This window comes from Nomascus leucogenys, chromosome 25, assembly GCF_006542625.1.
Source record: "Nomascus leucogenys isolate Asia chromosome 25, Asia_NLE_v1, whole genome shotgun sequence".
Lineage (NCBI taxonomy): Eukaryota > Metazoa > Chordata > Mammalia > Primates > Hylobatidae > Nomascus > Nomascus leucogenys.
Window position 1 is genome coordinate 16007183 of NC_044405.1, and position 72089 is coordinate 16079271.

Consider the following 72089-nt stretch of genomic DNA (forward strand, 5'->3'; position numbering starts at 1 on the left):
ATATAGTATATATATGTGTTCATATATAATATTTATTCTTTCGTTAATGCTCCTCTGGAAGGTGTTCCTGAAATGTTTATTTAAAATAGGTACAATTGCCAGGCATGGTGGCTTGTGCCTGTAATCGCAGCTACTCAGGAGTAAGAGGCAGGAGGATCTCCAGAGACTAAAAGTTAGATGTGGTGGTGAGTTATGATTGCATCACAGCACTCAGCCTGGGCAACAGAGTGAGAACCTGTTTCAAATTAAATAAATAAGTAAATAATAAATAAAATAGCTATAATTATTGAAAATTGGCTCCACATGTTTATAAAATTCTATATCTAAAAATACAATAAAACACTCATTTTCTTCTCTCTATGCTTTTATATATTATCAGTTATTTTAATTGTTAACCAGTCAGTAGAAAAAAATTTGTACTGTGATTCAATGTCAGTATATTTTATTACTAGATAAAGTAAAATCCTTTGCATGTAATTGTTGGTCGTTCACATCTTTTCCTTTTGTAAATTGCATCTATTATAGAGATTATCTTTTTTTAACTTTTATTTTATGCTCGGGGGTACAAATGCAGGTTTGTTACATAGGTAAATTTGTGTCACGGGGATTTGTAGTACAGTTATTTTATCACCCAGATATTAAGCCTAGTACCCATTAGTTATTCTTCCTGGTCCTCTTTCGTCTCCCACCTTCTACCCTCCAAAAGGTCCCAGTGTGTGTTGTTCCTCTTTTAAAAATAGCTGATACATAATAATTAACTTTTTACAATCCAGGATTTTCTTTTAGTCTTGTGTAACTGACTTTTGCAATGGAGGAAAGAGTTAATATTTTTATAAAATAAAGTCAATCAATAACTTACAGTGACTGGATTTTACATTTTCAGTAGGCAGGTCACTCATAGAATTTTAGCAATGTTAATATTTATTTTCTTATATTTAGATATTTATTACCCCTGAAAATCATGGTTGTTAATGGAAGAAAAAATATTTTTTTCATACACACACAAACGTAAACACACACACTTTCTCAAAATGCTGGACAGTTCTTTATTTACCAAAATGTCCATCTTTTTTTCCCCTGGAATTTCTATATTAATTAGTTTTCTGTCCTATGATAGTGCCATAGTTTTAAATCTCTCATTTCATTTCACTGTTTCAGTTTTTAATTCATTCCTAATATGTATATAGTAAAGTGCACTAATCTTACATATACAACTTAATGGATTTTTATGTATGTATACACTCATATAACCATTAGCTAGATCAAAATACAAAACATCTCCTCCACCCAGAAGATTCCACTGTGCCCTTTCTTATCCAATACCCTCCTGCCCAGAGGTACCACTATTCTCACTTTTATTACTGATTAGTTTGTTCTTTTTTTGAACTTCCCATAACTCTAAATAAATAACAACATATGATGTGTATATTTTGTACTGATATGCATGTTGTTTCATTTTTGATAATAATTTTTTATTGATTTTTAAATCTGGTGTTCCAAACTGCCAGGACGAATGCATTGATACCCATTTGCACAATAAGTTAATAATTATGAAATTCTATACAAAATACAGCAGCCTCCATCATTCTAGAGCACTAACTTGTCTCGAGAATCAGAACTGTGTATAGGACTAAACACAAATTTTCAATCCTGCACAATCTCACCAAAAATCTTTCAGTTTTACCTTTCTCAAAGTTGATTTAATTTATCATGACTGCAATAGAAATTAAAATGTTTAACCTTTAAATTTGTTAATCCATTAAATGGGATAATTTACGCAAATAATGAGCAGAGGCCAACCTATATCTTAGTAAAAATGGAATCACTTCCCTCTTATTTTCATTTTTCACCAGAGGAATGATCACCAACTTCTCTGCCCAGTCACTGGTTGTGCAAGTCGGGTTGGAACTGCTAATGGATTGACTTTTTCACTCCAGGGAGGAAGGAATAGACAGCAATACAGTGTTTTCATTTCTGTTTGCTTTCAGAAAGCCTGCACTTGGGGGCTGGGAGATACTTTGCTGGTCTCATATTGATCTATAAAGTGTGATCCCTACGTTGATCATTGGTAGTTCTGTACATTTAAGAGTAGCAAATGAATATGTACTATTATTTGTTTATATTTTATTCTCATTGGTTTATCATAATGACTAATAATTCATTAATAATATTTAATAAGTGGATGGAATAAACATGATAAATTATCACAGGGAGTTTCACAGAAAGTCAACTCTCATAATTAAGACCTATCACCAGAATGCATTTGGGCCAGAAATGTGGTTTGCAAGATGTTATTCTATCCAAATCACCACTTTAAAAAATAGTAACAGGAATTCTGCTAGAAGATGATCAGAGTTAGAAAAACTCAAAAGAGTCGCTTAGATCTCTAAATGAGGTAATCTTTGCTGTGGAAACACAGGATTATCAGGCATACCAACCAGCTTCATATAGAGGATTCTTATCTATAAGAGTGAGTAAAAAGAGGTCAGAGTACTCAATGCAGGGCTGGAGTTGTATCAGTACAGAAGCACATGTTTAAATGTAGACTATTAGGAGAGAGAAAATTGCAGTAGAAAATAGCTTGGTGAGTAATAGTGCTACTGGTTTTGCCAATTACCTAGGTCAAACATTGAATTTTTCTAAAATGAAACTTGCATTAGATCAATATAGAGAACAGTATTCTTGAAACTGCACTTGCAAATGCTTTTATACAAACATTGTTGGAAATACATCAGTCATGCCTTGCCTGTTTTGTCACATCACTAACTAAAACAGCCACAGGTAGCAATTTCACTCTCTCTCTCTTTCTATTTCTCCCTTTCTCTCTCTCTCTTTCACACACACAAATACACAAATGATAAAGAGAAATGGATATATATGATAAGCAATACATATTCTGAAAGTGATTATATTTATTAAAATGCTAATTTATTTATAAGTTTTCCTGCATGGAAATTGTTAATATTATAACAGACATAAACAAACACATAAAAGTAACAAAATATCAAAGGATTTTCCCACTAACTGGTAGGTAATTCTACTAATCCAATGCAAATATGACCTGTGGTAATCAATAATTAGACTTAGTTAAAATTGGAGAGACAATAATGAATCCATAAATAACCCTGTTGATGCAATTAGTGCATCACAAGAAAATGGCTCAGTGATCAGCAATCAGAATTTCTTTGTAGGAGCCAATAGGAATCTTCCATAGGAGCATGGAAAGTTGCAGGCATGTCCAGAGTTACCATATTCAGAGCCACAGCTGCAACCATAGTCCAGGCTACCATACTAGTTGTGGTAGCAGCACATGGTGTCAGAAGATGGAGTTCAATTGAGGCAGATAGTAGTTTCTGAAATTTGACTCTCCTGATTTGTACAAATTATTTTATCCAACCTGAGTTATATGTGAAGCAAACCACAATCTACGTTGGACTCATTCTCACAACTAATTTGCATTAAGATTAAAAAAAAGCCTTCAAGAATCTCTTAGCCATATGTCCAGGAAAATATTAAAATTGCTATGTGTCAGGATGCCAACAAGTAAAATCATGAGCCTTAAGGAGATATTCTCTTAATTTTGTGGCTTTTGCTTACTTAAAATCCCAATTTAAACTTGATGATTAGCTTCTGTGTGATCACATAAAGCTTATATTTCCTGCCTCTTGAAACATTTCTTTTTTTCTTTTTCAGTATCCTCCTCTACCTCCATAAATGCAGTCCTTAAACCACAGAGTGGCCAGGAATGGTTAGGGAAGGTTGGCTATGCAGTGAGGAAGCCGACGAAAATGTCTTTATTTACTTGCAAATATGCCTGTATGTTTTGACTAATTTATTTCTTAATCAGTGGGACTAAAAATTTTCTTCCAAGTTCATATGTAGTTTATGTTCTTGGAGTAGTAAAGTTTTTCCTCTTCCATCGTCCTCACTTTGGTTATATTATTAGTTGTGGTGTTCTCTTTGCATCTGAGAAAGCAATTATAAACAATTACCCACCATGTCTCAAAATTCATGTTTTTCTCTCCTGACACATAATATTGAATATTTTAACTTCTTTTTATAATTAATGAATTTGCTTATTTTAAAATATATTAATTCCGAATTTCCAAAAGTATTGTAAAGATACTTTTCATCTTCTAGCAGAATTCCTGTTACTATTTTTTAAAGTGGTGACTTGGATAGAATAACATCTTGCAAACCACATTTCTGGCTCAAATGCATTCTGGTGATAGCCTTAATTATGAGAGTTGACTTTCTGTGAAGCTCCCTATGATAATTTATCATGTTTATTCCATCCACTTATTAAATATTATTAATGAATTATTAGTCATTAATTATGATAAAGCAATGAGAATAAAATATAAACAAATAATAGTACATATTCATTCATTTGCTACTCTTAAATGTAGCAGAACTACCAATGATCAACGTAGGGATCACACTTTGTAGATCAATATGAGACCAGCAAAGTATCATATCAATAAGAGGCAAGTAGAACATTTAGTCAGAATTTCGGAACTGCACACAGTAGTTCATAAACTTTAGTGGATATATACCACCACCTTAACAATCGGAAAAGGCATGGATTCTCAAACCAGAAAAAAATCACTGTGATGAACTCCTCCACTAGTTTGCGTATGATCCAAAAGGATCCCAGAGTACATGAATTTATCCCCAGTTACCCCAAGCATAGAACAAAGATTGTGATTATTCTACACAGAATTTGAGTATAGAAAGTTGCATCACGTCATTCATTTGGTTATTTTTTCACTAATTCATCAAATCTTTATTAAGAATCTGCTGTATCAGGCACTGTTATAAGAAATGCAGATTGAGCAGATGAACAAAATAGGCAAAGTCTCTACTTTCTGGAGGTTACAATTGAGACAGAAGGGGTAGAGAAACTGATTTTAAAAATGAATGAAATAGATTCTAACAGTGAAGAATCCTGTGAGGATAATAAAACTCAGTGAGTTACATTAAATTCAGTTACTGGAGGTAGACTAATTAATATAAGGTAGCCATTAAAAGTCTCTCTGGGAAGTTAACATTTCAGTTGAAATGGAAAATGAGTCAAATATTCCTGGTATTATTTTAAGAAAGAGAAATCAGTAAGTGCAGAGGCCAGGGCCTTATTGTGAGAAGAAACCTGCTGCATTTTAAAAGTCAAAAAGCCAGCAGAGTTTGAGCATTATAGATAAATGGAGGAGAGTAGCAGGATATGCAATCAGAGAGATACGTAAGGGCCAGAACTTCTCAGCACAATGAAAGGCCTTTAGAGATATTTTTGCAGGCACGCTATGGTCTGATTCACTGAAGCATATAAAAGGCCCACTGCAGGGGAAGTGTCCATACTGAAGTCACCTACACTCCTTCCTACCCAAGGACAACCTCAACAACCAATACCATGTGTGGCAGCTACTACAGAAACTACAATGGCGGCCGTGGCTATGGGTGCTGTGGCTATGGAGGCCTGGGCTGTGGCTATGGAGGCCTGGGCTGTGGCTATGGAGGCCTGGGCTACGGCTATGGAGGCCTGGGCTGTGGCTATGGCTCCTGCTGTGGCTGTGGCTGTGGCTACGGAGGCCTGGGCTGTGGCTATGGCTGTCGCTATGGCTATGTCTCCCGCTCCTTCTGTGGCTGTGGCTATAGGTGCGGCTCTGGCTATGGCTCCAGCTTTGGCTACTACTGTTGAGGACACCATGGGAGACTCTCACCCTCTATCCTGTGACATTGCAATTCACCAATTCTGAAGCCCACATGCTCTGAGACTTTCCCTTGATTGATGATATCCTGCAGTGAAGTCTAATATGATCTGTTGTTGATCTACCATCTAACCCAAAAATACTCGAGTTTCCATCATGAAGTGAGATAAAGTGAAGTTCACCTGTCACTTCTCCTTTTATCAGGATGATGGTGTCACAGTGACTCCTTTGATGACTTTCACGCTGCAGTTTGTTTCTCTGCTGACCTAATAAACACATTTAATCCACAAGAGAAATCTTAGTGTTTGTATCTTATTTATTGTCCAAAATTTCTTTTTCTTTCATTTTTTGCTTTTATTGTTATTTTTTTCAACTCTTATTTTAGGTTCAAGGGTTATATGTGTATATTTCTTACATGGGTGGATTGCATGCCACTGAGGTAATATGTGAAAGGTAGTTTTTCAACCCTTACCACCCCCCACCATCCCCACTCCAAGAGTCCCAGTGTCTATTGCTTTCATGTTTATATACATGTGCACTCAATTTTTAGCTCCTACTTATAAGTGAAAACCTGTGGTATTTGATTTTCTGTTCCTGCATTAATGTGCTTAGGATAATCACCTCCAGCTGCATCCATGGTGCTGCAAAGAATATGATTTCCACTCTTTGTTGTGGCTACATAGCATTCCATGGTGCATATGAAGCACATTATCTTTCGTCAACTATTGATAGACATCTGGGTTGATTCCATGTCTTTGCTCTTGTGAATAGCACAGCAATGAACAGACAAGTGCATGTGTCTTTTTGGTAGAACAATTTTTTTTTTCTTTGGGTATATACCCAGTAATGGGATTGCTGGGTCGAATGGTAGTTCTGCTTTAAGTTCTTTGAGAAATCTCCAGATGCTTTCCAGAATGACTCGAATAATTTAATATTCCCATCACCAGTGTATAAGCATTCTCTTTTCTCCACAACCTCACCAACACGTTTTAGTTTTTGACTTTTTTAATAATAACTATTTTGACTGGTCACTAACGTTATGTATTAACATATATATTTGTTATAGATAACAAATATATATAGCAATATATAATTTATATATATATTTGTTATAGATAACAAATATATAAAAATATATTTGTTGGCTGATTTTATAGTCTTTTGAGCAGTGCCTGCGCATGTCTTTTGCCCATGTTTTAAGGGGTTATTTGTTTTTTGCTTGTTGATTTGTTTAGGATCCCTATGGATTCTGGATATTAGACTTTTGTTGGATGCAGAGTTTGTAAATAATTCCTCCCATTCCGTAGCTATATGTTTGCTCTGTTGACCGTTTCTTTTGCTGTGCAGAAGCACTTTAGTTTAATTAGGTCCAATTCTGTTTTTGTTGCAATTGCTTTTGAGAACTTAGCCAAAAATTCTTTGCCAAAGCCTATGTCCAGAATCATATTTCCTAGGTTTTCTTCTAGGATTTTTATAGTTTTAGGTCTCACATTTAGATCTTTAACCCATCTTGAGTTAATTTTTGCATATTGGGGAATGTAGGTCTCCAATTTAAATTTTCTACATATGGTTAGTCAGTTATCCCATCACCATTTATTGAATAGGAAGTCCTTTTCCCATTGCTTGTCATTATCAACTTTGTTGGAGTTTAGATGGTTGTAGGTGTGTGGCTTTATTTCTGTGTTGTCGATCCTATTACATTGGTCTATGCATCAGTTTTTATACCAGTATCATGCTGTTTTGGTTAGTATATCCCTCCAGCATAGTTTGAAGTTGGGTAGTGTGATGCCTCTAGCTTGGTTCTTTTTCCTTAGAAAAGAAAGGAAAGGCTCTTCTTTGATTCCACATAAATTTTAGAGTATATTTTCCTTATTCTGTGAAAAATGATGCTAGTAGTTTTATGGAAGTTACATTGAATCTGTAGATTGCTTTTGGCAGTATGGACATATTAATGATACTGATTCTTCCCATACAAGAGCATGCAATGTTTTTTCATTTGTTTGTATCATTTATTATTTCTTTCATCAATATTTTGCAGAGATCTTTCACCTTCCTGGTTAAATGTATTCCAAGATATTTTATTTTGTGCGAGTGGCTATTGTAAATAAGATTGCATCTTTGATTCGTCTCTCAGATTGAACATTTTCAGTGTATAGAATGATTTTTTGTGCATCGATTTTGTATCCTGAAATTCTACTGAAGTCATTTATCAGTTTTAGGTGGCTTTTGGTGGAGTCTCTAGGGATTTCTAGGCACAGAATCATATCTTTAAAGAAAAGAGATAATTTTACTTATTCTGTTCCTATCTGGATGCCTTTCATTTCTTTCTCTTGCCTAATTGCTCTGGCTAGGACTTCCAGTTCTGACAGTTTTTGGACTGACTTTGCAAGAAAAGTGAATTGTCCCCCTATGGAGATATTTTTTTTCTTACTATTTCCAAGTTAGTTTCTTTTCGGGTCCAAAAGAAATTGTCTGAGAAAAGTAACATACGTTTTGTAAACTTCCATTTCCTTCTCTTACTATTCCTTCCTTATCAAGGAGTAATATTTGTGATATGAATAAGTATTACCACTATATGCAATATTAGGTACAATTTAGGTTAAGTATTGTAAGGCATATGGTAAATAATAAAGAAAATAACTTCCGCAATTTTCATATTTATGATATCTCCAAAATAAATGAATGTGGTTGTGATAGCCTTCTGTTTTATAATATGAAAATACATTTTAATGAAAAACCACCTCAGGAATATTTTTACAATCGATTATTTTGTAAGGTAGTAGTAGGCTGTAAATCTGTTTGTCCTACACGATGGACAATAATAATTGGATAAAAGCAGCATTTTCAGGTATAGACTGAAAGTTTCAGGGTCTCACAATGAAGCAATCCAGGTGTTGGTCAGGTCTACAGTTTTATTTGAGGTTCAGCTGAGGAAGGACCCACTTCCAAGCGCATGTACTTGTTGACAGAATTCAGTTCCTTGTGGTTGAATAATTGCAGGTCTCAGCCCTGACTGTTGGCTGGGGGTGTTTGCATGCTGTCTGCTGGAGAACCCAAGAGGCTTCCTTAGTTCCCTACAATGTAGGTTGCTAAATATGGTCGTTTGCTTTCTCAAATCAAAGAATAGAGGGAGAGAGAGACTCTAGCAAGATGGGTGCTGCAATCTTTTGTGGCAATCACATACAATCATATATGTGTGTGTATATATATATATATATATACACACACACATATATCTGCATATTCAGTCACCTTTACTATATGCTATTTGGTTGAACCAAGTCACAGGCCTTGCTCACACTCAAGGAGAGGAGATCACATGAGGGCATTGAACATCAATGAACAGAAACCATGGAGGCACCTTAGTAGTCTGCCCACCACTGAAATAAATGTCGTACATCCTTCATCATAGAAATTATAAAGTTTTCCTTTACCTGCAGCGCATTGGAAAAATTTATAGAATGTAGAGATTAGTCTTTCTCTGAAGATTTGTTAGACGGTAGACTTTCCTGAGATATATGAATCTGGGCATTTTTACAAGACATTTCTTTAATGATTTTCTGTATTTCTTCTAAGGAAATTAGTCCCTTTGTCAATTTCTAAATCCAGGGTTATCAGTTTTGGTAATATGCATCCCCCTAGATTTTTTTAAAACTAGGTTTTCAAATTTATGTTCATGAAGATCTGTGAAGTATTCTCGTAAATTTTTAAAGTTTCTTCTGTTTCAATATTTGTTTCTTGCTATTTTTTATTTTGTATGTGCTTTTTCTCTTTTTCCTTAAGAACATTAGCAAGCGGCTTATAAATGTTAATTATTTCAAATAACGGTGTTTGGAATCATCTTAAAGTGTATTTTTGTTTTTAAATTTCCATGGATTTGTAATTTTTCCTATTATCTTACTTGAAAATCTGTTAATGCGGTAGATATTATGTTACATGTTCTTATCACAAAACAAAACAATAATAGTAGTGTGGGAGGAAACTTTTGGTGGTCATGCATATGTTCATAACATAGATTGAGATGATGCCTTCACAGATGTATATTTATCTCCAAACTCACCATATTGTATATATTAAGTACGTACAGCTCATTATATGTCAATAATGCTTCAGTAAAGTGGTTTAAAGACTCTTAGTATAATACATCTAAAAACTATTGTAATATTTAAAAATAAATTATAGTATTTACCATAAGTCTACATATAGTATAAAATGGGTATTAATCCATTAAATAAAAATAATAATCTTGAGAGTATTTCTTCTTGACATATTGACAAGATTGGATGAGAAAAAATGCCAATAGATTAGAATTTTATATAAGAAAGATAAACACCTAGGGAGAAGACTGAAGGAATTTGAAGTAGAACATCACCAACGTGTAACCAGGATCAGTCACAACAAACATTGTACAGAAAGATCTGTTACATGGTATTGGAAATGACTACCTTCACTTGCTCACACTATATGATCACCTTTGAAAGTGATGGGTATTGCTAAACAGGCAAAATAAAATTAGAAGTATTAACACTTTTTCTTTACAATTGTTTGTATGCAAAAGATTTAGCATATCTACACAAAAGTTCTGATGGAACAAATGTTTATCCTAAGTAGTAGATCATTCTTTTTAAGGGTAAAACCATATGAAATAAATAGCTATGAAAATCAAAGGATCAATCTAAGCACTCACAATGAGCCTACTTTTCAAAAATAGTACTGTTGCAAAAGGAGGAAAACCTCTTCAACACATTTTTTTCAAATTCTAAAATGTATAAGATTTGAGAGCCCTGAAATGCATAGAGCTACAGCAACTATATAAGCAATTATTAAAATCTAAAAAGAGGCAATATGTATTTGTCATGATAAAGTTAATTTAAAGAAAAAGATGCTGAAGGGACAAAAGTTAATAAGAGATGAGATGGGTAAAAGGGATTGAGAAATTTTCCTAGATTTTGGAGAAAAGGCATAAAAAGATTGTGGCAAAAAGTAAGGGATGTGCATAAAAGATTATAAACGTCTAATGTGTGAGCTGAAATTTCATAAATAGAGTGGTAAGCATAAATTTAAAAAGCAGAGAAAAGTGGAATGAAAGATTTTCGTTGGGTAAAGAGGTAAAAAAACAAAGTTCTTCTTCAGATAATTTTAATTTCAGTGAATAACATTAAATGACAGTAATAACTAAGCTTATCCCAGGAGATAACTTTGCATTTAGTGGTTAAACAATCCCTGCAATTATCTAGAGTCAAGGAAAATAAATACTTTAGATGAATCCACAAAGAGACAACAAACAGGTGGGCATGAAATATCACTTTTGCCACACCTGCCAATGAGCAAGTTACTCCATTCTCTTTACTTCTATTCAGCTCTAAAATGGGGATACTTTTTTTTTCTTTTTTTTTTTTTTTTTTTTTTTTTTGAGATGGAGTCTCGCCCTGTCGCCCAGGCTGGAGTGCAGTGGCGCGATCTCAGCTCACTGCAACCTCCACCTCCCAGGTTCACGCCATTCTCCTGTAGCTGGGACTACAGGCGCCCACCACCAAGCCCGGCTAATTTTTTTATATTTTTAGTACAGATGGGGTTTCACCGTGTTAGCCAGGATGGTCTCGATCTCCTGACCTTGTGATCCGCCTGCCTCGGCCTCCCAAAGTGCTGGGATTACAGGCGTAAGCCACCATGACTGGCCATTTTTTTTTTTCTTTTTCTTGAAAAGAAAAAGATGTCTCCCAGGCTGGAGTGCAGTGGCACAATCTCTGCTCACTGCAACCTCTGCCTCCCGGGTTTAAGCAATTCTCCTGCCTCACCCTCCCAAGTAGCTGGGATTACAGGTGTGCACCACCACGGCCCCTGGCTGTTTTTTTGTATTTTTAATAGAGACAGGGTTTCACCATATTGGCCAGGCTGGTCTTGAACTCCTGACCTCAAATGATCCACCTGTCTCAGCTTCCCAAAGTGGTGGGATTACAGGAAAATGGGGAAAATTTTAACACATCATACATTTATTCTGAGGCTCATTTGAGATGATGTACGTTAAAAACTTGGCACAGTGATTGCTCTATGCTAAATGGCTAATAAATGCTACTTAATTATGGTTATTTAGATTATAAATATAAATTATTTATGTAGAGTTGTGATATGAACTACATAGAACAAGTTTGACAGTAAATGATTTTCATATGCAAATAATCAACCCATAAATGATGCACGGTTTTCTGCTCTGTTCAAGCTCGGTTTTCTATTCTATTGAAGCAGTGATAACATGGGATACATTGAGATGTTGTTACGATAACATAAATAGGGAAAAAAGATAAAAAGATAAATACTGGATATTAATGAAAAGAAAATCAGGATGGTAATTCCAGATTGAAAAAGTGTATTAGGAAAACAGAAAATAAGTTCCTGCATGAAAATCAAAAAGCAAGATCTATAACAGCATCATCTTGATGAGAGACCACAGGAGTTCATAGGATGAATTTTACATTATTTTAATTTTCATGCATTAAATGCAGAAAAGGAAGTTGAAAATATTAGATCCAGAGGGTACTGGGGGTGGTGGATAAGTCTTCAGATAAATCACATAAGAAACTTTTAATATAAGATAATCTTCATCCAGCCCTGAGCTCAGAGCATACGGGGTTTGGAAATGGTGAATCCCGATGTCACAGGATAGAGGATGAGAGTCTCTCATGGTGTCCTCAATAGTAGTAGCCAGAGCCGGAGCCATAGCCAGAGCCGCATCCATAACCACAGCCACAAAAGGAGCGGGAGCCATAGCCATAATCATAGCCAGAGCAGGAGCCATAGCCATAGCCCAGGCCTTCGTAGCCACAGCACCCATAGCCATGGTCACCATAGTAGTCTCTGTAGTAGCTGCCACACATGGTGATGGTTGTGGAGGCTGTCCTTGGGTAGGAAGGAGTGTAGGTGACTTCAGTATGGATACTTCCTGTAGAAGGCCTTTTATATGCCTCAGGATGGGAATGATCCAGCAGAGGTAGCATACTGTTAGCTAATTTTTTGACTAATATAATTAGTTTGTTTTTTCTCAATTGTAAGATAATGCTTCAGAGGTATTAAGGAGGCTTGTTTTGTTTGGCCTTGCAATTTGGGCTTCCCTTATCTGATTGAGGGCTCTGATGAAAGGAGACCTCACACGCTCACTCATACAATCCTGCGTCAAACTAGACTTTCATTTTAACCTTCTATAGCCATCCTTTACATCAAGAAAGCAGACTTTTGTTAGTTGCACTCTTATTTGCTCTAGACCCCAATTAATTTTACTCTTTTGCACAACATTCCACAAAGAATAACTTTGCCTTTTTAGTATTTCTTCTCTCTTTATCCAAATAATATTTTTTTCAGGGATTTAGTGTCTCTTCTACACTAAAGCCATGATGTTGTTAATAATTCAACTAATTAAAAATTCTAAAAAACCAGATCTGAGAAAAAAATTGTTGTATTTTTCTGCTTATACCAGTGAGTCTGAGTTTTCTTTATGTTCAACCTCTATGGAAGAACAAGAAAATGTAAGTTATTCTCTTGATTTATAAAAGAATTAATAAATGACCAAGTCAATGAAATGGAACACTAGTTTTATATTCTTTTAACTTCTTACCTTAAAATAATCTCAGGCATAGAGACAGTTGTCAAAATAGTACAGAAAATTTCCATATATCCATCATTCAACATCCCCTAATATTAATATCTTTCATAACCATAATCCACTTATCAAACCAAAGAAATTAACTGTGTACAGTATTCTCAACTAAACTGCAGACTTTATTTTACCATTTTTCTGTTTTTATTAACTTATTTTATTTTAAGTTCTAGGACCATGGTTCATTGTAGCACTATTCACATTTTTCTTTTAATGTTCTTTTTTTCTGTTCTTGGATCCAATTCACATTGCATTTGGTTTTTGTACTTCTTAGTCACCTCCAATTGCTCATGGTACATTCGTCTTGTCTTGGCTTTTATGACCTTACAATTTTAGAGAGCCAGATATTTTGTGGAATATTCCCTAATTGAATCTGTCTGAGGTTTCCTCATATGTAGATTGAGGTTATACATTTGGGAAGAGATGTAACTCTTGTCATGTGCCATCTCGGGGAGTCATGATGCCAATAAATCTTGAGTAATTCTGGAATTGTTTTAAAATTCAGATTTTTAATAGAAGTCCTTTTCTTACTATATACCCAGAATCAATGAAGTCAAAAATCAAAGTCTTTGCCACGGTTTAGAATCATATATAAAATGATAGCTACATGTGAAGTATAAACCAAAGTGAATGATACTGCTCCACAAAAAGTGATGAAACACCTTATCACTCAACATTTTACAAGTGAATGCTGCCACCATGACTTCTCTTACACACTTATCATCCTTCCTTATCACTTTGGAGCTACACTCTTATTCCCAAGTCTGCATATATATGTAGATAGGCTGAAGGATATTATTGGGTGAATGTAGGATTTTTAAAAAATGGAAGCCATCACGTCCGTAATCCCAGGCTTTGGGAGGCTGAGGTGGGTGGATCATGAAGTCAGGAGATCAAGACCATCCTGGCCAACATGGTGAAACCCCATCTCTACTAAAAATACAAAAATTAGCTGGGCGTGGTGGCACGCACCAGCTACTCAGAAGGCTGAGGCAGAGAATACAGGAGAATCACTTGAAACCAGGAGGTGGAGGTTGCAGTGAGATTGTGCCACTGCACTCCAGCCGGGCAACAGAGCTAGTCTCTGTCTCACAACAACAACAACAACAACAAAAAGTGGAAGCCATGTGGGTTACTCTTGGTTGCTGGTAATGTAGTTTAAATTTGACATCTGAAATAAACAAGTCATCAAAATAGGAGAAGGATCTCTTATTAAAGGTACATTATTTCATTACATCCAACATTCCTGAGAAACAGCAATGTTGTCTTGGATGTATTGGTTACAAGGAATATTTTAGATGGCTTCAATGCTAATTAGTGTGGAATGTGAATCTAACAGTGCCTGTGATTTGTCCCACATACCACTCATGTGGTATTTAAGGCCCTTATTATAAGCTTAAAACTTTAAACTTAAAACTCTATAAACTTAAAACTCTAGAATCTGATCCTGCTATACAACTGAGCCTACCTTTCTTGAAACCATGAGCTTTGATAACAACTACCATAGTGGCCAGGGCTATGCCAAAGGAGGCCTGGGCTGCAGCTATGGCTGTGGTCATAGTGGCTATGGCTATGCCTGCTACTGCCCATAGTGTTATGAAAGATCTTGGTTTTCTGGCTGCTTCTGAGAAATTAGAGATTGCTGATCTGTTTAGGCCATTCTCTTATAAGCTATGTTTTCTTCCTGTGTTATTTATAATAACGATGTTTTTTTCTGTTCAAAGAGTGACAACTAAAATTTAGCCCACATTGCCATGTTAGAATTTATTTGATCAATTAGCTGGAATTTCCAACAATTTAATCAAACAAAAAAAGAACCTTTGATGTTGTGTTACTAGTATATGATTAAGTACAAATAATCTTAAGCATTTTCATTTGGGAAAAAGTCTGAATTTATTTTTCATCAAAGGTAATCTATTTTGCAAACCTACAGCATTTTCCTACCTATATTTATTTATCTAGACTACCTATATTATTTGTGATTGTGTGTGTTCATGAGCACATATGTAAGGTTGCTGACCCATTGGAAACTTGCAGTTGATGATGTGGATGTGTTAGGTCTGACCAATAGTACTTTGATAAAATGTGTTTTCATGGGCAGAGCCAAGTGGTACTATAATTTACTTTGATCTGTCAAAGCCTCATCTTCAGTGTATCCAATGTTTGACTAAAATTATTGGCAAAAATAGTACCTCCTTTCTCATCACTTTATTCTGTTGCACATACATTACATTTCTTGATACTTAGTTGCATTTTTGGCTCTAGATAGCTATAACTTTTTCTCTAAATCCTATATTATGGCTGTTTCTTTTAACTCTGAAAAAATATACTCTTGAACTCATCCTATGCCTGGTGGCTGCATAGACAGCACTTCCAAGTGTCATTCCCATGTGGCCACAGTGAGTCCATCAAACTTAAGTATGTTTCTGTGAACCTTTTATCAAGGTCAATATCTGCTACCTCAGGTAATATTTTCTTCTTGAAAACACAAGTCTGACCCAAAATACAAGCTGAAAAATATAGACTTCTGTTTGCCAGCCGTGCTCAAGTTAAGCAAAGCTGTTCTTTATTCACTCTACTTATTATTTATCAGTCGACATTGATAAAAATATAAAGCAAAAATATCTTCTAAACTGTTAGTGACTAATGTCAGAATTTGGAGTTTCTACAACTAATAAAATATTCATACAAAATTACTTTGTTAATGGCTATTATAGTATGAAGTTAGCTAAACTCTTAACTAGCTTCCAAATACATGATTTTTTAAAACATCCAGATGAAACAATAATAAAGAAATTTTTTTAAATTCTTCATCAATTAAAGACAGACAACATATAGAGCCGTATCATTCTGACATCTCCAAGTATTGACAGGCAGTGAAACTGAAGGGAGACTGAAGAAAGCATCTTTGTCACAGCCTTGGCTTTTGTCCTGCCATAGTGGGCAGGAATCTTAGGAGTCAGATTCCCAGAATGTCCTATTTTAGCATGGTCAAAAAAGCCAGAGTAAGAACTCTGTAAAACCTGACTTTGGACTCAATAACCCATCATACTCAGAAAACTGCTCATCAAATATCAGGCCCTCATCAGACTTCCTATATACTTTAGAAAAATTAAAGTCTTTGGTAATTATCCTAAGGCCACACAGCAAATAAAGACACATTTATTCAAGAAAATCTACTAAATATAGGGTTAGTGAGAGACTTCATTCACTTGTTCACAATCAGCTCTTTTAATACTTCCTCCTCCAGCTCACCATGACAGACCCACCACTCTTGGGTAGTGAGACCAATTTACAGTGCTTCTTCTATCCCCATCTGAAAGGCTACAGTATCTCTCCTCTGTGTGCGGGTGATTAGCATATCTCAGGCTGTCCAGTTCTGTGTGGCAGTGGCTAAAGTCCAAGTGAATCTGACCAAGAGGTATGTGTCTCTATTCCTCTACCTTTTACCCTCTTTTAGTGCCAGGGATCTACCAAAGGCATGACAGGCCAGTTATCTTAAGCTCCTATCACTCTCTCCACCACCCTGATCATTCATAAGAGAGATTTTTCATGACAGATATTGCAAGCTTAAAAAACTAGAAGCTACTGCCCAAACCCAGAGAGTGCTAGTAATGATGCTATGTCTCTATGAGAGAATAAGCAAGTAGTTGTTCCTATTCACAGTTCTGGAGTAGTTGCTTCAATATTTTGCACAGGCAAAAGGCAAGCCATAAGAACATAGAGATCTGAATCTTTTCTCAAGTGAACTAGTTGATTTAGAAGAGTGTGTAGAAGATTTAACTTAAGTTTATACTTTGAAACAATGGCAATTTTGGTGATAAGTAATTAAGAGAAAACTGGTTTCACCATGTGATATGGTTTGGCTGTGTTCCCACCCAAATATTACCTTGAATTGTAGCTTTCATAATTTCCATGTGTTTTGGGAGGGACCCAGTGGGAGATAATTGAATCATGTGGGTGGTTTCCCCCATACTGTTCTCGTGGTAGTGAATAAGTCTCACAAGATCTGATGATTTTATAAGAGGTTTTCCTTTTCACTTAGCTTTCATTCTCTCTTGCCTGCTGCCATGTAAGACGTGCCTTTGCCTCCTGTCATGATTGTGAGGTCTCCCCAGCCATGTGAAACTGTGAGTTCATTAAACCTCTTTTTCTTTATAACTTACCCAGCCTCGGGTATGTCTTTATCAGCAGTGTGAGAATGGACTAATATACCCTGTAAGCAACCAACTAAACCATAGGCCAGCAAGTGTATCAGAGAGAACCAGAAAAGATAGCCAGGAGAAGCCCTTCCGGGTTCAGAGCAGACTTCAGACTGGCCTCAAAAGCTTTGACAAAGAATTCAAATTTATTCATTTTTTCCAGCTTTACTGAGGTGTCATTGACAAATAAAAATGTATGTATTTAATATATGCAATGTGATTTTATACACACACATACACATATATATTAAAATAATTACCACAAACAACCTAATTAATATATCTGTAACCTTACATATTACCTTTTCCACCCCTGTGGTGAGAACCCTTAATATCTACTCTGTTAGTAAACTGGTAAGACACAGAGTGGTATGGTAGTTGCCAAGACTGGAAGTTGGGGGAAATGAGAAATGTTATTCAAAGAGTATGAACCTTCAGTTATAAGATGAATAAGTTCAAGAGATCTAAGATACAGCAGAGCTACTATAAACAATAATTATGTATTTTATGCTCAAATTGTGTTATGAGTCTAAATTTAATTGAATCAGATTGTGAAGCAGTTTATATCCAAGAGCATTGTCAAAAACAATGACAAAATCCCCTAAAAATTATTGTGCCTAACAGCTGAGTGTAATACCAACAAAGTCCAACTGCTTATCGGAGAGAGGAAGGAAAGAGAAAATCTAAAAGGGTTCAGACAAAACCTCAGAAATACAGTACACATGCTGTAGCTGTGCCTTTTAAGGAATAACATCAAAAGTTTCATGCTGAACTCAATAACATAGCCCAGGCTAGTCTGTAAGCAAATCAGGAAACCACAAGCTCTGGAGTAGGGGGGGGAAGAGAATATCTAGAGTTTCTACAGTATAAAATCTAAAATGTCCAGTTGAGAGAGAGAGAGAGAAGATGCAAGAAACAGGAAGACGTGACCCATATGCTAGTGAAAAATCAAGCAACAGAAACTGTCTCTGAGAACATCCAGATGGCAGACATACCAGACAAATATTTTAGCCATTTACATATGTTCAAAGTACAAAAGGAAACCATGGTTAAAGAAATAAATGAGAGTCAGAGGCAGAGCAAGATGGCAAAATAGAAAGCTCCACCAATTGCCTCCCCTTCCCCAACAAGGACAGCAAGTTAACAACTATCTACACACACAAAAAAAAACACCTTCATAAGAACCAAAAATAAGGTAAACACTCATAGTACTTGGTTTTAGCTTCATACTGCTGAAGGAGGTACTGAACAGATAGAAGAGACAGTCCTGGATTGCTGATGCCAACCCTCCCCACATCCCCAACAAGGGCAGCCTGGTGCAGAGAGCATCTCTGGGTGCTGGAGGACAGAGAACACAGCAATTGTGAGGCATTAAACTCAGTGCTGTTCTGTTAGAGCAGAAAGGAAAGCCAGGGCAAACTCAGCTGACACTCACGGGCACAAGGGAGCATTTACACCAGCCCTGACCAGACAGGAATCGCTGATCCCAGTGGTCCAAACTTGAGTGCCTGCAAACCTCTCCATCAAGGGCCAAAGTGTTCTCTCTCTCTAAGTAAACTTGAAAGGCAATCAAGGCCATAAGGAATGCAACTTCTAGGAAAGTCCTAGGGCTGAACCAGGCAAAGAGCCAGTGGACTGGGGGGGAGGGGAGAATGCAACATACTGAGACACCGCTTGGGCAGCGAAGGGAATGCTGGCTTCATCTCTTCCATAACCTTAGGGGCTACACAGCTCACAGCTCCAAAAGAGTCCTCTTCCTTCTCTTTGAGGGGAGGACTACGTCTTGTATCTTGGATGCCAGCTCGACCACAGCAGAATAGGGCAGCAGAGTTGTGAGGCCCCCTTTCCAGGGCCTAGCTTGCAGACAACATTTCTAGACACACCCTGGGTCAGAAGGGAAACTACTGCCTTGAAGGAAAGGACCCAGCATTTATCACCTGTTAACTAAAGAGCCCTTGAGTCCTGGATAACTAGCAGTGGTACCCAGGTACTACATTGAGGGCCTTGGTGAGCCTCTGAGATTTGCTGGCTTCAGGTGAGACTCAGTACATTCCTAGCTGTGGTGGCTACAGGGCAAAACTCCTTCAGCTTCAAAAAAGCAGAAGAAAAAATAAAGGGGACTTTGTCTCGCACCTTAGGTACCAACACTGCCACAAGGGGATAGAGCACCAAGCAGGCTCTTGGGGGTCCCTGAATCTAAGACTTGACTCTTGGATGGCATTGCTGGGCCTGCCCCAGGCCAGAGAGGAATCCATTGCCCTAAAGGGTGAGTCCTAGGCAAGGCAGCATTCGCCACAGCTGACTTAAGGAAACTTGGGCCTGAGGGGAATATAGGAGGTACTCTGTCAATACTCCTCATGGCCAGGGGTGGCAGTGGCTGCAGGATGAGGCTCCTCATCTTTGGAAAGGGAAGGGAAGAGTGGGAAGGACTGTGTGTTGTGGTTTGAGTGCCAGCTCAGCCACAATACAATAGAATACCAGGAAAACTTCTAAAGTTGTTGACTCTAGTCCTTGCCTCTCAGATGGCATTTCTAGACCCGCCTGAGGCTTGGGGAACTTCACTGCCCTGAAGGGAAGGACACAGGCCTGGCTGGCTTTGCCACCTGCTGATTGAAGAGCACCAGGGCCTGAACAAACATAGGCAGTAGCCAGGGAGTGGTTACAGCAGGCCTTGGGTGAGACTCTTAGCACCGTGCTAGCTTCAGGTTTGACCCAGTGCAGTCATAGTGGTGTTGGCCATAGTGGTGCCTGTGTCACTCCACCCCCAGCTTTTAGTGACTCAGAACAGAAACAAAAACTCTGTATATTTGGGAGAAAAAAAAATAGAAGAAAACAAGAGTTTCTGCCTGGTAGTCCAGAGAACTCTCCCAGATCTTGTCTAAGACCATCAAGGCAGTACTTCTATGAGTCTGCAAGAACCACAGCATTACTGGGCTTGAGGTGCCCCCAAAAGTGGAAACAGCTTAGATCACAGCACCCAGGTCCTTCCAAATATCTGGAAAGCCTTCCCAAGAAGGACAGCTACAAATAAGCCGAGGCAGTGAGGACTACAATAAATACTTAACTCTCTAATGCCCAGACACTGAAGAATACCTACTAGCAACAACACCATCCAGGAAAACATGACACCACCAAATAAACTAAATAAGCCACTGGCAACCAAGCCTGGAGAAACAGAGATATGTGACCTTTCAGAGAGAGAATTCAAAATAGATGGGTTGAGGAAACTCAAAAAAATTGAAGATAGCACAAAGAATTAATTCGGAATTCTATCAGATAAACTTAACAGAGATTAAAATAATTAAAAAGTGTCAAGGATAAATTCTGGAGCTGAAAAATGCAATTGGCGTACTGAAGAACGATGTTATGTTTAGAAAACCTCATCGTTTTAGCCCAAAAGCTTCTTAAGCTGATAAGCAACTTTGGCAAAGTCTCAGGATACAAAATCAACGTGCAAAATTCATTAGCATTTCTATACATCAACAACAGACAAGCAGACAGTCATATCATGAATGAACTCCCATTCACAATTGCTACAAAGAGAATAAAATACCTAGGAATGCAGCTAACAAGGGAAGGGAAGGACTTCTTCAAGGAGAACTACAAACCACTGCTCAAAGAAATCAGAGAGGACACAAAGTAATGGAAAAACATTCGATGCTCATGGATAGGAAGAATCAATAATGTGAAAATGGCCATACTGCCCAAAGTAATTTATAGATTCAATGCTATTTCCATGAAACTACTGTTGACATTCTTCACACAATTAGAAAAAACTATTTAAAAATGTATATGAAACAATAAAAGAGCCCAAATAACCAAGATAATCCTAAACAAAAAGAACAAAGCTGGAGGCATCATGCTACCCAACTTCAAACTATACTACAAAACTATAGTAATCAAAACAGCATAGTATTTGTACAAGAACAGACACAAAGTTCAATGGGACAGACTGCAGAACTCAGAAATAAGACCACACACCTAAAACCAACGGATTTTCAGCAAACCTGACAAAAATAAGCAGTGGGAAAATGATTCCCTATTTAAAAAACAGTGCTGGGAGAACTAGCTAGCCATATGCGGAAAATTGAAACAGGACCCCTTCCTTGCACCTTACACAAAATTAACTCAAGATGGATTAAGGACTTAAACGTAAAACTCAAAACTCTTGTGGCTTTGGGTTGTTTGTTTGTTCGTTTGTTTGTTTTTTGAGACAGGTTCTCAGTCTGTCCCCCAGGCTGGAATTCAGTGGCTTGATCTCTTCTCACTGCAACCTCTGCCTCCAGGTTCAAGAAATTCTCCTGCCCCAACCTCCCGAGTAGCTGAGGCTACAGACTAGCACCACCACGCCTGGCTAATTTTTTGTAATTTTACTAGAGACAGGGTCTCACTATCTTACAGAGGCTGGTCTCAAACTCAAGGCCTCAAGTGATTCTCCCACCTTCACTTCCCAAAGTGCTGGGATTACAGGTGTTAGCCACTGCACCTGGCCTTTCTTGCTGCTTTCAAGATCTTTTCCTTTGTCTTTACTTTTCACAGTTTAGCCATGATATTTTGGGTGTTAATTTTGTTTTGTTTTGTTTTCTTCTTTCACTTGAATTTCTTATTGACATGTCCTAAATAGGGACAGTGAATATTAATCTAGGATTACCAATTATAATATAAATACTATTAAAATATTAGATTTCAATGATAAACACTCAAAGCTCTCAGGAAAACAATTACATAATTTACAATAGGAAAAGAATTAGGCTATTAATCGGAATTTTCAAAAGTGACATTCAAAGAAAGACAAAAAGAAAAGCATTTAAAGAACCTAATAAAAGAAAGCATTATCCAAGATCTTTATATTTAACAAAGCTGCCCTCCATGTGTCAATGGATTAGAACAACAGTTTCCTACATACAAAGAGTAGACATTTTTGCATCCACAAGCCCATAGAGAGTAACACCCTAGAGGGTGAGCATCATCCAATCAAGGGATGAATGGGAAGTGTTAAGCAAAGTATTGAATATATATGTGTGTACGAGTGTGTCTGTGTGTGGGGATACAAACATATGTGTTTTGGTGTGAATATATGTGTGTATGTATGTGTGTGATGATATGAATTTGGTGTGCTACCAAATATAGGGATTAGATGGGAGGATTAATAATACATAAACAATATATTTTGTGATGGAAAAGTAGTTATAATCCAACTAAATGACAAAGGGATAATAGAAGAAGAATGGAAGAGGAAAAGAGAACAAGCTAATTGTTGTTTCATAGACAAGAGAGGAAATTAAATAATATTAATATAAGCTATTGTGTCAGATAATGAAATGTTAAATTTAAAAAAGAGGGAACAGAGAACATCAAAATTAGTATATATACAAAGGTAACCAGATAGCCACTAATATAACTACCAACCATCAAAATACCATTCAAATTTTTTTTTTTATTTTTGTGGGTATTCATTAAAGCATAAAGAATAGGACCAAACATACCAGTCATAGCAATACATGTGAATTTAATTAATTAAAATAAACATTTTAAATTTGGCTGTTGAACTAAGCCTAACTATATGTTTTATATAAACACCTGAAACAAAATGATTTCAAAATGCAAAATTAAAGCCATGCACAAAAGTGTCTGGGAAAAACGTCCCAATAAAAAACATAACAACTCCACCACTATCAGATAAATAGAAATGAGGGAAAAGGCATTAAAAGTGATAAAGAAGAAAACTTACCAAGCAGACACGCAAATCACAAGATATCTATTATATATATATGTATATTTATGCACCAGATAACGCTAAGACCCCCTTTATGTAGACACAGATACCAGATACATGCCACTGAGAGACATAAGTAGAAACACACTAATAAGCAGCACTCTTGGAACAAGACAGATCAAGTGGAAAAAAATAAACAAGCAGAGATAAGATCTAAACAATATATTCAAAAGGTAGCTCTCATTTATATAGATTGACCTTTATGCCCTGATAATAATGACCTTTATGCCCTGATAATAAATAATATAGCTTTTTTCTCCAGTTCTCATAGAACATCCACACAAAGGTCATACATAATGTCTGGCAGAAAAGATTCGTTTTATAAAACAGAAATAATGGGAAAGGTACTCTCTGATGTCACACAACAATATTAATAACTACTAACAAGAACAAAGAACAGAAAAATCCTTTAACCTGGAAGGTAGCAAGCCTTATATTTAAAAAAATGTTCTTGGTTGAAAGAAGACAAACAAATATAATTACAAGTTTTCAATAATTAATGATAGCTTAAATAATCTGTAACAGGGCCTATGAGAAATATTTTTAAAGTGGTTAGGAACAATTCATAGCACTGATGAGTTATCAGTAAAAATAGAAGAAAATAAATATTATGAAATACTAATTATATTTCATTAATTATATAATATGAATTATGTTTTAGCTCAAATATTTCCCAAGGGACAATTAAGTAAATGAAAAATACACAGAGATTAAAATAATAAATAGAGGAGATATTAATGAGGTACAAAAAGAAAAAAAATTCATGTAATGACATGAAATGCTATTATTTGAAAGATTAACAAAACTTGTAAACTACTAACTTGATCAAGGAAAAAAATCGAGAAACCATATGCAAAATTAATAGTAAGAGGGAAATAAACATTGAAACAGAAGACATTTGAAACACTATATGAGACTGGGTTTCAGAGCTCTATGTACGTAAATTGATAATGTCCTGGAGAAGTGCAGATGACCAAAATGGACACCTTTCAACTTAGAAATCATAAACAGATTCATTCTCTTAAAGTTAATGAAAAGAATTAACAGACCCTCCTCAAAAAAGACATATATGCGGCCAACAATCATATGAAACAAAGTTCAACATTACTGTTCATTAGAGAAATGCAAATCAAAACCGCAATGAGTTACCATCTCACACCAGTCAGAATGGCTATTATTAATATTAAGAAGTCAAAAAATAAAAGATACTGGCGAGGTTGTGGAGAAAAAGGAATGCTTTTATACACTTGGTGGGAATGTAAATTAGTTCAATCATTGTGGAAGACTTTGGTGATTCCTAGAAGACCTAAATACAGAACTACTGTTTGACCCAGCAATCCCATTACTGGGTATATACCCAAATGAATATAAATCATTCTATTATAAAGACACATGCATGGATATGTTCATTACAACACTATGCACAATAGCAAAGACTTGGAACCAACATGAATGTCCATCAATGACAGACTAGATAAAGAAAATGTGGTACACATATACCATGGAATACTATGCAGCAATAAAAACGAAGATCATGCCCTTTGCAGGGACATGAATAGAGGTGGAGGCCATTATCCTCAGCAAACTAACCCAGGAACAGAACACCAAACACTGCATGTTCTCACTTATAAGTGGGAGCTAAACGATGAGAACACATGGACACATAGAGGGCACACAATGGGGACTAGTGGAGGGTGGAAGGTGGAAGGAGAGAGAGAAGCAGGAAAAACAACTAATGGGTACTAGCTTATTACCTGGGTGATGAAATAATCTGTACAACAGACCCCTATGACACTGTGACACAAATTTACCTAAGTAGCAAACCTGCATGTGTACCCTGAACCTAAAATAAAAGTGTTTTTGTTTTTTGTTTGTTTTGGTTTTTTTTTTAGACTGAGTCTCACTCTCTCCCCAGGCTGGAGTGCAGTGACGCAATCTCGGCTCACTGCAAGCTCCGACTTCCATGTTCAAGCGATTCTCCTGCCTCAGCCTCCTGAGTAGCTGGGATTACAGGCACGCACCACCACACCCAGCTAATTTTTGTATTTTTTGTAGAGACAGGGTTTCACCATCTTGGCCAGGATTATCTCAATCTCCTGACCTCATGATCTGCACACCTAGGCCTCCCAAAGTGCTGGGATTACAGGCGTGAGCCACAGCGCCCAGCCAAAGTTTTTTTAAAAAAGACTTTAAGGGACAGAGTTTTTAAATAAAGAAGAAAAATAAAAATTAACAACAACAAAAGCCCAAAACCAGATGATTTCTCAGGAGACTTCTACCAAATATTTAAAGACAAAGCAATCCCAATATTGTACAAATTGTCAAAGAGCACTTAAAAATAAGGACAACTTCCTAATTCCTATTATGAAGGGTGTATAGTAGTCCCCCCTTATCCCAAAGGATAAGTTCCAAGATGCCCAGTGAATGCTTGAAACCATGATAGTAACAAAGCCTATATATAGTATGTTTTTTCTGTATACACACATACCTGTGATAACGTTTAATTTACAAAAGTCACAGTAAGAGATTAACAACAATATCTAATAATAGAAAGAACGCCTAACAATTACTGTAAAAACAAGTTATATAAATACGGTCTTTCTCTCTCCCCACCCATCTCTCTCTCTCTATCTGTCTTTCAAAATATTTTAATATTTTCTCACAGTGGCTGATCTTGGGTAACTGAAACTGCAGAAACTGAAATTATGGTTAAGGGAAAACTACTGTATGCATTGAATTTGCAGTGAGAAGAATCAACATGCCCCATGATTCCTGCCTCCAGATGTCAGTACTCTTGTGTAAGCCCCTTTCTGTGAGTGAGGGTGAGACCTGTTGCTTTTAGCCAATAGAATATGGTGAATGTTTATGATTATGTGTGCTTATGTGATTACGTTACATAAGACTGTAGTACCCATCTTGCTGGAGTCTCTTGCCCTCCCTTGCTGGTTTTGAAAAACAAGCAATTATGTTTTGAAACCTCTTTGACAAGGAACTGTGAACATCCTTTTGGAGCTGAGAGTAGCCTCCAAAAGATAGCTTGCAAGGCACTGCAACAAATGGCCAACAAGAAAATGAGCCCTTTAGTCCTACAACTGCAAGGAACTGAATTCTGCTAACAAAGGCATGACCGTGGAAATGGATCCTTCCCCAGCTAAGCCCTGGGTACAATCACAGCCCCATTTAAGATCTTGAATTGCAGCCTTGTGAGACTTTGAAGCTTCTCGGTTTATACCTGAAATTGTGTTTTTATTTAATTACTATGGCCCACCATGCAGGTCAAATAGCTTTATAACCTATTACTAGCTTAGAGCATACTAGATTATAAAATTATTCCTTTGGTTATGTCTCATTAAAAAATAGTTTCTTTAAAATGGAAGATTCAAAGTGAAGGATATAGTAACAAGCATTCATTTATTTTAGGAGATATGCACAAGAAGACTTGGGAAAATTAAATTTTTTCTTTGTTATGTGACAGACAGCAGGCAGTGCATAACCCAACATATAAATGATATGTACTTAATTTAGTATTGAGAATTACTCAGCACAACATATATTCTTCCCGTAGAACAAAGGAGGAAACTGAAATTTATTTAAAAGGTTACTTTTCTAAAACAATTGAACTTTGAATTGGTAAAGAAACCTCTCTAGAAATTGTAAGAAAAATATCTCCCAAAGACTTTAATTATTAGCTTTCATGCAAACCGAAACAAAAACTATTGGTAAGAAATTTTAAATATTAAATGATTGACATAAACACCAGGTTTCTTTTCTGGATTAAATGTGTTTATTAGGTGAACAGAGAAAAAACTCCATCATAAAAGTCATCAAGGCAGATGCTGTGACACCATCATTCTGATGAAAGGCGAACTGACAGGTGAGTTTTACCTTATCCCATTTCATGATGGAAATTCAAGATATCTGTAGGTTAGATGGTAGCTCAACAACAGACCATATTAGACTTCCATTGCAGGATATCATCACTCAAGGGAAAATCTCAGAACATGTGGGCTTCAGAATTAGTGAATCTCAGTATCACAGGATAGAGGGTGAGAGTCTCCCATGGCGTCCTCAATAATAGTAGCCAGAGCCAGAGCCGCATCCATAGCCATAGTCACAGAGGGAGCGGTAGCCATAGCCATAGCCACAGCCCAGTCTGCGGAAGCCACAGCCACAGCAGGAGCCATAGCCACAGCCCAGGCCTCCATAGCCACAGCCCAGGCCTCCATAGCCACAGCACCCATAGCCACGGGTGCCATAGTAGTTTCCGTAGTAGCTGCCACACATGGTGTTGGTTGTGGAGGTTGTCCTTGGGTAGGAGGAAGTGTAGGTGACTTCAGTATGAACACTTCCCCTACAGAGGGCCTTTTATATGCCTCAATGTGGGTGGGAACCACACACAAGTCATGCCATTGGCTAATTTGAAGGACCAGCATGAGTAATTTGTTTTCAATCATGGTCTTGTGGCATTTAGAACATTTTCTATTGTTTAGCCACATCTGAAACATTTGTGCATCTTTAATGAGCGTCAACTGTCTGATCTTTAAAACTCGACTCACACCAGACATTCAAATTACCATTTTTCCAACCAGGCTTTATGGCAAAAAATAGCATTTTAGTAAACAAACTGACCTGTTCTAAACAACCAATAATTTAACCTTATTTTTGCTGACGTTCAACAGGTCATGGTAATCTCCCTTGACCTTGAGTTTCTCCATCTCTTCCCTGCTGCTCCAAACCCATTGTTTTCCTTTAGGAATTCTTCTCATTTTCACATGAGAGATGGTTTTCTTTTCAAAGCCAGAAAGTGTCACTCAGCTTCCAGAGACTGTTGACACAAAGCCAATAGTTTGAAATTCTAAAATACCAGGCATGAGAAAAATATACTTTTCTTTCTCATATCAATATTTCCTTTTGTGACTGTTTTAAAACAATAGTTCTTTCCCATAGTTTCAAATTCATCATCAATGAGATTTCATTTTATTTATAAAATTGTATTTTTATAAAAATTTTCCTGAAATTTCAAGGCATTTGTTATATTTGTGTTCCGGCTCAAAAGTGAGTATAGGTATTTTCATATTTAAAACAATAATACTGGCAGAAATATCTTTTCATGCAACCTACTATATTTCCACCATCAAACAAGAAGTCTTTGGCAAAATATGAGACTATGAGGAACATGTTACTATAGCCTAATCTTTTTTCAAAGCAGTGAAGATCAGAGCTAAATTGAATGATTAAGTCAAATAGCCCTCTAGACTTATATTCTTAGTAAGATGACTTTATAAGAGTGAGTTGAATGTAGTAAATAAGAGTAAAATATCTGTAATGAGCTTTCCAGGCTCAAATTTTACCTCCACTATCCATAGCTGTCTGACCACTGTTAACTACATGCTTCAGCTGCCCTATCTGCAAATGGGATTGTAATAATGATACCCACCCCACAAGGAAATTTAGAGAATCAAGTCTTTTGATACATACCAGACACTTAGAATAGTGTTTGGTTCATAGTAGGAACCAGAATACTAGAATAAATTTTGCTGTCTTTATTTATTTCATCCCATCCCTGTTTTTCTGGATAGAAGCTTCAGTAGAGAGTTGATCAATTGAGTAAGAGAACTCAGGCATGCTTAAGTTCTCCTTTAGGGGCATTATGTCTTTGAAGCTGAAGGGAAGAGAAACTCTGCATTGAGGATGTACATCTAAAAACAGAGAAAGTCACATCCTGGTTTTACTGAGAAGGGGCAAGTCCTACCGAGTTCCCCAAAGCACATAGCACAAGCAGGTGGAGATACAATGATTGGTTCTCACCCAGGTGGATCTGAGTGGAGACTCATTGATTTCCTTACTACAACCAAAGACTGTTCTGGCTGTAGAGACCCAAGGATGTAACACTTTATGCTAGGTAATGGATTGAACAGAGTTTTATTTTTATGGCAATGGAAAATGGCAATATGTGTTACGCCATGCACAGGTGTCAGTGCAGAACAGGTATGGTCCTCCTCAAAACCAACAGCATACCACTGCACATCGAAGCGCACCTCAGGCAGAGAATGAGGAGTGGTAATGTCTTTACTGCAATTGTATTTTAATACTGACAACCAGAAAGTGATTGTATTTTGTTGAGTTTACCTGGAAGGGACAGGAATAAATGTTTTGCCATTTAGTGGAAATAATGAATCAAGATAGAATTTGGTATAACAGTAAAATAAAGTGTATTCATAGGTTTGTAAAGTTGTATCTTGTAAAAATGTTACCTGAATTTAAAGTGAGATAAACTGTTCTATCTCTGAAGAAATATTGGGCAATATTACAGATCTCATACTCGAAAGACTTGCCCCTTAGGCACGTCTAGCTCCCCAAAGCCATGCAGACAGACTTCTTCAACTGCAACTGGTAGATGAATATGAGGGAATTAACAAGTCAAAACCAATTTGAATCAGATGAGATTTGCATAGTTTCTGTTATTTCATAGAATCTCATCATGAAATTTTAGTATGTGCTCTCAGGAAAAAAGGATTTTAAAACCAGGTTAAAAAAAACATCTATCATTCAAATCACATTCTTTGATTGTGAAAATCTTGACACAACACTAGAGGAATGCTAGCTATGAAGGCTTCACTATGCCTAATGAAATAAGAGATTTATGAGAGTGTTGCCTTGGCGGTGTTAGCGGTCAACCCAAAATAATTCATAAGAGCAACATTGCCTGTGATTTGCCACACCTACTACTGAGGAAGTATAAAAGACCAGTGAAGATGGAGATGTTCAAATTCACGAACATCCTCTTCTACACCTGAACCATCCATTTCTGACACCATGATTTACTACAGCAACTATTATGGTGGCTATGGGTATGGTGGGCTTGGCTGTGGCTATGGCTGTGGTTATCGTGGCTATGGCTGTGGTTATCGTGGCTATGGAGGCTATGGAAATGGCTACTGCTGCCCATCTTGCTATGGAAGATATTGGTCATATGGTTTCTACTGAACAATTCTAGAGCTCACCATATTTGTCTGCTTGTGAAACTTGGATTCTCATGCTGCTCTTGTTCATCTGATCCTGTGTCTTCAAAATAGCAGAAACCTAAACTAGGCTATTATCAAAGAACTACAGATGCTATGTTTCTCTGGTTTTGTTGTGCAAGATGATAAAGAATATGTTTTAAAATGCAATTAAATTTTCCCTTTGATTCTTAAGTCCTTTAAATAAATTTAGTCTGTTTGCAAATATAGTGTGTTTTCATGTTTATTATTTTCATTGTCAACTTTGCATGTGGATGATGGTAAGATGGAAACTGGTGCATAATTACTATCCCAAGGGGTTGACACTACATCTTATTTCATTTTCCTATTTTTTGTCCTTCTATATATTTCTCACACTATTTAAAACGGAGCTTCCGTAGGGACACAGTTGATTGCTTTCTCTTCAAATAATTTCTACTTGTAGCTTGACAAGCTACACACCTAAGTCTGGTGGCTGCATGCTGCTGACGGTCCTTGTTTCTCCAGAGTACACAGAAACACACACACATTTTAAGTTGTGGCTTCCATGAGTTTTCCAAGTTGCCTGCCTTCTGGTAGCTTTATCACTATGAAACCTCTCAGTTGCCTGATGTTGTTGATATAGATCCTGTATCCAGTGTGAAATGGTATACAGGAAGTGCTGTGCCATGTCTGGGAACCTGGATGTCTTTATAGGAAATCTCTTTATGATAGGTGATTTTGATAATGAAGTTCATTTCATATTTCAATGCATTCATGCAACAGCTCCTAAAGTATTCTGGGCATGCTGCTATATTGGGAGAGAGCATCTTTTCATGAATATTCAAGATTGTTTCTGTTGTAGTATTACTAAATTTTATCTAGTTGTATACTTTATAAAACTGGTATTTGTGTACTATTTATACCTGATAACAGAATATTCTAATTGGGTTTTACATTTTTTCCAAACGAAAGAGTTTTAGTGAGTTTTGACCACATTGTATGAAAATCAAACTTCTCAGTTAATCTGTAAAAATAAACTATTGACATTAAGGAAATCATATTTATTAGGGAAATTTAAAAAACCAGTTATACAACTAGATAATGGGATTAAAAGTTTGTATCATGATTTAATGAATACAGCAAACAATATATCTTTTCCAGTAATTAGAATAAAATGAATCTAGAAACAGAACTCCAAATCTATGCATTGCCAGTTCTTAAATAAAATTTTCTAAAATATCAAAACATACCTAAAATAATATATTTACTATTATACATATTGTATATATGTTATTGCTAATGATTATTAGTAATTAACACATGTATAAAATTTATAAATAAATGGTTGAATTGAAATTGGGAATGCAGGTTCAAAATATTTACACTATGGTTTTCTCATCTCACAAGTTTGAAGATCACTGCTCTCGACCAAAGTTTCTCAAGATGTGATCTAGGGACACGTGTGGGAACCAAAGACTCTTTTGAGGTCTCAATAAGGGCAAAGTTATTTTCATAATACATTTTTCATTTTTACTGCCATGCATTCATGAATGAACAGTGGAATTTTCCAGATATATGCATGTTATCACAACAGACTAAATGCAAAATCAGATATGAGAAACTGTCTTCCATTAAGCCAGACATTAAAGAGATTGACTAAACATGTAAAACATTCCATTGTTCCTAAGAAGTTTTTGCTCTAAAAAAATTATGTTTCTAAAAATATGAAATTATCACTGTTATTTTGAAATTGATTAACTCATATTTTAAAATCATCAATTTTAATTTAAAAAAGATGAATATCAGTAAATATAACACATAAACAATGGCTTTTCAAGATCCTCAGTAAGTTCTTTTATGATCAAAGAGTTTGAAAATCATTACTCCAAACAAACTAATCCTATCCACCATTATTTCTTGGTGGTAGGTTACTTGAGGCAGAAGCATGCCTGAAATATTTTGGTTTAAACCCTCAAATATGGGAGTTATTTAATTAGGAAATAACACTATGCTCTTTGACTCTCTGTGTGTTGGTTTTAGAAAGTATGTTTCAAATAATAGATACATATTCTAACAAGAATTTTAAAAGAAAAGTGACGAAGTCTTCAATATCTCAAATATAAGAACTCGAGTGACTAATCCCACTTAAAATTCACTTCCTAGGGGCAATTAATCTGTATAGAATAAATGAGGTTATTTTCAAAGAGAATAATATAGTCCATGGCTTTTCTTTTCTTATATTTGCTGCCATCGTTCCCAGGGATATATTTAATTTTTAAGTGGAAACACTGTCTAAAGTTTGGTTCCTAGCAGAATTTTCTCATTCCTTTTTCTATATTGTTGTATTGGTTAGGAGTAGAATTTATTGCAAGTGGTAGAAATAGTATACATTTTAAGAATGTGTTTCTCTCACACATAATCAAAGTCTGGATTTAAGTCATCTCTAGCTGGTTTCTAGTCCTCAGTGACCCAGACTCATTCTAAATCATTGCTTCATCATTCATAAGATGTGACCTTCATCTTCATAGTCAAAGATGGTGGCATTTGTGTCCTAGGGAAGAGGACCAAGAAATATACAAAGAAGATGGTAGACTCCATGCAACTTGAATCTTAAGGAAGGATCCAGAAAGCCGTCCTATTATACCTCAAATTTTATGCATTGTTCAGAACTTCATCACATGACTAGAGTGGGTTTCAAAGAAGTTTGGGAAATTTAGAGGATTTTTTTCCTAAGTTGATCATGCCCAGCATAAAAAAAGAACTATTATATTCAAAGAAGGGGAGAATAGTGATAACAAAGCAACTATTCATCTTTATTACCACTAGAGTCCATCAAGTTTAGCAAACAATATTGGTAACCAGCATAGTACTATAATGAACTTCTCAGGTCAGTTATATCAAAACATCATAATAAAATACTTTTTAATATATAAGCACCTTTTAAAATGTACATATATATTTATGTATGTCCACTTGCTTGTTACTGCAGATTACCGTGTTTAGACAATAAGAGATCCACTATATGTTTTTTTTAAATAACAACATCTATTGGTTTTAAGTTTGCCAGAAAAAGCACCAAATTATTAAATCTAAATATTTAAGCTAAAAGTTGGAGCAGGAAGTCCTCTAGGTCAAGCTTAGCACTTAGATGTGTGTTTACTTAGATGTGTGTACTAAGTACTTAGCCCTTAGATATGTGTCCTTACTTGTTTACAACAAATACTCCTTCTTCCCCCAGGTGACTGCTATATGGATCCACTACCCTATTTCATACATTTATTTTCCGCTGTCTCAAAAACGCTTTCCTGGAGAAGTCCAAAGAGAAGATCAAAACAAATGTGAAAATACGGGAACCCGAGAGGTGAGATGTGGGAGATCTCACACCAATACTTCAATTTCTAAATAAATGTTTACAGTGATCTGACATAGAAGCAAAGTCATGCTAACAAATAAGACTCTCAAGATAAAAAATAAATACATCTGTGACTTTATATTAGCATTTTATTGTAAATGTGGTCAGTTCACTGTTAATAATCAATATAAAATATTATTTGGGATGCAAAGTTGTTTACCCGAAGGAAAGAAATTGTGTAATTTACAAGATATTTTACTTCAGATAACTTTCCACTTGTATCACTTCCTCACTCAAATAAATATACTTGCAGTTTGTTTGCATATTTGACTCGCCAGTAGAAATCATTACAAGTAAAGAAAAAAATTTGGATCAAAGGGCTTGCATATTGTTAACATTTTAAGGAAACTGAGTCTAGACTTTAATAACAAAAAAGAGTGAGAAGATCACCAAGACACAGGAAGCATCTTCTAATTAAGGGCATGTAACACTATTATTGAGTTTCAGATAAAATAGTTACATTTTTATAAGGATATCTGTACTTACTGAAATAAATTTTGTCAAGTTTTATTACGCAGCTTTCTCTGAAATATGAAACCAAACTGCCTCATACACTATTGAAGGTGTATAAAATTTCATTTGCAGATGGTGACATTCAAACTGAGAAAAATAATTCCCTGATCCACAACTGAAACATCCACTTCTGAACACCATGTCCTACTACAGCCATCTTTCTGGTGGCCTGGGCTGTGGCTGTGGCTGTGACTATGGGAAGGACTGTGGCTGTGGCTGAGTATGACAGGTGCAGACATGGCTGCCACTCATCTTACTCTGCCAGGTAATGACACCATGGATTCCACTGAGGAACACCTAGAGCAGTTCAGTCTACTGCACTCCTCCACCTTGATTTCCTGATTCTGTTTCTATAATTTTTCACGTGAGTAATTATATTTGCTATACAAACTCTGATAGCTCATCCCGGTGAACTTGAAGAACACAAAGTTCAGACCTGTCATGCTTCTGAATTCATGAAAGCCAAAAATGCATCAAAAATTATAGGTAGTTTTATCTTAATATTGTGCTACCAATAAATTTCTTTTATATTTTCAATCAGTATCTTTCATATGAAAAAAATTTAAGTTCTATTTTAATGGATTGTTTTATCATATTCAGGATGGTTCTACTTTATTCACATTAATTTGTATGGAACTGTGAGGAACTGCTTGTGGGCACTGCCTTTCATGCTATTCTGAGATGACACTGTTTCAAATCATGCTGCTATAAAGACACATGCACACGTATGTTTATTGCGGCACTATTCACAATAGCAAAGACTTGGAACCAACCTAAATGTCCAACAACGATAGACTGGATTAAGAAAATGTGGAACATATACACCATGGAATACTATGCAGCCATAAAAAATGATGAGTTCATGTCCTTTGTAGGGACATGGATGAAACTGGAAACCATCATTCTCAGTAAACTATTGCAAGGACAAAAAACCAAACACCACATGTTCTCACTCATAGGTGGGAATTGAACAATGAGAACACATGGACACAGGAAGGGGAACATCACACTCCGGGGACTGTTGTGGGGTGGGGGGAGGGGGGAGGGACAGCATTAGGAGATATACCTAATGCTAAATGACGAGTTAATGGGTGCAGCACACCAACATGGCACATGGATACATATGTAACAAACCTGTACATTGTGCACATGTACCCTAAAACTTAAAGTATAATAATAATAATAAAAGATAAGCATATAATCATCAGTGCATTATAATAACATGGGTATAAAAGCTACTTTCAAATGTACCTACAGGCAGCATTATTACCTATACATAAGCAAGAAAAATGTCATTTCACACAATAATAGTCCCATTTCCCGTTAACATATGCTAGGGCTATCTTTCTAAAACCCCACAGCTAGGTTGTCTCATTCAGATCTGTGCCTTCAGGGGGATAGAAATTGTCCATTCTGCTCTCCACACTTCTTGCTGCTCCTCTCAGTTCTATAGCAAAAGCGCACAACACATATCTCAGGTCTGCCTTTCACTTACATTGGGATATATTAACCTTGTTCATCCAATTTCTAATTTAAAGAAAACAGAACTGCTTTTTTGAATTATTCTAGCTTTTTTTTTTCGACAGAGTTTCACTCTTGTTGCCCAGGCTAGAGTGCAGTAGTGCGATGTCAGCTCACTGCAATCTCCACCTCCTGGGTTCAAGCGATCCTCCTGCCTCAGCTTCCCAAGTAGCTGGAATTACAGGCAAACGCCACCATTCCTGGCTAATTTTTTGTATTTTTAGTAGAGACTGAGTTTCACCATGTTGGCCAGGCTAGTTTCGAACTCCTGACCTCAAGTGATCCACCTACCTTGGCCTCCCAAAGTGCTGGAATTACAGGCATGAGCCACTGCACCTGGCCTTAATTATTCTCGCTTTCTTCTCCAAGCCAACATAATAAGGAATAGGAATCTCCAATTCATAAAACATCAGTGAGGAGCAATGTTTCTCAACATTCTATGTATGATTCACACAATATTCTTAAATATCAACACATGTGATGCAAGCACTCCAGAGAGTTCAAAGAAAAGTATTCATTATTTTCAAAACTTTTAATGGCATGATGTGGGAAATGTATTTTTTCCCACATTTTAAGAAGCCCTATTTTACTACATCAACAACTGATTTAAAATATCCTCCTCCAGTGTTTTATCTGATACAGTGGATTTTTCTCAAAGTCTCTTGCTTAACTGACACATTCTCAAGTAACGAATAATAAAAAACATATTATTCCACACACTATCATTGGTAAAGGATCACAGCCCTGCAGCTAGAATAGTTGCCGCCTAATAAATATTTTGAATAAATAAATGAATGACAATGAATCTTGTTGAAAATTTCATGTCTTTCTAGAATTTCTTATTTTTTATAGCAGAATGTGGAAGTAGGAATGAACTATCACAAAAGTCTTGATATACAAGTAAAGTTATTTTGCCCAGAGTATTGGCTGTCTGTTTGTATGCTCTGTGTGGAGTACTCAGGATAGAGCATAGCTTTTGCATAAGAGGAAATATGGACATTCCCAGTGTCTCACTCATCTATATTATGACTGTGAATAGACTGAGAAACAAATTATATGCATCACTGTTTGATCATTCTGTTAAACAGATCAAAACCATTTCTTCAAAATGGAATACAATAACTGCTTAATACATGATGTATATATGCATTACTTCAGCCATATTTAGCTATGCTATCCTTCAAGCAATTACATGTGAATATCATTGTGTAGCTATGTTTCAGTCAACTAGACACATCACTGTGTCTTCTCTATTCGCTTTTTTCAAATCCACCTCTTTTGCTTCTTACATCTGCTATCCAGCCTGTCAGTGAGAAGTAACTTCAAATGCTGTTCGTCTTAAAGCCTAATCTGATCCATAGCTTCTTCTTGGAGAGAATCTAAGCTCTTTCACTAGAGAGAGGTGTTCTGTGGCCTGGGAGCAGTGGCTGATGCCCTGTAATCCCAGCACTTTGGGAGGCCGAGTCAGGCAGATCACCTGAGGTCAGGAGTTGGAGACCAGCCTGGCCAACATGGTGCAACCCCATCTCTACTAAAAATACAAAAGTTAGCTGGGCGTGGTGGTCCACACCTGTAATCCCAGGTACTCCGGGAGGCTAAGGCAGGAGAATCACTTGAATCTGGGAGGCAGAGGTTGCAGTGAGCCGAGATCATGTCACTATACTCCAACCTGTGCAACAGAGTGAGACCGTGTCTGAAAAAAAAGGAAAAAAGAGACAGGAGTTCGCTCTCTGCATTAGGCACCTGCTTCATCCAGTTGCCTTCTGAACAGAATTTGAAACTCACATATGTAATTATGTGTTCCTTGTGTCCATTTGCAGCTGCTTTATGCAAATACCTCACTCTATGGTGTGTACAACACTGTGCCGGGTTCTCAATACCAGAGGAGGACTCCCACTTCCCGGAGGATAGCAAAGCTCATCACAATGCCAGCATTAGGAATAAAAGTCCAAACACTTCTGCCCACTGCATCTTGGTAACAGAGTTGCCAAGGGAAACACAACAGCATCAAGCACAGGATGGAGCAATGCTTTTACTCACATCAGAAGAGACAAGGTGAGAGCAGCTCCAACAGTGTGTGCCCATCCCTCATAGCTAGCAGGTCCCCAGGTTGCCACACAAGGCAATGAGACTATGCACACCCCTCTGGAGCCACAGTAAAAGGACCCCTCCCCATCACCCATGGAGTCTGAGATACTGAAAGCTAGGAGCACGTCTTGCCTGAGAGCCATTGACTTACAATCTTAGGCACACACTGAGCTTCAAACAGGGAATGTATCCCCACATAAGATGATAAACCTGGCACTGATTATATAGGCTTTTTTTTTTTTTTTTGACGGAGTCTCTCTCTGTTTCCCAGGCTGGAACGCAGTGGTGCAATCTCGGCTCACTGCAGACTCCAGGTTCAAGGGATTCTCCTGCCTCAGCCTCCTGAGTAGCTGGGATTGCAGGCATCTGCCATCACGCCCAGCTAATTTTTTTATTTTTATTTTTATAGAGATGGGGTTTCACCATGTTGGCCAGGCTGATCTTGAACTTCTGACCTCAGGTGATCCACCTGCCTCAGCCTCCCAAAGTGCTGGGATTACAGGCATGAGACACCATGCTCAGCCCTATAGGCTTTGTCTTTTGGCAAGGAAGTGTTCCAGGAACAAGACCCATTTTTACAGCGTTAAGTGGGAATCAAAAGACTGCATGCAAGTGAACAGCTTTCCCAACACACCAGAGCACCAGGACAACTGTAGACACTAGGAACTGTGTTAGGCCATTCTTGCATTGCTGTAAAGAAATATCTAAGACTGCGTTACTTGTAAGAATAGGGATTTCATCGTCTCATGGTTCTGCAGGCTGCACAAGAAGCACGGTGGCATCTGTTTCTGGGGGGTGGCTCAGGAAGCTTCCAATTATGGCAAAAGGTGAAGAGGGAGCAGGCACATCGTGTGTCAAAAGCAGGAGCAAATGCAGAGCAGGGAGGTGCCAGATACTTTCAAATGACCAGCTCTTATGAGCACTTGCTATCATACTATCACAAAGACAGCACCAAGCCATAAGGAACCTGCCTCTGTGATCCAAACACCTCTAACCAAGGCCCATCTCCAGCAATGGGTATTACAATTCAATATGAGATTTGGGTGGGACCACATAGCCAAACTATATCATTCCATCCCTGGCCTCCCCCAAATCTCATATCCTTCTCACATTGCAAAATATAATTATGTCTTCCCAACAGACCCTCTAAGTCTTAACTTATTCCAGTATTCGCTCAAAACTCCAAAGTCTCATCTGAGACAAGGCAAATCCCTTGCACCTATGAGCCTGTAAAACTTAAAAAAAAAAGTTATCTGCTTCCAAGATACAATGGGGGTATAGACATTGAGTGAACATTCCCATTTCAAAAGGGAGAAATTGGTCAAAAGAAATGGGCTACAGGCCTCATGAAAGTTTGAAACCCAACAGAGTAGTCATTAAATCTTAAAAATCCAAAATAATCTCCTTTGACTTCATATCCTGCATCCAGGGCACACTGGTCCAAGGAGTGGGCTACCAAGGCCTTGGACAACTCCACCCCTGTGGCTTTGCATGGTGCAGTCCTGGTAGCTGCTCTCATAGGTCGTTGCAGAGTTCTTGTAGCTTTTCTAGGCACAGACTACCATCTGGAGGGAGATGGCCTTTTCACAGCTCTACTAGGCAGTGCCCCAATGGGGACTCTGTGTGAAGCCTCCAACCACATATTTCCCCTCCACACTACCCTACTAGAGTTTCTCTGTGGAGGCCCCATGCTATAGCAGGATTCTGCCTGGACCCTCAGGCTTTTTCATGCATCCTTTGAAATCTAGGCAGAGGTTACCAAGAATCCACCACTCTTGCACTCTGTGAACCAGCAGGCTTAACACCATTGGAAGCCACCAAGGCTTATGGCTTGCACTATCCAGAGCAGCAGCCTGAGCTATATGTGAGCCCCTTTGAGCCAAGACTGGAGTTGGAATAGCAGGTATGTGGAGAGCATTGTCCTAAGGCTGCACAGGGGCAGCAGGGCACTGGGCCTGGTCCAGGAAACTATTCTTTCCTGCTAGGCTTCTGGGCCTGTGATGGGAGGGGCTGCCGTGAAGGTCTCTGAAATATTCTCGAGGCCTTTTCCTCGTTGTCTTGGCTATTAGCACTTGGCTCCTTTGCAAATATCTCTAGCAAGTGGTTGCTCCACAGCCTGCTTGAATTCCTCTCCAGAAAAACATTTTTCTTTTTTTGACACATAACCAGGCTGCAACTTTTCCAAACTTTTGTGCTCTGCTTCCTGTTTAAACATAAATTCCAACTTTAAGTCATTTATTTGCTCCTGCATCTGAGTTTTGGCTGTTAGGAGCAGCCAAGACAACAGCTTGTATGCCTTGTTGCTTAGAAATTTCTTGCCAGATACCCTAGGTCACTACTCTCAAGTGAAAACTTCCACAGATCCCTAGGTCATGAATAGAATGCAGCCAAGTTCTTTGCTAAGGCATAACATGTGTGACCTTTGCTCCAGTTGCCAATAATTCCCTCATTTCCATCTGAGACCTCATCAGTCTGGCCTTCACTGTCCATATCACTATCAGAATTTTGGTCACAGCCATTTAATGATTCTCTAAGAAGTTCCAAACCTTGCCGTATCTTCCTGTCTTCTTCTGAGCTCTCCAAATTCTTCCAACCCCTACCTCTTATCCAGTTTCAAAGATGCGTCCACATTTTCAGGTATCTTTATAGCAGTGCCCCACTCCTCACTACCAATTTTCTGTGTTAGGGCATTTTTGCATTGCTATAAATAAATACCTGAGGCTGAGTAATTTACAAGAAAAGAAGTTTAATTGGCTTATGGTTCTGCAGGCTATACAGGGAATAGGAAGCATAGCAGCATCGACTTCCGGAGAGACCTCAGGAAGCTTCCAGTCATGGTGGAAGGCAAAGAGGGAGCAGGCACATCATGTGACAAGAATGGAAGCAAGTGAGAGAGAATGAGGGGAAGGTGCCGCACACTTTCAAATGACCACACCCTGCAAGAACTCCCTATCATGAAGACAGCACCAAGTCATGAGGCATCAGCCTTCATGATCCAAATTCTTCCCATGAGTCCCCAGATCAAGCATTGGGTATTATAATTCAACGTGAGATTTTGACAGGGACAAATATCCAAATTACATCAGGAACCAAGAGGGAGAATGGATGGAGGATTCTCCAGACCTTTATTTGTACTGTGGAAAGAGGAACCCCAGGTTGGTGCAAATACATTGGACACACTGTGACAGAGAAAAGCAAAAAATTCTGCCAGAGACTATCCATTCTCTGTGGAAAGATCACTCTGTTAACGTAACACCTGGTTAGAAAAACAAATATATATCAATGTTTCTCTTTTTTGCTTTTTTTTCGAGACAGAGTCTAGCTCTGTCACCCAGGCTGGAGTGCAGTGGCATGATCTCAGCTCACTGCAACCTCCGCCTCCTGGGTTCAAGTGATTCTCCAGCCTCAGCCTCCTGAGTACCTGGGATTACAGGCATGTGCCGCCACGTCCAGCTAATTTTTTTGTATTTTTAGTAGAGACGGGATTTCACTGTGTTGGCCAGGCTGGTCTCGAACTCCTGATCTCATGATCCACCCACCTCAGCCTCCCAAAGTGCTGGGATTACAGGCGTGAGCCACCGCGCCTGACCTAATGTTTCCTTCTATAATGAAGTTTTAAAATTTCCCAGACATAATTTTAAAAGTAACATAATTACAGATGGTAGTACAGGTGCCTTTACTATGGCATTTAAATATATGCTGTGTCAGTATAACCATATAGTTTTATATACCATTAATAGGCAGAAGAGAAACTGTGTTTTGACAGAATTCTTACTTTGGTTAAAACATTTGCCCAACCACCTAAATACTCACATGATCAGCCAGCATTCTTTTGAAATTCCATATAATTCGGCAAAATAATTTTAACTAACTAGCATAATTTGATTCAGATTTGCAAACATGGCAATTGATTATAATTAAAATCACATGGTTTGGCTGTGAGACTCTTAAACTGAAAAAAAAAAAAAAATCTAGCTCAGGAGAACTTTTTGCCTAAAGAAACAAGAGACTAAAGAAGTTTTCTAATGTAAACTAGAGCAAACTATGAGTCCAGCACTTTTTGTAGTTTGCCTCACTCGCCGCTGTAAGTCATAAAAGGCCCCGGGCAAATAGTGACATTCAGACTGAGCATCTGGGTTCCCTGATCCCTGACTGAACCTCCCACTCCTAACATCATATGCTACTATAGTAACTACCATGGTGCCCTGGGCTGTGGCTGTGGCTGCTATCTCCCATCTTGCTGTGGCAGATATTAGGCTATGGGGCTATGGACTTTTTTTTTTTTTTTTTTCTGGAGATGGAGTCTCGCTCTGTAGCCCAGGCTGGAGTGCAGTGGCTCAATCTCGGCTCACTGCAACCTCTGCCTCCCAGGTCCCAGTTCAAGCAATTCTCCTGCCTTAGCCTTCCGAGTAGCTGGGCCATGCCCAGCTAATTTTTTTGTATTTTTAGTAGAGACGGGGTTTCACCATGTTGGCCAGGCTACTCTTGAACTTCTGACCTCGTGATCTGCCTGCCTCGGCCTCCCAAAGTGCTGGCATGAGCCACCGCGCCCAGCCAGGCTATGGATTCTACTAAGAAACTTCTAAAGAAACCCCAGGACTCCTTTCCCTGTGTTACCCGACTCCATGTTCTGTGTTCTTCTCTTTTTAAAATACTGATTATCTCATCTTAGGCTACTTGGGGAAGAGATAATAGTTTAAATTCTCCATCCATCATCTAAATTGAATATAATCATCCGGAATAACTTACTTTATAAAAGAAATGTTTTCTCTTCATACTGTATTACAATTATTGCTCCACATACATTTTAGTTCAAGATCCTTCATGCGAGAAAAAATTTTGTGTTAGTTTTCAATAAAATCTCCTGTATTTACAATATTGCTTATTTAACATTACTTTGTTACATCTGTTACATGCACATGTGTGTGTGACACAGTATTATTGTGACAAAGATGTTGCTTACATGCTGTGAAGCTAAAAGTTCAAAGGCTTAAAATTAGTTATTTCTAAGTGAAACTTGCTTTTGAGGAACCTGCAATTACTGCAGCCTTGCATATCTGATCATAAAATATTAGCCTATATGCTAAGTTTTTATCTAATGAATAAAACCCCGCAACAGCACCCCTATTTCTAATCACCATATTCTATGTACCTTGGTCTTTGACTGCTTTCTTGTACACTACATTTGAATATTTAGGACTGTGGTTGTGTTTGGAATTTTCATTTCACATTATTCTAAATGATCCCCTTCTATTTCCTAGCAGATATATTTAAGTCACATCCCATATCTAATCGTCACACACAAAGTGGGTCTGAACATCATTTATGTCTTTGAGAATCTCTGGAAAGTGTCACCTGTTACCATATCAGCACATTAACCATACAAAATTAGATCACTGCTTTCTGGGAACAGGGGTTTTGAGTTTTATGTTTCCAATTTCTGTTTTGAAGATACACAAACAAACGTACTTTTATATTGAATACAACATTCCCTCAGACTCTAGTTAAAGAAAAAATATCAGAGTTATATTATTTCTACATCATTCCCTTTAGGATTCCTTTTGATTTAACATTATATATTATTTTGACCTTTATTTGAAATTATAAGCTTTTGCTCAAATGATTGATAGAGGTACAGCAACACTGAAAGATCAATATGTTTCGTGTTGCAGATATTATTCTTTAAAAGCACTATGCGTGTCCAGGCAACTCTTTCAAAATTGCAAATTTATATTAATTTCTTAAACTAGGTTATGGTATTAAGGACATTTGTGATTTGCCATAAAGTATTAGAATTCATGCCCCTTTTTCTCAGCTTATAAATCATTTTAATCTATCTTTCCTTCTGGGATAAAGCAATTTTCTCAAATGGCATTCTACAGATATCCTAGGCTACCTTATAAGAGAGAAATTAAACACTAGTCAGAGAACAATACCACTGATAGAATTCACATGGTTCAGTACCGAGGACAGCCCCCAGCAGCAGTAAGGATTGTAGTTCCTATTTTTTTAATAAACGAATGATTTTTGTCCTTGCGATAGTTTACTGAGAATGATGTTTTCCAGTTTCGTCCATGTCCCTACAAAGGACACGAACCAAACACCGCATGTTCTCTCTCATAGGTGGGAATTGAACAATGAGAACTCATGGACACAGGAAGGGGAACATCACACTCCGGGGACTGTTGTGGGGTGGGGGGAGGGGGGAGGGACAGCATTAGGAGATACACCTAATGCTAAATGACGAGTTAATGGGTGCAGGAAATCAACATGGCACATGGATACATATGTAACAAACCTGCACATTGTGCACATGTACCCTAAAACCCTAAAGTATAATAAAAAAATAAAAAAAAAGCCAAAAAAAAATAAATGAATGAAAAACAAATTAATTAATGGATAAAGTTTATAAACTTTTGTTGAGGTTGTATATGTTTCCATACTTTTAAAATTAAAAACACGTGCAAAAACATGACTATTAAGATGTTCACACATTTATCTCACTCCAGAGCCCCAATACCTGAATTATTTTATTCTGTCCAAATGGTACTATTCAAATCTTTCCCAGGGTAAGCTCAGAGAGGAGGACAAATTCACTAGAAGTGGAAAGTGAGGAGGAGTTTGTATCCCATCATCCTTCACCCTATATTACTAGGGCCATGAATACATGGAAAACAAATACTTTATACCAAACCCTCTGATGTTTCTGATGAAAAAATTGGATTGCACACTTACGACTGTCTAACAAAATAAAACAAATTACTTTTAATGTGTGGTTTTTCATCCAATTGCTCACGTTTCTGTACGATTTGCCTTTAAAGAATTGCTTCAGTAGCTTTCATGAAAATGCAATTTTGTAAATAAAATGAAATCTCATCATTTCCATTTTCTGGTTATAGTTTCAGAAGATAAATTTGAAAGCATCAAGAAAACATTTGGTGTTTTAAAAGTAGTCAGAAAAAGGAACATTAAAAATATTGGAAGGAAAAGTCCAGTGAATCTGGTAGCATCAAATTTTAAGTATTGGCTTTCTGTTGATAGTCTCATGAAGCCAAGTGATATCTTTTGCCTTTTAGTAGTAAATAATTAATCATGTAAAAATGAGGATACTCTCAAGGAAAAAAAAGGTGGGGGTTTGATGTAGCAGGGAAGAGATGGGGAAGTTCTAGCTCAAAGAAGATTATCACGACTTGCTGAATATCAGCAAAAACGATAAACTTATGTCAACTCTATCGCTTGTCATGAGTCTACTCGTCAGCTGGGAAGTTTTCTGTTCATGGATGACTCCATTCATATCTCTCTTGTTAGCCACAGATTAAGTAGCCAGTGCCCTAAGATAGGAGGATCTCTCATATGTTTGAGGTTTTCCTGGCTGGAGGCTCAGGTGTCTGTTTCCTATCATGTGGTCTGTTATTCTCTAGGAGGTTTAGCAAGAGTTGGTCTCTTGAAAGCTGTGGAAGGATTTCAAAATAGTGAGTAGAAAAGCTTAAGATCTCCTGAGATCTATTCTAGAAGCTGGCACTTCCAATGTATTTTATTGGCCAAAAAACAAATCTCAAGACAAGCAGGGATTTAAGCAGTGGAAATGGGCTGCAGTTTTGTTAAGAGAAGCTGCAAAATCATATTGCAAGGTGCCTAGATACAAGGAAGAATGAAGAATTTACATTATTTTAGTAAGCAACTTACAACATGACAGAATATCATTAATCTCTTTATATAATTTGTTGAGTGGGCAGGGAAGCTTGACAGACATATGGTTCACCAGCATGGCAAAATAATGTGCTCTGAGAAACCTCCTATGACTAAGAATAAGGAGAAAACAAAAAATAACAAATTTATTTTGATGTCTACTTTGATTTAAAAATCATTAGATACAACAAACTTTGTATAACTAAATAAAAAAGCATTTGTTTATTTACACATTACTTATAAACATACCTATGTTGAAAAATATGATATATATATATACACGCATTACTGCAATAAACAAGTTTAATCAGAAAAACTAAATGAATTCTACATATTGCAAGCAGAAAATAATACTTCATAGTCATTGGAAGTGTAGGAGAAGCAAAGATGAGAGAACACCCCTATTATCTCATGCATTCTTTGCTAGGCTTCAAATCAAGAAATTGCAGGAACCAGGGGAAAGCACAATTTTTTTTTTTTTTCCTTTTGAGATGGAGTCTCATTCTGTCACCCAGGCTGGAATGCAGTGGCATGATATCGGCTCACTGCCACCTCCCCCTCCTGGGCTCAAGCAATTCTCCTCCCTCAGCCTCCCGAGTAACTGGGATTACAGGTACGTGCCACCATGTCTGGCTAATTTTTTTGTATTTTTAGTAGAGATGGGATTTCACAATGTTGGCTAGGCTGGTGTCAAACTCCTGACTTCAGGTGATCTGCCAGCCTCAGCCTCCCAAAGTGTTGGAATTACAAGTGTGAGCCACCGTGTGCAGCCGGAAAGCATAATTTTCAATAGGTGGACTTCTCTCTTTCCAAGCCTAGTGATTCATAAGGAAATGCTTAGAGGATGCTGCAAAACCCTACATCTATGAAAAGCCATGAATATCATCTGTTTTGGCCACAGCAATGATATAGTTTTGGTCTCTTTTATCTTTCAAATCTCTTAAAGCTACTCTCATTGACTGAGAGTAAACACAATTCTTGTTCTGAGTAATCAAGTTCCTGAGAGAGTATGGAATAGTGCTAAGCTGCCTAAATATGATCCCACTAGGATTTATAAAATTTGTAATTTTTACTGATAATAGTTGTACATGTTTATGGGATACATGCGTTATTTTGATTCAAGTATACAATGTGTAATGATCACATCAGGGTAATTGGGATATCGCTCATCTTAAACATTTTAATTTATGTTAGTAATATTTCAATTTCACTCTTCTCATTACTTTGAAGTATACAATAAGTTGCTGTTTCCTATGATCCTATTGTGCTATGAAATACTACACATTATTCCTTCTATCTAACTATATTTTTGTACCCATTAACCAACCCCTTGTTTATCCTCCCCACTGCCTCCCACTATCCTTCCCAGCCTATGGTAACTGTCAAACTATCATTCTGTTCTCTTTCTCCATATACACCATTGTATTAATCACTTTCTCCATGAATATCCCTTGCTTCCAACACCTGCGTTTGGATGGTGCTAGTAAAGAACATCTCAAATGTTAAATTTATTCATCTGAAATACACCATGCATTATAGTTACCTAATACAGCCTAGAGTTTAAATGAGTGGGACATTTTTTCTGCCTTCATAAGGTACTTCTGACTCCCACAGGCAGGTGACTGCCGAGCAGGACTAAGACCTATCCCATGGCACTTTTGGCTCCTTTGCCTTGGATCAAGACCATGTGGGAAACACCTTTCTTCAGAACTGGTAGAACAATGGTGAGGCCAAAGGTGGGTCCTCGATTCCAGTCAAGGTAGGGGTAGAAAGTCATTCCACACATATACCACCTCAAGCGGAGGACCCAAGGAGCAGATCTGAGAATACCAGCCAAAACAGGTCATAGGCTAGTGCGAGGAGATGAAGGGAGTTCTGAAGGAACTATGAGAGCCAAGGCTCTCTGGATCTTAAAAAGACACAATGAATGGGAGGCGGAGGCAGGAGAATTGCTTGAGCCAGGGAGGCAGAGGTTGCAGTGAGACGAGATCACACCACTGCATTCCAGCCTGGGCAACAGAGTGAGACTCCGTCTCAAACAAACAACAAAAAAAGACACAATGAAAGGACGAAGACTCAAGGAAAAATTCTGAGTACAGAAAGTACACAAATTAGTCATGGCAGGACAAGAAGAGAGAGGTTTCAGATCTTTTGGAAGGGAATTCAAACAGACAGAAAACAGTGAGTACTGGCAAAATAGTATTTGGGTTTATTTTTCCTGTTAGAGTGAGGATTAATGCAAGGGTAATTTATCAAACATGTGATTCTACGAGCAGTGAGGGACACCTTCTCACCATTTTAGATATTTCTCACTCTCAACCAGCACTGCAGTTGTACTGTTTCTTTGCTGCTATGTAGCCCACACCTTCCTCCTGGACGGTGAGATCCTGTTTCCCTAGCCATTTCAGGCCACGGTTGCTGCAATTTCTCATTAACAATTATCTCTTGGCATGGAAGAACACAGAACCCTTCAGTGAGACCCCTGAATTTCAAGTTTATTTCCTTGCACATAATCATTTATGATGTCATCTATTGTCTAAATACAAAGGAAATAATTCTGCATAAGTTATATTATACTTACACAGTGAAGTTGTGATAGTATGTCCAAAGAGACCTAGTTCCATAAGTATCCACTTTTGCCATCAATATATATTATTAATAAATTATATATTATATTGGTATATTACATAATTTATAATGTTAATATTTATACCACAGTGATGTTGCACATACATACACAGTTAAATTGATGGCCCCATTCTCAGTCCTCCCAACTTAAGTGGGACAGCTAATTTATTCCTCTGCTATGGACTCAGCGATATATGTGACTTGTTTTCATCAATGGGAAGTTAGCAAACTTGATATAAATAGAAGCTTTAAAAAAAGTTTGTCCATTTCAAAAATTGAAAAGCTTAAATCAATGCTCTATAATTTTTAATTTGAATTGAAATTTTTAGTTTGAACTCATTACTTTAAATCATTGTTTAAAAAAAAAACAATTTTTTGGCTCTCTGCATTGAAACAGCATATGAGCAATCACAATGTAGCAACAGTGAACATCACTAGTGTCCAGAGAGTCTTCTCCAAGTATCAGTGTTTCTTTAAAGAAAAATAAAAGACCTTTTCCTAATCAAGGGCAGGAAAGATAAAAGACGAGTCTGGAAGATCTTCTCATATAAGAATCAAATAATTTACAGAAGATACTACTAAAGTCTTGTCAAAAAATACTTAAACCAAATTAAAAAGGTTTCTACCAGCCCATGATAGGACAACTTGACATCAAAAAGAGAAATAACTATAACTGACGGATACATGTCAATTAATTAAAACACTATGCTATTGTCATAAAGACAGACATATCAACCAATGGAGCAGTATAGAGAGCCCAGAAATAAACCCACATATATGCAGTTATTTGATCCTAGCAAAGATAATTATTATACACACTAGGGAAAGTGTAGTTTCTTCAACAAATGATGCTGGAGTAACTGGATATTCACATGCAAAAGAATAAAATTAGACCCTTATCAAACATCCAACAAAAAACTCAACCTGACATAAATTAAAGACTTAAATATAAAGCCTCAGACGGTAAAACTATTAGAAGAAAACATAGGGGTAAAGATTGTTGATATTGGACTGGGCAATGATTTCTTAGAACGATGTAGTGACTACAGTTTCCAATAGTGCATTGTGCTCTTAACTATTTAGGGTGATGTTATTAAAACATCTATGAGGCTAGGAGTGGTGGCTCATGCCTATAATCCCAGCACTTTGGGAGGCCAAGGCAGGCAGATCACCTTAGGTCAGGAGTTCAAGACCAGCCTAGCCAACATGGTGAAACCCCGTCTCTACTAAAAATACAAAAATTAGCTGGGTATGGTGGTGCACATCTGTAATCCCAGCTACTCAGGAGGCTGAGGCACGAGGATCGCTTGAACGTGGGAGGTGGAGGTTGCAGTGAGCCCAGGTCGCATCACTGCACTCCATGCGCTCCAGCCTGGGAAAGACAGAAACTCCGTCTAAAAAAACACCAAAAAAAGTCTATGAGTGCATAAGAATGTTTAAGCATATTATTTTCACAACTGCTAAATTATACACTCATTCTGGAAATTGATAAATGAAAAAATCAACCATTTTCGACTCCTGAATAAACTCATTGATGAGAATTTTTTTCTCTTTATAGGTTTCTATCTTCTATATGTAGACGTAATGATAGAATTGTAAAATCAGCATTTTGAACTTCTGGCAATAATGGGTCTAGGTAACTATTACTGAATGTAAAAAACTGTAGCTAAGAAGTTTACGGGGGAGATTGTAAAATGAACCCAATCTACAATCCCAACATTACTAAATGTGAAGCAATGGGCCACCCAGACACCATGTACGTCCTAATATTATGTAATAAAATGTACACAGAGCAATTATAAAATAGCACTCTTGTTAACAAATAGTAAAAATAACCAGAATCACATCAACCTTTGTCATCTACCTGCAGATGGTATGAGGGATACAGGAAGATATAAAAAGGGAGAACAAGAAAGAAATCAGCCACATCTAAAATGTAAGAATTCTATAGGACAATAAAAAAGTTTCCTCGAAACAATAAAATGCATTAAAAAGGAATAAAAAAGAATCATCACATCTCTAAAAAGGGTTAAAGACATGCCTAAATGTAATGAATGTGTGTCTTAATGTAAAAAAAATGACTATGAAAATATATTTGGGAAGCAATCAAGGAAAACTGATCACAAATTAACTATTAGAGGATACTAAATAATTTTATAATGTCATTGGTGTGATAATAGTATTGTGGCTCTACTTATCTTTTTAGACTTCTGTTGTCATAGATACATACACTGAAGTACTTAAAAGAAAAATGTTGTCTTGCCTGGGATTTGTTTTAAAATATTCAGCAGAACTAACTAACTCACTCCAAAAAATGTATAGGGAGAGAAGGAACTGAAGACAGAATATTGATGATTATTAAATTCCAGGGATGTGTTTATAAAGCTTCAAAATACAATTCTATATTCTTTTATGTCTGAATAAAATTTACTTATTAAAGTAAATAATGAGCAAGGAAAAAACTTAGCTGAGTCTGCTAACTAAACTCTATTGTTAATGAAAGTTATTTTTCTTTGTAGAAGATTCCCACATAATGTACACAAGTAATGACAGAATTTTAAAAATCAACCTTTTACAATCCATTCAATGATTAAATTAGACACAAAGTTGTCAAATATTTTAAGCTAAACAAAGTATGAGTAAGGGCTTTAAAATAAGAATCAGAAAACACATTAAAGGCATTTGATCATGAAAAGGCTGACACAATAGCAAAGTCATCTTGTTTATAAAGGCCTCACATTGTTTAATACAACAAATATTCAGGAAGTATACTAATACAAATTAATAGAAAATATGCAATCAACAGGTCCTGTGGTGGGTCCCACCCACCACTGAGGGTGTATATAAAAGGACTGCCTGGGCATATAGGGATATTCAAACTGAAGAAGCTGATTCCTTGCTCCTCAACCAAATCCTCCACTCTTGAAACCATGTGCTACTACAGCAACTACTATGGCGGTCTGCGTTATGGCTATGGAGGCCTGCGCGGTGGCTGTGGCTGTGGCTGTGGTTATGGCCATGGCTATGGAGGCCTGGGCTGTGGTTATGGCCGTGGCTATGGCGGCTATGGATATGGCTGCTGCCGCCCATCTTGCTATGGAGGCCTGGGCTGTGGCTATGGCGGCTATGGATATGACTGCTGCCGCCCATCTTGCTATGGAAGATACCGGTGGTCCTGTGGCTTCTACTGAGAAATATCTGGCAACTCAACCTCGTGGTCTCTTCCACATGGACTTCCTAAATCTGCCTTCATAATTCTTCATATGAGTAATTCATTTTTCTGTTGTAAAATGTCAACATCATCCTTAAGTATCTGGAAGCAAAAATAGGTCAGATTCTGCAAGCCTCATCTAAAGTCATTGAAATCATTTGACATGTTTCACAGATTTTTAAAAAGCTTTCTTTTGATATTGTACTGTCATTAAATTGTTGATTTTTGATCAACTTATGTGAGATGTAAAATTTATTTTAATAAACATCTCATTGAAAGTATATTGATTTGTTGCATTTTAATTATGTTTATTGTGCATGTGTGTGTTTGCATTTTGGTGTATTGGCAAATGGAATGGGAAAGAAGAAAATATAAGAAAAAGAAAGAACACGTTCTTTGGAGCATCCCAAGATGACAATGATGTTTAGACTAGTCCAACTTCATGCATATTTGTTTTTCTATGAAATTACCTTTTGTTTTATTCCTACTCTTCTTAGTTTTAGTGTCAGTGTTTGAATAAGTCTGAGTGAATTTACTATATTGTGTGTAATTTATCTTTTATTTATGAACCTATTATCTTAGCATTTATTTGTTGACTCAGATACCTCAGATTAAATAACTACTTTATTGGCAGATTCCAATCATGTGTTATACTTTTGTTTGTTATGGGGATTTAGAATCCCATTGTCCTGATGTAAATATTTCAGAGGTATCTGTTCATCATTCCAACTTTGGATATATTCAATTAAAATAATTCAATTGAATACAGCTCTTTTGGGATACTTTAATATTTTCAAATGAAAATTTGCAACATTGCTGCATCTTATAGTGCATGATGCTATCAATGAGAAAACATCCTATAGGGACACATTATCACAATAATAGAAGTAATATAATCCACTGTCTTAAAAGTGACTGGCACATACTAGGCCCTCAATAAATATCACTTAAATGATGAAATGTCATTTGCTTACATTATGGAACATAAAAAATCTATGTTATTTTAATAAATTACATTAATTCATTTGGGAGCATAATATAAATTGAAGCTGTGCACACATATACCTATATCCATGTCCACAGTCTCACTGTCCAAATGATGACATTGTGCATAAAGGCACTACTTTAGGGAAGCTGCTTGCAGGAGACATGGAGAATTCAGGCTTGGGCAGCTCTTTGCCGTCAACCAACTCTTACAACTTTTCCATCAGCAACTCCTATGTTATGTAGATAAAGGTCACTTTTTTTGGCTAATACAATAAGATTGGGCTAAACTAAAATACCCTTAAAAAGAATAAATTGTAATTACTTGTTAACACAAGTGAAAAATACATTAATACATTACCTACATGGGTACTTAAATTCAACTGTAAGTTAGCTGCTAACATTTTATTTGAGTGATTAGTCTGAATTTTGAGGTCAGTAATATTCACGGCTTGTGCAACCAACAACAGAAGATTGAAAAGTCCCTGAACTGCACCATTGGTGACATTCAATCTGAAGAAACAGAGTCCCTTCTCTTTACTGAACTTTCCATTTCTGACACCATGAACTGAAATGGCAACTCTCTGATGCCTTGTCTCTGGTTCTGGGCTGCTCATCTAGCAGTGTAATATTTTGGTCGTACAGACTGTCAGGGTTTCTCTTGAGCAACTCAACCTGCTGGACTCTTCCTGTTGGGCTTCCTGACTCTACTTCCATACCCACATTGGAAATACTAATTTCATCTCTAACTACTAAAGAAAAATGTAACTCAAATTCAGCATGCTATATTTCGATTAACTGAAATCAACGGGATGTCTTATAATTTATGGCAAAGTTATACTCTTTATTTTGTATTGACATTATTCCTCTTCATATATGTTCTTTTTCTTTTTTTCTTTTTTTTAGACAGAGTGTCGCTCTTGTCGCCCAGGCTGGAGTGCAGTGGCATGATCTAGGCTCACTGCAACCTCTGCCTCCTGGATTCAAACAATTCTCCTGCCTCATCCTCCTGAGTAGCTGAGATTACAGACACCCGCCACCACCATGCCTGGCTAATTTCTTTGTATTTTCAGTAGAAACGGGGTTTTACTATGTTGGTCAGGCTGGTCTCAAACTCCTGACCTCAGGTGATCTGCCCGCCTCAGCCTCCCAAAGTGCTGGGATTACAGGTGTGAGCCACCATGTGTGGCCTATATGTTCTTTTCATATATTTCATATGAGAAAATAAAGTTTTTGTTAAAATGTATGCTTGATATGATTTGGCTGTTTGTCTCCACCCAAATCTCATCTTGAACTGTAATCCCCATAATCCCCACGTATCAAGGGAGGGACCCAGTGGGAGGTGATTGGATTATGGGAACAGTTTTTTCCCCATGTTATTCTCATGTTAGTGAGTGAGTTCTCATGAGATCTGATGGTTTTATAAGTTTTTGACAGTTCCTCCTTCACACTGTCTCCATCTCTTTCTTGCCATCTTGTGAAGAAGGAATTTGCTTCTCCTTTGCCTTCTGCCATGATTGTAAATTTCCTGAGGCTTCCCCAGCCATGCGGAGCTGTGAGTCAATTAAACTTCCTTTATAAATTACCCAGTCTCTGGTAGTATCTTCATGGCAGTATGAAAATAAACTTACAATGCTCCTGTAAATTTTGTTGATTATACTTATATTAATTTCTCTCTATTATTTCTGCTTTTTCTGTTTGTGAGCATGTGTGTATGCATTTATCATAATGAAGCAGCAAGAGAGGCAGAGAGAGAGAGAGAGAAAGAGAGAGAGAGGAATAGAGAGATTCTGATATCTCCTGCAGTTTTGATGGCCCTGAAAATTTGATCTGAACATCAGTTCCTTTTACCTAAGGTCATGTGCAATCCAGTTTTTATGTGATTCAGCAGCCAGTGTTACATTTGGTCAGACTTCCAATTTACGTTCATATAAGAACATTTTAAATGACATTTTTGCCCAGCAAAATAGTCTTTTTTTCCTATCACTATATATAACGACCCCTGGGTTTGTCTATTTCTCAACACCCTGAGATTTGGCTGAATTACTTAGCACTGTGCTTCAGAAGAGAGGCAATTCGCTCTTCACACCTCACGTCATCTGGATGACATGGGGAGTATAGATAGAATCCCCTGTCGAGTGGCTGCTGACTGCTTGATATTTGATGTTAAAATTCTCGGGAAAGGATCTGTTGTTCATCAGCTCACCAGGACAGCGTTGAATGCACTGAGTCACTGCCTCCCTCTTATTCCACTGTTCTTCACATCTGACAGCTGCTTTATTTTTCTTTTGAAATTCCCAAACAGCAAATGTGTCCATTTATTCAACTTGTCCTTGAGAATCCCCATACATTGGGAAGTGGCAATGAGACAACAGAATCTTATGCAATAAAATATCACTTGGGCAAAAGATGCTTCGTAATTACGTGGACTTTCTATTTGATTTCCAATAAATTACAGTATTTTTTCCCAAAAGTGGTTTAGCCATCATTGGATTTAAAAACTCAACACTATTAGTGAAATTCTGAGTGATCAACACAGGTGCCAAGCATTTATTTTTATTTTTATTATACTTTAAGTTTTAGGGTACATGTGCACAATGTGCTGGTTTGGTACATATGTATACATGTGCCATGTTGGTGTGCTGCACACATTAACTCGTTATTTAACATTAGGTATATCTCCTAATGCTATCCCTCCCCCCTCCCCCCACCCCACTACAGGCCCCAGTGTGTGATGTTCCCCTTCCTGTGTCCATGTGTTCTCATTGTTCAGTTCCCACCTGTGAGTGAGAACATGTGGTGTTTGGTTTTTTGTCCTTGCAATAGTTTGCTGAGAATGATGGTTTCCAGCTTCATCCATGTCCCTACAAAGGACACCAACTCATCCTTTTTTATGGCTGCATAGTATTTCATGGTGTATATGTGCCACATTTTCTTAATCCAGTCTATCATTGTTGGACATTTGGGTTGGTTCCAAGTCTTTGCTATTGTGAATAGTGCTGCAATAAACATACGTGTGCATGTGTCTTTATAGCAGTATGTTTTATAATCCGTAGGGCATATACCTAGTAATGGGATGGCTGGGTCAAATGGTATTTCTAGTTGTAGATCCCTGAGGAATTGCCACACTGACTTCCACAATGGTTGAGCTAGTTTACAGTCTCACCAACAGTGTAAAAGTGTTCCTATTTCTCCACATCTTCTCCAGCACCTGTTGTTCCCTGACTTTTTAATGATCGCCATTCCAATTGGTGTGAGATGGTATCTCATTGTGGTTTTGATTTGCATTCTCTAATGGCCAGTGATGATGAGCATTTTTTCATGTGTCTTTTGGCTGCATAAACGTCTTCTTTGGAGAAGAGTCTGTTCATATCCTTTGCCCACTTTTTGATGGGGTTGTTTTTTTCTTGTAAATTTGTTTGAGTTCTTTGTAGATTCTGGATATTAGCCCTTTGTCAGATGAGTAGGTTGCAAAAATTTTTTCCCATTCTGTAGGTTGCCTGTTCACTCTGACAGTAGTTTCTTTTGCTATGTGGAAGCTCTTTAGTTTAATTAGATCCCATTTGGCTTTTATTGCCATTGCTTTTGGTGTTTTAGACATGAAGTCCTTGCCCATGTCTATGTCCTGAATGGTATTGCCTAGGTTTTCTTCTAGGATTTTTATGGTTTTAGGTCTAACATTTAAGTCTTTAATCCATCTTGAATTAATTTTTGTATAAGGTGTAAGGAAGGGATCCAGTTTCAGCTTTCTACACATGGCTAGCCAGTTTTCCCAGCACCATTTATTAAATAGGGAATCCTTTCCCCATTTCTTGTTTTTGTCAGGTTTGTCAAAGATCAAATAGTTGTAGATATGTGGCATTATTTCTGAGGGCTCTGTTCTGTTCCATTGATCTATATCTCTGTTGTGGTACCAGTACCATGCTGTTTTGGTTACTGTAGCCTTGTAGTATAGTTTGAAGTCAGGTAGCGTGATGCCTCCAGCTTTGTTCTTTTGGCTTAGGATTGACTTGGCAATGTGGGCTCTTTTTTTGGTTCCATATGAACTTTAATGTAGCTTTTTCCAATTCTGTGAAGAAAGTCATTGGTAGCTTGATGGGGATGGCATTGAATCTATAAATTACCTTGGGCAGTATGGCCATTTTCACAATATTGATTCTTCCTACCCATGAGCATGGCATGTCCTTCCATTTGTTTGTATCCTCTTTTATTTCACTGAGCAGTGGTTTGTAGTTCAACTTGAAGACGTCCTTCACATCCCTTGTAAGTTGGATTCCTAGGTATTTTATTCTCTTTGAAGCAATTGTGAATGGGAGTTCACTCATGATTTGGCTCTCTGTTTGTCTGTTATTGGTGTATAAGAATGCTTGTGATTTTTGCACATTGATTTTGTATCCTGAGACTTTGATGAAGTTGCCTATCAGCTTAACGTATATCAAAATAATAAGAGCTATCTATGACAAACCCACAGCCAATATCATACTGAATGGGCAAAAACTGGAAGCATTCCCTTTGAAAACTGGCACAAGACAGGGATGCCCTCTCTTACCACTCCTATTCAACCTAGTGTTGGAATTTCTGGCCAGGGCAATCAGGCAGGAGAAGGAAATAAAGGGTATTCAATTAGGAAAAGAGGAAGTCAAATTGTCCCTGTTTGCAGATGACATGATTGTATATCTAGAAAACCCCATCATCTCAGCCCAAATTTTCTAGCCCTCTTATTCAGAAAGTTGAGCATACACATGAGCTCTCTGTCATCAAGTGAAGGTGGGGAACATAAGGTTGGGCTTAAGGGAGTTCTGAAAGCACAGACAACTTACAGAAGCAATTGGCTTGGATTCTCATGGTTTCCTCTCTGCTGAGTTTTCTTTTCTTTCTCAACATACACCTATGAATTTATGCTGATTTTCCAGTTGAAGAAGGAAAAATTAGCCCTGGATTATATATGCTTCTGCCAATATGGTAGCACTGCCTAAAAGTGGATGACTGAAGTACAACAGATCAAATTAGGGATTACCCTAAAGTTCAGTGGTGAAGGAAAATTTTCAATTATTTTTAATTATCTTAAGAAATGATAGTATCTAGATTCAGCCTGCCTTTGAGAACTTAAGTCTACATATAAGTACATGATACAGACAGAGTCAATATCACTAAAGAAAAATTAACAGTCATGCCTTCTGTTATATTTGGGTCTCAAAAATGTCTACTTTATGTTCCTATGACTTTGGAATCAGATAAGATTCTCAATGCTTTTCTTTTCTCCGAAGAAACCTATCTACATTCCAATGCAGGTACAAGACAATCAACCAAACAACTTTTTAAAAAATGCTTAAGGTGTGGAGAAGAAGGAACTAAACAGGCAAGAAAATGGCACTAATTTTAAGAGAGCATAGCAATAGGAAAACTACAGAGTAACAAGTGATTGGTGGGAGTTGTACAGAATAAATCACAGTTGATCCTTGAACAATGCAGGGGTTAGGAGTGCCAACCTCCATGCAGTTGAAAATCTGAGCATAACTTTTGACTACCCAAAAACTTAACTACTAATAGCCTACTGTTGACCAGAAGCCTTAACAATAACATAAACAGTTGATTAATACATGCTTATGTTACCTGTAATGATAGATTATATTCTTATAATAAAGTAGGCTAAATAAAAGAAAATTTTATTAAGAAAATAAGGAAAAAGAGAAAATGTATTTACTATTCACCTAGTGGAAGTGGATCATCATAAAGGTCTTCATCCTTTTTGTCTTCATGTTGAGTAGGTTGAGGAGGAGAAGGAGGAGGAGGGGTTGGTCTTGCTGCCGGGGTGGCAGAGGTGAAGAAAATCTGCTTAACATAAGCGTATGTGTGCAGTTCAAACCCATAGTATTCAAGAGTCCACTGTATTTGCTACTAAGATTTATAGAGATAACATCACAGCTGTGTTGATTAAGATTTAAATATGCACATAAGAAGAAGGGTATTATTAGCAAAGTGATCGGAAGAAGATGGCATTTGCCTCCTCCACGTGATGTCATCCAACATAGTTACAAAGGTTAAATTCGGCATCAGTGTGAGCAAGGTCGTTGAACTCAGCATTTTTTTTTTCCTTTAAAGTCTATCAACTGTTTGGCAGGATCATAACATACCGAGAAGAAAATCTCAATTTTATCAGGATAGGGAGTCTTTTTTTTAAATCTAAAGATACAAGATTAATGAGATTTTTAAATACAGGTTGGTCTACATGAGAATGTCAGGAGTGCCTGTGGTTTGTCACACCTCCACTGAGACTGATAAAAAGATCCAGTATTTTAGTGTTTTTATGCACTAAAACTTACTCTTGCCTCTTAGGCTAGAGACTTAAATCCTGACACAATGAGCTACTATGGCAACTACTATGGAGGACTGGGCTATGTCTATGACTGTAAATATAGTTATACCTCTGGCTTTGGTGCCTTTAGAATCCTGGACTGTGGCTACAGATGTGGCTGTGGTGGGGTATGGATTTGACTGCTGCCACCAATATGATTATACTACATGCTTATTATCAGGCATTGACTGAATAATATCTACAATTGGGTCAATTTTCTTATGAGACAGGGGTGCTGTTCTACTACACTATTTTTTTTATTTGTTTAACCCAGTTAGAATTCTTAATGATTCCCTGTAATCCCAGCACTTTAGGAGGCTGAGGCGGGTGGATCACCTGGGGTTAGGAGTTCGAGAGGAGCCTGGCCAACATGGCAAAATCCCATCTCTACTAAAAGTTAAACAAATAGCCAGGTGTGGTGGTGGGTGCCTGTAGCCCCAGCTACTGGGGAGGCTGAGGCAGAAGGATCGCTTGAACCCAAAGGCAGAGGTTGCAGTGAGCTGAGATGGCACCACTGCACTCCAGCCTGGGCGACAGAATGAGATTCCATCTCAAAAAAACAAAAAGAATGCTTAATTATTCAATCTAATTCTAGGCAAAGAAGACACATCATTAAACTCACACTAAATCCACATCAGTGCCCTAGATTAACTACATTTTTCTCTTCCAGACTGATGTGTTTTCATAATTTACCAAGAAAATTACTTTTTGATATGTTTCAGGAGTAGGGAGCTCTAGGTTTATTTTTAATTAAACTTACTTTGGCCTGGCCAATGTCATTCATTTTTTTAATTTATTAATTACTCACTTGTTTAATAAGTACTCATTAAGTAATTTCTATATAGAACTTCCTGTTAAGTCTTAGTGTTACTTACAGAAGAAGAGTTTTTAAGCAGAAAAACACACGTGTAAATAAACATGTATGCTACAACATGATAGGTGATGTAACAGCCAAGTAGGAACACAGAGGAGAAGCTCATGTTTGGATGCAAAAGAGAGAGATTGTAGAGCAAACAGATCAAAAGTATTCTCATTGAAGGTTACATTTGAATAAATATTTCACCAAGGAAAAATACATTGAAGGTAAAATGTATGCCAGGCAGGGGGAACAAATATGCAAAGCCGTGAAAAAAGTATTGCACTGCAAACTCATAAATTGATGTTATTTCTTGAGAGAACAGTGGGCAAAGTCACTGGCAGGAAACGAAGCCCTGGGCAGTGAAGAGAAACTAGAACATCAAGGCCATATATATTTTGCAATGGGTGTACTGGATAATGTTTTATAAAGTTGTAATATTTTCCTTTACCTGGATGAAATTGGAAACTATTATTCTAAGTGAAGTAACTCAGGAATGGAAAACCAAACATCGTATGTTCTCACTGATATGAGGGAGCTAAGCTATGAGGATGCAAAAGTATAAGAATGATACAATGGACTTTGGGAATGTGGGGGGAAGAGTGGGAAGGGGGTGAGGGATAAAAAACTACAAATATGGTGCAGTGTATACTGCTTGGGTGATGGGTGCACCAAAATCTCATAAATCACCACTAAAGAACCTACTCATGTAACCAAATACCACCTCTACCCCAATAACTCATGGAAAATAAAATAAAAATAAGAAGTGCATGTTTTATACAAATAATTATGGCATCCAGTTGAAGGAAAGGTGGCCAAGGAGTATGACCACACACCAAACGACCATTCTAGAGGCTGTGTAAGCAGCCAATGCAAGGTCTTAATGTAAAAGCAGCAACTAAGATTCCTATGAAGGCCTAGATCAAATAGATAATTATGGGATAGAAGTTAAAGAACATGCCCACGTGGTATGAGAATGGAGGGGACTAAGGAAGAAAACAGAGCACAAAATAAACAAGGAATTGAACAGTCAATGACTGATTGTGGAACTAATGGCACATGTGATACGGGAATCGGAACATTTGGGGGACAATCAAAGTGGAGCCTCAAAAGTTTACTTGAGTACACACAAATGTCATCTGTGGGAGGGCCAAATAAAGATTTTTCCTGGTAGATTGTTCCAAAAATCTGCAACTCAGGAGCAAACTGAGTTTTAAATACAGAAAATAATTGGATAAAGTTTGTCGTAACTTCAGAAATACAGTGTATTAGTCCGTTCTCACTCTGATCTGAAGAAATATCCAAGACTGCGTAATTTATAAAGGAAAGAGGTTTAATTAACTCACAGTTCTACATACCCGGGGAGGCCTCAGGAAACTTACAATCATGGCAGAAGGGGAAGAAGCCACATCCTTCTTCACATGGTGGCAAGAAGGAGAAGAATGAGCACAAGGGGGAAAATCCCCTTATAAAACCATCAGAAGTCATGAGAACTTACTCACCATCAGGAGAACAGCAGCATGAGGGTAACCACCCCATGATTAAATGACCTCTCTCTGGGTCCCTCCCATGCCACCTGAGGATTATGGGAACTACAATTCAAGATGAGATTTGGGGAGGGGGAACAAGGCCAAACCATATCATAGAGTATTCCAATAACTATAAGTGAATTTAAAAAAAGGTGTTTGCAAATCAGGGAAGGAGCAGATAAAAGTTAAAAAGGAAATGAAAAGGGAGTCATGGTAGGAAAATCAAGGGCCCTCCAACTTTCTGGGAAGAGAAACTTCTTAACAATCTTCCTCTCTTCAAACATGGATTCTTTCAGAAAGGATTTCTAGAGTAATAACATAAATTCTGATGCTGAGCTAGATGCTGACAATTATACGGTCAATAATATTGGCATGTTCCCTGCCTTCACAGAGGTTAACATCAAGAGGGGTTGACAAAATATCATAAATGCAATCACAATAAAGCAACAGAGGTCTTAGTGGTTAGGTATAGGAGAGTCTCTCCAGTCCTCCATGTGTTGGGATGGAGCCTAAACTCCATCCATATGATTGCCATGGGAGCAGCGATTTTGAGTACGATCTTCATGCTCTGACAGGAGTTGATGGGTCCAGATACAGCCATTTGAACAAAATGAAGCAGAAAATTCCCAGAATTTGCAAACAAAAGCCAATATGTTTTCTACCTGATGAAGCTCTAAGATCTAACCCTTGTGATCTGTTAGAATAGTAGCTATGTGCTTCTCCTTGTAGAATGCCCATTTGAAGTTTATTATAAGGTACCTGCTTATGTTTTCTGCTGAAGAATTCTATGTATGTGCTACTCAGAGATGGATCACAGAAAATCTTTTTTAACTTTTGTAGACTGGCCATGTCAGAGATATTCCATCAAGTCTAAGATGTAAGATGTTCAGCATCCTAAAATAAACAGATGAGTGAGCTTGAAAACCATCACTGCTCTCCAGACCTACACATTGATCACAAATGCTGTGCTCTGTTCATTCATTATACACTTGTTTACCTCAGAGTTACCAACTGTCAAGCTGGTTTGCTTTGTATGAAAGTGGATAGAACATCGTTATAATTGAGTTATTATGCAGTATCCAGAAACCATACTTAGTAAATTGTGGCAGGAAGTTTAAAATTTTCTGATAGTTTAGAAATATAGCACCATGAGATATCAGAGGGGTCATTTTCACTAAAGTTGTGATAGTGATAACAGGTTGAGAAAAGACTGTGAAGGAAATTACTCTAATACATTACAGTCTGGAGCAAAATTTCTGGTTCGGTAGCAAAAGGCAATTGCAAAAATTACACCTTAACAAGGTTGAAAGGAAAAATATTGATGGGGAAAACCCAGAACACTGAGTTCTTCCAGTCTCTTTTAAGAGCCTTAAACCCCTAAACACCTGTGGGATTGAATCATGTTTGGCTCCTAAACAGAGAGATTTTACTCCAATTCCCTGTATGGACCAAAGAGGTCAGTAGATCTATAGCTCTAAAAGGAACAACAGCTCAAAACTTAAAACATTAAATAAAATATTTACTTATATGTCTATATCTGTTTAAGAAACATATACATTTATATATATATACATATACATATATATATATATATGGAGAGAGAAATATGGTAGATAATTAAGTATCCAGTCATCTGGATGGGATGGGGTAGGAAGATGATGTGTAGTGTTGGATTGGTAGGTGGAGATGAGAGAGGGTAAATTGGTAAGCAAAAGGTAAGCAATTTAAGAAGACAGAAACTTCACTGAAAAAATTTCCAGAACAATGAATATAGCATGTACATTTTCACATTTATTATGTCATGTATAGTACACATACAGACTGCATCTATTTACTTACAGCATATCCACAATACATACCAAGATAAAAAAGGCAAGGGCCTTATATGTGTAATGCAGTTCTTTTTTGTCTGAAACAAACTCCAAACCCCCATATGTGTATATGCACGGGTGGAGATAAAATTGCATATGTATGTATGAGGAAGTAGAAAGTAATGGACGGTCATTTGAAGGGAATGCCTGTGGGCAGCAGCATGAGACATAACTAACGCCATCTTTAGGCATATTTGTATTGCTTTACTTATTATTACAGATGTATATTATTTTCTGAATAAAGAAAACATCAAATGAATGAAAAATTTGAAAAATAAAGGGATGCTTTAAATTTGAAAAATAAAGGGATGCTTTAGATAATGGAAAACTGAATCATGAACCTACGAAATTGGAGAAAGCTCTAGAGAGCATAACTTTAACTTTTGCTTGATCTACAATGTATTTGTTAATTTTTACTGTAAAAATGTTTAATATTTGTTTAGAAACAGTTGACACTTTTTAATATTTATTTACATTTGGTATAACTTTTTGACATATCCTGAAGAGAAGGGCTACTTGCTCACAGCACTCCAAACAACAGCAGATGATAGTCATAAAATCCAAACAAATGAGGTAATGTAAAATGTAATGACAATATAAGCATAATTTTTCCACAAGCATACCAGATCTTATTCTCAAGAGAGATTTCCTGCCTTTGTTAGCACCTTCTTCCACCATGCCACATTGGTATATAATTAGGACCAAGATTATTTTAGGAAACATAACACAATAATTTGCATTTATATACAGCTACCCCGAAACAAAGTGTAACGCTGTTTAAAACCCTCAAGAGTTGACCAATGTTATTAGTCAGGCAGAATGGCAGTTTTATTTACTTGCTAAACCAATTCCATATTATGAAGAACTAATGACTAGAGTTGATACATACTTTATTAGTTTGTTTCTGAAAACTCTGCTAGAGCCAAAGGAAGGAATATAGGAAGAGCTCTGGGCAGCAAATATGAGAAATAAACCTCCAGAGATCATCAGCTAACTTAATTCAGTGAAGACTACCTTAACAGTTGCAGGAAACTGCACATGCATTTAATTGCATGCTAGGTGCTTTGTTGCGGAGATCTTTACAGATCATCCTTGGTAGAATGTCTTTACTATAGAAAATTATTAGGGAGAACTACTTAAATATGTTTCTGGTTGCCATAATAATCAGTAGTCGGTTTACTCCTTTTAAAAAAATAGTCCTGATATAAGACAGCACAATAGTTTTCACAGTATAAACAAATCAAGCAAGCATCATTCATTTGTTCAGACAAATATTTATTGAGTGTGGTCTCTGTGCATGGTTTCAGTACCTACATGGGTTATGCATAATGGTCTTAGTACCTACAATTATTCTTGTTATTGTGAGTTATGTTTGCTCTCACCAGATTTGGTTCTTCTATAAAATATAAGTAACATGAACAAAGAATATATCTATATTTAAGTTTTCATTTTAAAAATAAAAATGATATGAATAGGCTTCTGTGGAATTAACCATGATATCAAAAAAGAAGTTATATAGTGAAAACCTACAACATTCTTATTGCTATAGGAAAAATATATATTTAGGGACTGAATTCTAGCGACCTACAACCCATTTGGACAATTTTAGCACAAAATAGAAAATATACTTCAAAATGGCATATAGTATAACATAAAGATAAGTGTGAAATGCTGTAATATATTACAGAACATAACTATCACAGAAGTTCGGAGGAAGGAAGGTATCAATGAAAGCTAGAAAGGAGTATGATGCTTCATAGACGGGATGGAGAAACCTGAAGCATAATTAGAGAAATGAGAATGGTTTAGATTAAAGGAGGGCTGAAACGGCCAATGTGTGCAGTGAAATACACTGCATCACCTCTGCATACTCGCCAAAGTATCAAGCTTGCCTTAAACCAAGACTTACAATCTAACCTACAATTTACAGAAAATAAAGGAGTTACAAGAGGAACAAGTTAAACACCATGAGTAAACAACTAAACAAATAAAGAATGTGCCTTATTCTAGAAGGCAACTGGTCTAATTTTTTCAGCAAGCCAATGGCATGTAAAGGCAGAGCTGTTCTGAATTTGAAGAGACTTAAAACGTATAACAACTAAATGCAATGTGTGGAACTTATATGAATCCTGAGTTTAAAAAAAGAGGGGAACTTCCTCAAGTTGATAAAGAAAAAATAGTTACAAGAAACCTACAGCGAACATCATATTTAATGTTACATTTCATTACATTTTACATTACCTCATTTGTTTGTTTGGATTTTATGACCATCATCTGCTGTTGTTTGGAGTGCTGTAAGCAAGTAGTCCTTCTCTTCAGGATATGTCAAAAAGGTATACCAAATGTAAATGTAGTGAGAAACTCAAAGATTTCACACTAAAATCAGGAATAAGTCAAAGCTGTTCCCTCTTATCACAACTTTTCAACTGTATGTCCTAGCTCATGCAATTAAACAAGAAAAAGAAATAAAGGCATACTGATTGGAAAGGAAGAAATAAAACTGCCTTTCTTCACAAGATCATTTATGTAGGAAATCCAAAAGAATCAACAAGAAAACCTCTGGAATTAATAAACAATTATAGCAAGATTGTAAAATACAACACTAATATACAAAAGTAAATTGCTTTCCTATATGTCAGCAACAAACAAGTAGAATTTGAAATCTTAAAAAGAGAAGGACCCTACTATTTACATTAGCACCCCCAAAAATGAAATGCTTAAGTGTAACTCTAAAAAAATACATACCAATCTAAGTGAGTAAAAGTCCAAAACTCTGCTGAAAAAAAAAAAATCAAACAAAAACTAAATAAATGGAGAGATATTCCATGTTCATATATGAGAAGACTCAATGTTGTCAAGCTGTCAGTTCTTCCCAACTTTATAGATTCAATGTAATCACAATCAAATTCCAACAATTATTTTCTGGATATCAATGAACTGATTATTAAGTTATATGGAGACTCTGAGTAACCAACTCAATATTGAAAATAAAGAACAAAGTCAGAGAACTGACACTACATGACTTTAAGACTTACTACAAAGCTTCAGTAATCAAGACAGTGAAGAAACAAACAGGTCAATGAAACAGAACAGAGAGCCCAGAAGTAGATGAACGTAAATATAGCCAACTTTTCTTTAACAAAGAAGCAAAGGTAATACAACGGTGCAATGATAATCTTTTTTTTTTTTTTTTGAGTTGGAGTCTCGCTCTGTTGCCCAAGCTGGAGTGCAGAGGCGCAATCTCAGCTCACTGCAACCTCTGCCTCCCAGGTTCACGCCATTCTCCTGCCTCAGCCTCCTGAGTAGCTGGGACTGCAGGCACCTGCCACCACGCCCACTAATTTTTTGTATTTTTAGTAGAGATGGGGTTTCACCATGTTAGCCAGGATGGTCTTGATCTCCTGACCTCGTGATCCGCCCGCCTCAGCCCCCCAAAGTGCTGGGATTACAGGCGTGAGCCTCCACGCCCAGCCAATGATAGATCATCTTTTTAACAAATGGTGCTGGAACAACTGGACATTTATATGCAAAAACATAAGTCTAGACACAGACCTTGTACGCTTCACAAAAATTAACTCAAAATGGGTCATGGGACAAAATAACATGCAAAACTATAAAACTGCTAGAATATAACACAGGAGAAAATCTAGATGGCCTGGAGTTTGACAATGCCTTCTGGTTATGAAACCAAAGGCATAATCTAAGAAAGTAAAATTTGATAAGCTAGACTTACTTAAAATTTAAAAAAAAGTTTGTTCTGCAAAAGACACTATAAAGAGAATGAAAAGACAAGCCACAGACTGGGAAAGAAGTCTTTGCAAAAGACTTATGTGATAATATACCATTATCCAAAACATACAAGAAATTATTAGGACTCAACAATAAGAGACTAAACAACCTGATTTTAAAACTGAGCCAAGACTTTAACAAACACCTCACCAAAGAAGATTTACAAATGGCAAAGAAGCAGATGAAAAAAATGCTCCATATCATACGTCATAAGAGAAATGCCAATTAAAGCAGGAAAAAAGGATACTGCTACACATCTATTGGAAAGGTTGAAACACAGAACACCAACAAAACTAAACCCTGACAGAAATGAGGAGCAACAGGATGGTTCATTCATTGCTAGTGAGAATTCAAACTGGTATAGCAACTTCAGAAGACACTCTGGCAGTTTCTTATATAACTAAATATACCCTTATTTTATGATCCAGCAATTGCACTCCTTGTTATTTACCCAAATGAGTTGAAAACATGTCCACACCAAAACCTACACATAGATGTTTATAGTAGCTTTATTCATAGCTGCCAAAACTTGGAAGCAACCAAAATGTCTTTTAGTGGGCGAATTGATAAATAAAACAGTGGAACATTCAGACAATGGAGTATTATTGAACACACAAATGAAATGAGAGTCATGCAGAGACATGGAGGAAACTTAAATGCATATTACTAAGTAAAAGAAGCCAATATAAAAAAGTTATAAACTGTATGTTTCCAACTATATGGCATTCTCATAAAGGAAGAACATAAAGGAAGAACAGAGAAGAGAGAGAGATAAATAGGTGGAGGACAAAGGATTTTTTAGAGCACTGAAAATACTCAGTATATTAATATAATGGTTGATACATTTGTCAAAGTTTATAGAATGTGCAAGAGCACAGGTGAACCTTTATGTTAAATATGGACATTGGATGATAATGATGTACCCATGTAGGTTCATGGAGTGCCACAAATGTACATCTGGTTGAAGGCATAAGAGAGGCTTTGCATGTATCAGGGCAAGAGATATTTAGGAAATTCTGTATTTCCTTCTCAATTTTATAGTGAATTAAATCTGCTTTAAAAAATGGACTTGTAAACACAACTAAAACAACTTTTTAAAATAATTAGGAATTTTTAACTACTTAATTAGGGATGTAAAGAAAATATTAATGTTACCAGCAAACTATCACAAGGACAAAAATCAAACATCGCATGTTCTCACTCATAGGTGGGAATTGAACAATGGCAACACTTGGACAGAGGAAGGGGAACATCACACACCAGGGCCTGTCATGGGGCGGGGGGAGGGGGAAGGATAGCATTAGGAGATATACCTAATGTAAATGATGAGTTAATGGGTGCAGCACACCAACACGGCACATGCATACATATGTAACAAACCTGCACATTGTGCACATGTACCCTAGAACTTAAAGTATATGGTGGCGGGCGCCTGTAGTCCCAGCTACTCGGAGAGGCTGAGGCAGGAGAATGGCATGAACCTGGGAGGCGGAGCTTGCAGTGAGCCGAGATTGCGCCACTGCACTCCAGCCTGGGCGACAGATCGAGACTCTGTCTCAAAAAAAAAAAAAAAAAAAATATATATTAATATTAGTATTATAATAAAATAAGAAAATACCCTTAGTTTTAGAGATGCATAATGAACTATCTCGAAATATGAAATATCACAATATTTGTGATTTATTTTTAATATTTCAGAAAAATGAGGGTCAAGCATTTCAAAATGCTAATGAGTGTTAAAAAAGGTAGTAAATAAAAAGGAGCATGGTATTCTATTTTTCTGCTGATTAAAAGTTTTATAATGAAAAGTTTATAAAGCATAGCAAAAGGAGAGGGCATTCATGAACGAGATAAAATGAGCAACAAGTCATGAGTGGGACTATTCACGTCCTAGCCACAGATTCATAAAACCTTTACTGAAGCTGAGGATCTGAGAAAAAGATTCACAAGAGCTAAATTGGAAAAGGTAGACATCGGCTATCATTACTGAAGACCTACATCAGTGAGGATTACATTTCCAAAAAAGATGGGAGAAGGTGAATCATCATGGAATTTTGAGCAGTGAGATTTTTCATTTGTTGGGTTGGCTTGGTTTAATTTTCTTAGAAAGATTAAATAGCTTATGGGTTAGTGAAATGAATCATGAAGAAAAAATACAAAGTAGGAGAAGAATTAAGAGATTGCTAAAAGGACCTAGTATGTATTTATTGAAGCAGAGGCTTCAAGAGAATCAAGAGAAGAATGGAAAGACATCAAAGATAGGGGTGGAGCCAAGATGGCCAAATAGGAACAGCTCCGGTCTACAGCTCCCAGCATGAGCGACACAGAAGACGGGTGATTTCTGCATTTCCATTTGAGGTACCGGGTTCATCTCACTAGGGAGTGCCAAACAGTGGGTGCAGGACAGTCGGTGCAGCGCACTGTGCACAAGCCGAAGCAGGGCGAGGCATTGCCTCACTCGGGAAGTGCAAGGGGTCAGGGAGTTCCCTTTCCTAGTCAAAGAAAGGGGTAACAGATGGCACCTGGAAAATCGGGTCAGTCCCACCCTAATACTGCGCTTTTCCAACGGGCCTGGAAAACGGCACACCAGGAGATTGTGTCCCGCACCTGGCTCGGAGGGTCCTATGCCACGGAGTCTCACTGATTGCTAGCACAGCAGTCTGAGATCAAACTGCAAGGCAGCAGCGAGGCTGGGGGAGGGGCGCCCACCATTGCCCAGGCTTGCTTAGGTAAACAAGGCAGCCAGGAAGCTCAAACTGGGTGGAGCCCACCACAGCTCAAGGAGGCCTGCCTGCCTCTGTAGGCTCCACCTCCAGGGGCAGGGCACAGACAAACAAAAAGTCAGCAGGAGCCTCTGCAGACTTAAATGTCCCTGACAGCTTTGAAGAGAGTAGTGGTTCTCCCAGCACGCAGCTGGAGATCTGAGAACAGACAGACTGCCTCCTAAGGTGGGTCCCTGACCCCCGAGCACCCTAACTGGGAGGCACCCCCCAGTAGGGGCAGACTGACACCTCACTTGGCCAGGTACTCCTCTGAGATAAAACTTCCAGAGGAACTATCAGACAGCTGAATTTGCGGTTTCACGAAAATCCGCTGTTCTGCAGCCACCGCTGCTGACACCCAGCCAAACAGGGTCTGGAGTGAACCTCCAGCAAACTCCAACAGACCTGCAGCTGAGGGTCCTGTCTGGTAGAAGGAAAACTAACAAACAGAAAGGATATCCACACCAAAACCCCATCTGTACATCACCATCATCAAAGACCAAAAGTAGATAAAACCACAAAGATGGGGAAAAAACAGAGCAGAAAAACTGGAAACTCTAAAAAGCAGAGCACCTCTCCTCCTCCAAAGGAACGCAGCTCCTCACCAGCAATGGAACAAAGCTGGATGGAGAATGACTTTGATGAGTTGAGAGAGGAAGGCTTCAGACGATCAAACTACTCCGAGCTATGGGAGGAAATTCAAAACAATAGCAAAGAAGTTAAAAACTTTGAAAAAAAATTAGACGAATGGATAACTAGAATAATCAATGCAGAGAAGGGCTTAAAGGAGCTGATGGAGCTGAAAGCCAAGTATCGAGAACTACGCGAAGATTGCAGAAGCCTCGGGAGCCGATGCGATCAACTGGAAGAAAGGGTATCAGTGATGGAAGATGAAATGAATGAAATGAAGCAAGAAGGGAAGTTTAGAGAAAAAAGAATAAAAAGAAACAAACAAAGCCTCCAAGAAATATGGGACTATGTAAAAAGACCAAACCTACGTCTGATTGGTGTACCTGAAAGTGACAGGGAGAATGGAACCAAGTTGGAAAACACTCTGCAAGATATTACCCAGGAGAACTTCCCCAATCTAGCAAGGCAGGCCAACATTCAGATTCAGGAAATACAGAGAACGCCACAAAGATACTCCTGGAGAAGAGCAACTCCAAGACACATAATTGTCAGATTCACCAAAGTCAAAATGAAGGAAAAAATGTTAAGGGCGGCCAGAGAGAAAGGTAGGGTTATCCACAAAGGGAAGCCCATCAGACTAACAGCTGATCTCTCAGCAGAAACTCTACAAGACAGAAGAGAGTGGGGGCCGATATTCAACATTCTTAAAAAAAAGAATTTTCAACCCATAATTTCATATCCAGCCAAACTAAGCTTCATAAGTGAAGGAGAAATAAAATACTTTACAGACAAGCAAACGCTGTGATTTTGTTACCACCAGGCCTGCCCTGAAAGGGCTGCTGAAGGAAGCACTAAACATGGAAAGAACAACCGGTACCAGCCACTGCAAAAACATGCCAAATTGTAAAGATCATTGAGGTTAGGAAGAAACTGCATCAACTAACGAGCAAAATAACCAACTAACATCATAATGACAGGATCAGATTCACACATAACAATATTAACTTTAAATGTAAATGGGCTAAATGCTCCAATTAAAAGACACAGACTGGCAAATTGGATAAGGAGTCAAGACCCATCAGTGTGCTGTACTCAGGAAACCCATCTCACGTGCAGAGACACACATAGACTCAAAATAAAGGGATGGAGGAAGATCTATCAAGCAACTGGAAAACAAAAAAAGGCAGGGGTTGCAATCCTAGTCTCTGATAAAATAGACTTTCAACCAACAAAGATCAAAAGAGACAAAGAAGGCCACTACATAATGGTAAAGGGATCAATTCAACAAGAAGAGCTAACTATCCTAAATATATATGCACCCAACACAGGAGCACGCAGATTCATAAAGCAAGTCTTGAGTGACCTACAAAGGGACTTAAACTCCCACACAATAATAATAGGAGATTTTAACACCCCACTGTCAACATTAGACAGATCAATGAGACAGAAAGTTAACAATTATATCCAGGAATTGAACTCAGCTCTGCACAAAGTGGACCTAATAGACATCTATAGAACTCTCCACCCCAAATAAACAGAATATACATTTTTTTCAGCACCACACCACACCTATTCCAAAATTGACCACATAGTTGGAAGTAAAGCTCTCCTCAGCAAATGTAAAAGAACAGAAATTATAACAAACTGTCTCTCAGACCACAGTGCAATCAAACTAGAACTCAGGATTAAGAAACTCACTCAAAACCACTCAACTACATGGAAACTGAACAACCTGCTCCTGAATGACTACTGGGTACATAATGAAATGAGGGCAGAAATAAAGATGTTCTTTGAAACCAACGAGAACAAAAACACAACATACCAGAATCTCTGGGACACATTCAAAGCAGTGTGTAGAGGGAAATTTATAGCACTAAATGCCCACAAGAGAAAGCAGGAAAGATCCAAAATTGACACCCTAACATCACAATTAA

The 72089-nt window shown here is 37.4% G+C and overlaps 6 protein-coding genes across 6 annotated transcripts; 4 read left to right on the plus strand and 2 right to left on the minus strand.

Annotated features, from left to right (window-relative positions):
• Nucleotides 1-3174: 3174 nt before the first annotated feature.
• On the minus strand, nucleotides 3175-3312 carry LOC115833151 (keratin-associated protein 22-2). The gene is given in 1 exon segment (XM_030806260.1): nucleotides 3175-3312. A coding segment is annotated over 1 exon segment (138 nt).
• An 11525-nt stretch (nucleotides 3313-14837) lies between these two features.
• On the plus strand, nucleotides 14838-14984 carry LOC115833138 (keratin-associated protein 22-1). Its single transcript, XM_030806125.1, is given in 1 exon segment — nucleotides 14838-14984. A coding segment is annotated over 1 exon segment (147 nt).
• Nucleotides 14985-27150: 12166 nt separating this feature from the next.
• Nucleotides 27151-27638, minus strand: LOC105738732 (keratin-associated protein 6-1). Its single transcript, XM_012501805.2, has one exon. It carries the CDS (start codon nucleotides 27616-27618, stop codon nucleotides 27403-27405), a length of 216 nt encoding a protein of 71 aa, XP_012357259.2. The 5' UTR covers nucleotides 27619-27638; the 3' UTR covers nucleotides 27151-27402.
• Nucleotides 27639-30126: 2488 nt separating this feature from the next.
• Nucleotides 30127-30389, plus strand: LOC115833125 (keratin-associated protein 20-1). Its single transcript, XM_030805971.1, has one exon. It carries the CDS (start codon nucleotides 30151-30153, stop codon nucleotides 30319-30321), a length of 171 nt encoding a protein of 56 aa, XP_030661831.1. The 5' UTR covers nucleotides 30127-30150; the 3' UTR covers nucleotides 30322-30389.
• A 3992-nt stretch (nucleotides 30390-34381) lies between these two features.
• Nucleotides 34382-34511, plus strand: LOC115833136 (putative keratin-associated protein 20-4). Its single transcript, XM_030806100.1, is given in 2 exon segments — nucleotides 34382-34422; nucleotides 34424-34511. Coding segments are annotated over 2 exon segments (129 nt in total).
• A 24193-nt stretch (nucleotides 34512-58704) lies between these two features.
• LOC100603647 (keratin-associated protein 20-3) lies at nucleotides 58705-58965 on the plus strand. The gene has a single exon (XM_003263846.2). The coding sequence runs from the start codon at nucleotides 58724-58726 to the stop codon at nucleotides 58856-58858; it is 135 nt and encodes a 44-aa protein (XP_003263894.1). The 5' UTR covers nucleotides 58705-58723; the 3' UTR covers nucleotides 58859-58965.
• The last annotated feature ends 13124 nt before the right edge of the window (nucleotides 58966-72089 follow it).

What these genes read in the sequence shown, in the direction of transcription:
- LOC105738732 (XM_012501805.2), bottom strand. Translation starts at nt 27,618, where the DNA reads ATGTGTGGCAGCTACTACGGAAACTACTATGGCACCCGTGGCTATGGG.
- LOC115833125 (XM_030805971.1), top strand. Translation starts at nt 30,151, where the DNA reads ATGATTTACTACAGCAACTATTATGGTGGCTATGGGTATGGTGGGCTT.
- LOC100603647 (XM_003263846.2), top strand. Translation starts at nt 58,724, where the DNA reads ATGAGCTACTATGGCAACTACTATGGAGGACTGGGCTATGTCTATGAC.